General features: G+C 42.6%; 1 protein-coding gene and 1 long non-coding RNA gene across 2 annotated transcripts; both read left to right on the top strand.

Annotated features, from left to right (window-relative positions):
- Window positions 1–36,235: 36,235 nt before the first annotated feature.
- Window positions 36,236–48,914, top strand: LOC120964182 (uncharacterized). Its single transcript, XR_006664732.2, has 3 exons — window positions 36,236–36,810; window positions 48,247–48,451; window positions 48,602–48,914. It is a non-coding gene; the product is annotated as an uncharacterized lncRNA (long non-coding RNA).
- Window positions 48,915–52,701: 3,787 nt separating this feature from the next.
- Window positions 52,702–59,150, top strand: LOC109755503 (squamosa promoter-binding-like protein 6). Its single transcript, XM_020314405.4, has 11 exons — window positions 52,702–53,896; window positions 55,104–55,282; window positions 55,918–56,220; window positions 56,302–56,489; window positions 56,599–56,673; window positions 56,746–56,853; window positions 56,932–57,049; window positions 57,150–57,291; window positions 57,406–57,544; window positions 57,644–58,231; window positions 58,535–59,150. The coding sequence occupies exons 1-11, from the start codon at window positions 53,298–53,300 to the stop codon at window positions 58,979–58,981; spliced, it is 2,886 nt and encodes a 961-aa protein (XP_020169994.1). The 5' UTR covers window positions 52,702–53,297; the 3' UTR covers window positions 58,982–59,150.
- The last annotated feature ends 12,939 nt before the right edge of the window (window positions 59,151–72,089 follow it).

Genomic DNA, 72,089 nt, shown 5'->3' with positions numbered 1-72,089 from the left:
AGTTGACCAGGCCCAAACTCCCAACAGGCATACGTTGCCATCGGTGTGAGGGCCCGCAAATCCTAGCTGCCGCTCACTGCGATAGATTGCGCCGAAACGCAAACACAAGGTCTCACTGGCGAGGAAGTGGGATCGGCCCAATTGTAATGTTAGGCGAGAATAATTCAATTCGGAGCCCATCTCATCTACCCTGGGTGAATAGTAAAATCAAAATAAATAGTAAAACAATTACAAAAGTCTGAAACATTTTGCATGCAAGATGCTTGAGTGCGGGAGGTGCGTGCAAAACATGGGCTGATGAAATTCAAGGAGCTCACACCACAGACAGAATAAATGGATTCCACAGACAGAGCCCATCTTAGACAGTGTGTACTTTCAAACTATCTCACGGGCCCAAAAATGTGTTTTTAGCCACGGGCTCCTCGAATGTCTAAACTCCACCAAATTTGGCACGAGCATCATGGATTCAACGATCTTGCACCACTAATGTTTTTGCAATTTTCAGATTGTTTTAAAATAATTTTACTGTTCACATCTCGCTGTAGATGAACCCGAGTGCAGAAACGCCGAATCCGTTAGGCGAGGGGTTCTGATTCTGAATTTGAGAACCTTTTTAGGCCAGTTTTATCAGTTTTTGGAACCTTCTTGATGCTTCCTAAAACGGTCTTCTTTTTCAAAAAAAATATCTTTCTTCAAAAGTTCATAAATTTGAAAAAAATAACATGTTATTGGAAACATTTTGCAAATTTTAAAATATTCGCTTTTCCAAATAGTGTTGGTAATATTTAAAAAATATTCACTAATTTGGAGACCGCCGGCCCCAAGGGTGAACTACTCCTCATCACGGGAGGGTAGGACAAAAGATGTCATGCAAGTTCTTTCCCATAACCACGTATGACTATATTCGGAATACATGCCTACATTACATTGATGAATCGGAGCTAGTTCTGTGTCACCCTATGTTATGACTGTTACATGATGAATCGCATCCGGCATAATTCTCCATCACCGATCCAATGCCTACGAGCTTTTCACATATTGTTCTCCGCTTATTTACTTTTCCGTTGCTACTGTTACAATCACTACAAAATCCAAAAATATTACTTTTGCTACCGTTACCGTTACTTCCATATTACTTTGCTACTAAATACTTTGCTGCAGATACTAAGTTATCCAGGTGTGGTTCAATTGACAACTCAACTGCTAATACTTGAGAATATTTTTTGGCTCCCCTTGTGTCGAATCAATAAATTTGGGTTGAATACTCTACCCTCGAAAACTGCTGCGATCCCCTATACTTGTGGGTTATCAAGACTATTTTCTGGCGCCGTTGCCGGGGAGCATAGCTCTATTCTTTGAGTCACTTGGGATTTATATCTGTTGGTCACTATGAGGAACTTGAAAGACGAGAAAACTAAAATTTATCCCTTAACTACGAGAGGAGGTAAGGAACTGCCATCTAGCTCTGCACTTGATTCACCTTCTGTTTTGAGTAAGCTTGCGACACCTAAACCTGCTTCTGCTATTAATTCTGATATGTCGCATGTTATTGATGATGCCACTTCTGCTATGCATGATACTTATGAGGAAACTACTTCTATGCTTGATAATACTGTGCCACTAGGTGAATTTCTTGATGAACAACTTGCTAGGGCTAGAGAAAATGAAATTATTGAAACTGATAATATTGATGAAAGTGATGATGAAGATTCTCCCCCTAGATATGAATTGCCTGTTGTGCCTGAGGGTTATGTTATGGATGAAGAAACTGCTAGAGATTTTCTTGCTTGCAATGATAGAAATGATCTTAAGAAATTATTAGTTAAGCTAAAAGAAAAATCTCTGAATGCTAGAATGAAATATGACCCTGCTTATGCTACTTCACCTATCTTTGTTACTGATAAGGATTATGATTTCTCTGTCGATCCTGATATAATTACTTTGGTTGAATCTGATCCTTTCTATGGCTATGAATCTGAAACTGTTGTGGCACATCTTACTAAATTAAATGATATAGCCACCCTATTCACTAATGATGAGAGAAATCGCTACTTTTATATCCTTAAAATATTTCCGTTCTCATTAAAGGGTGATGCTAAGATATGGTTTAACTCTCTTGATCCTGGTTGTGTGCGTAGTCCCCAGGATATGATTTATTACTTCTCTGCTAAATATTTCCATGCTCATAAGAAACAAGCTGCTTTAAGGGAAATATATAATTTTGTGCAAATTGAAGAAGAAAGTCTCCCACAAGCTTGGGGGAGGCTTCTCCAATTACTTAATGCTTTGCATGATCATCCTCTCAAGAAAAATGAAATACTTGATATCTTTTATAATGGACTAACCGATGCTTCCAGAGACCACCTGGATAGTTGTGTTGGTTCTGTTTTCAGGGAAAGAACACCAGATGAAGCTGAAATTCTATTGAATAATATGTTGACTAATGAAAATAATTGGACACTTCCTGAACCAACTCCTAAGCCAACTCCGAAGAAAAGGGGTGTTCTATTTCTCAGTCCTGAAGATATGCAAGAGGCAAAGAAATCTATGAAAGAAAAAGGTATAAAAGCTGAAGATGTTAAGAATTTACCTCCTGTTGAAGAAATACATGGTCTTAATTTACCGCCTGTTGAAAAAATACATGATTTTAATCCATTACCTATTGAAGAAGTACACAGTCTTGATAACCCGACACAGGTAGTAAAGGTAAATTCTCTCTATAGATTTGATGAAGGTGACATTCCTTGTTATAAGTCTGCTAGCCAATGCTTAGATGAATTTGATAATTTTATTGTCAAACAAGAAAACTTCAATGCTTATGTTGGTAGACAATTGAAACACAATTCCGATATGCTTGAACACTTGAGTGATTATATGTCTAGAGTTAAAGGTGAACTTAAACTCATTAGTAAACATGCTTCTATGGTTACCACTCAAGTAGAACAAGTACTTAAAGCTCAGAATGATTTGCTCAATGAATTGAATAGTAAGAATAACGATTTTGCTGTTAGAGTGGCTACTACAACTGGTAAAATGACTCAGGAACCTTTGTATCCTGAAGGTCACCCTAGGAGAATTGAGCAGGATTCTCAAAGAAATAATATTGATGCACCTAGTCCTTCTAAAAAGAAGAAAAATAAAAATGATAGGACTTTGCATGCTTCTAGTGAACCTGTTGCTGACACACCTGAGAATCCCAATGATATTTCTATTTCTGATGCTGAAACACAATCTGGTAATGAACATGAACCTAGTGATGATGTTCATGATGATGCTCAACCTAGTAATGATAATGATGTAGAAATTGAACCTGTTGTTGATCTTGATAACCCACAATCAAAGAATCAACGTTATGATAAGAGAAACATGGTTGCTAGGAAGCACGGTAAGGAAAGAGAGCCATGGGTTCAAAAACCCATGCCTTTTCCTCCCAAACCATCCAAGAAAACGGATGATGAGGATTTTGAGCGCTTTGCTGAAATGATTAGACCTATCTTCTTGCGTATGCGTTTAACTGATATGCTCAAAATGAATCCTTATGCTAAGTACATGAAAGAAATTGTTACTAATAAAAGAAAGATACCGGAAGCTGAAATTTCCACCATGCTTGCTAATTATACTTTTAAGGGTGGAATACCAAAGAAACTTGGAGATCCAGGAGTACCCACTATACCATGCTCCATTAAAAGAAATTATGTTAGAACTGCTTTATGTGGTCTTGGAGCCGGTGTTAGTGTTATGCCTCTCTCTTTATATCGTAGATTTGATTTGAATAAGTTGACACCTACTGAAATATCTTTGCAAATGGCTGATAAATCAACTGCTATACCTGTCGGTATTTGTGAGGACGTGCCTGTTGTGGTTGCAAATGTTACCATTTTAACGGACTTTGTTATTCTTAATATTCCCGAGGACGATAGTATGTATATTATTCTTGGAAGACCTTTTTTGAATACTGTAGGGGCTGTTATTGATTGCAACAAAGGCAATGTCACTTTTCAAGTTAATGGTAATGAGCATACAGTACACTTTCCGAGGAAACAACCTCAAGTTCATAGTATCAACTCTATTGGAAAAATTCCATCGATTATTTTTGGAGGTTTTGAATTTCCTCTTCCTACTGTCAAAAAGAGATATGATATTCTTATTATTGGGGATGTGCATATCCCTGTTGAGGTAACATAGTGTTATTCGAAATTTCTCCGGTTCCATGTTATTCGGAATGAGTTTGTTAACAAGACTTGATCAACCTTGTTAGTGGATTCCTTTTGATGAGCATGAGATGGATGAAGTTAGAAGGCACAACCTTCTGTACCCTCCTTTTATTTTCTTTTATGGTTGAAATAAAGCAAAAATAGTATTTTCTGTCAGTTTTTTGAATTATCCGTGCAATAAAAAATAACCCAAAAATAAAAGTCTCCAAATGCCCCAAAATTGAAATATGATTTTTTTTCTGGAATATTTGAGAATATTTGGCATTGAGAACACAGCAGGGGGAGCAAGCACCTGGCCACGAGCGTCCAGGGCGGCCCACCCCCTGGGCGCGCCCTCCTGCCTCGTGGGCCTATGGTGGCTCCCCTCCACTTATTCCTGCGCCCACACACTTCTTCTTCCTCCCAAAAAAATCACCAACCAGCTCAAGCACGAGTTCTAGCTCATTTTGCTGCGATTTTCAATCTCCTTGCTCAAAGCACCTCTCACAAAACTGCTTTGGGGGATTGTTCCTTGGTATGTGACTCCTCCAATGGTCCAATTAGTTTTTGTTCTAGTGCTTTATTCATTGCAAATTTGTGCTGCCTAGGTGACCATGTTCTTGAGCTTGCATGTCAAATTTATATGGTTCCAAGTAGTTCTAATGCATAATATAGGCTCTAGGCACTTGTGGGAGTAGTTGCTATCAATTTTGTTGAGCTTGGTTCACTTTTATTTGAAGTTGCTAAAAATTTCAGAAATTTTTCAGAGGAAGAAATATGTTTAGGAAAATGTACCAAGGTGGTTCTTCAAGGAAGCAAGGACCCAGGCTTGCAATGCGCGATGCTGATGATGAACCACCAAGGGACGCTCCAGTGCAGGCTTGTGAATGGCCTTCAGAGGACTTCATGGATCAAGCAGGAATCAAGGAAGAATTTAACGCATATTTGCGTAACGCTGATCTTGTGAGCTTCGAGGCAGATAAGTGCCGTCAGTACCACTATCTCACTAGTTCCTTTGTGAGGAGGTTTGAATTTTCATCTTCACGCAATTCTCAAACTGTCCTGTTTGATCTTTATGAAAATTCTTATACTATGGACTTAGAGGATTTTACCACTGCTTGCAAACTTCCACAATGGGGTAGTACTAGTGAGCCTCGCAAATATGAGTTTAGAGATTTTCTTGCTAGTATAACTGTGGGGGAATTTAGAGACATAGCACAAGCTACCACAGGAAGCATTCACTTTCCTGCTATACATTATTTTGCTCTCTTCATAGGTAGGTGCATAAATGGTAAGGATGAAGCATGTCACATGTGTGTCCCTGACCTCAGTGTTCTCAGGAGTGTTGTGTTAGGAGATAAACATTATAATTTGGGAGCCATTGTTGCACGTAGGTTGCATAATAATAGATTTAATGGAGATTTCTTTGGTGGAATTTATGCAACCTGTTTAGCTAATTTTCTTGGTGTAACCATACGTGAGGATGATATTGAGTTGCCTCCTGCTTATTTGGATTATGAGGCTATGGTTCGTCATCATTTTGTTGAGAGGAAAAATCAGTTCCTCCAGTACCGACTAATCTTTGACAGACGACGCACCTATCACGTCGCTCTCCCTGCTTCTACTTTCTTTGACTTTCAGGCAAAAGGGAGATATTTTATAACCAGAGAGGAGGCGGAAGAGTATAAGAGGAGGGCTGAGATAGCTCGCCTCCAAGCTGCAACCCACGATGCAATAACTGCTGCATCCCAGCACGACCCCAGTTACAACTTCGGATATCCGCCAGGCCAGCCATGGCAATAAACCAACTTAGTCCAAAAGCCTAAGCTTGGGGGAGTACGTATTTCTCACCGACATTACATTTATGTCCACACACTCATTGCTAGATGTCGATTCTCATACTTTTTCACTGTAATATCCATGCTAGTTTATTTCCTTTTTATGCTTTCTTCTTGTGTGTTTGAAAAACCTTAAGAAAAATCGAAAAATTAGTAGTAGCTTTTAGCTAGTTTACCTTTCTTGCTGTAGTAGTAATAATTAAAAGAAAACCCAAAAATATTTCCTGTTCTTCTTTTGCTTGTTGGGAGCTTTCCCGTGTAAATAGTTTCTTTTCTTTTCTTTTCTTTGGGGGTCGATAGGAGAAGACCATGATGAAATTGTTGAAGTGGCTCTATTATGCATTATTGTTGATTTAACCAAGAGCCCACATTGCCTTGTCTTCTCCTGTTTATTGAATGCTCGCAGATTCCAGCTTAGTCCAATGCACGTGCACTACTATTATTATTCACATCATTCGGTCGTGCAAGTGAAAGGCAATAATGACGATATATGATGAATTGATCGAGATGAGAGAAGCTGGTATGAACTCGACATCTCTTGTTTTTGTAAATATGATTAGTTCATCGTTCCTGATTCAGCCTATTATGAATAAACATGTTTGCAATGACAATTAGAGATTATAGTTGCTCATGCCATGCTTGATTAGCTATGAGTTATAATGGTTTACCTTGCGTGCCAACATGCTATTAAAATGGTTGTGATGTGGTATGATAGGGTGGTATCCTCCTTTGAATGATTCAAGTGACTTGACTTGGCACATGTTCACACATGTAGTTGAAACAAATCAACATAGCCTTCATGATATTTATGTTCATGGTGGATTATATCCTACTCATGCTTGCACTCAATGTTCATTAATTTTAATGCATGTTCATGACTGTTGCCGCTCTCTAGTTGGTCGCTTCCCAGTCTTTTGCTAGCCTCCACTTGTACTAAGCGGGAATACTGCTTGTGCATCCAATCCCTTAAACCCCAAAGTTATGCCATATGAGTCCACTATACCTTCCTGTATGCGGTATCTACCTGCCGTTCCAAGTAAATTTGTATGTGCCAAACTCTAAACCTTCAAATGAAATTCGGTTTTGTATGCTCGAATAGCTCATATATCAACTAGGGATGTCCGTATCTTCCATGTTAGGCGGGTTATTCTCAAGAGGAGTGGACTCCGCTCCTCACTCACGAGAAAATGGCTGGTCACCGGGATGCCCAGTCCCATGCTTTATGCAAATAAAATCAAAATAATTGCAAACAAAACTCCCCCGGGACTGTTGTTAGTTGTAGGCACTCGTTGTTTCGATCAAGCCATGGATTGATGCTTGTTGGTGGAGGGGGAGTATAAACTTTACCATTCTGTTTGGGAACCGCCTATAATGAGTGTAGCATGGAAGATATCGCCATCTCTTGGTTGTTATGTTGACAATGAAAGTATGCCGCTCAAAATATTATTTATCTCTGCTTTAAAATCGAGCTCTGGCACCTCTACAAATCCCTGCTTCCCTCTGCGAAGGGCCTATCTATTTACTTTTATGTTGAGTCATCACCACCAGCTGGAGAGCACCGCTGTCATTTGCATCCATTACAATTAATTTATGTTGGGTATGACTATGACTGGATCTCTTTTACCATGAATTACAATGTTTAGTCAGTCCTTGATCTTTAAAGGTGCTCTGCATTTATGTTTTGCGGTCTCAGAAAGGGCTAGCGAGATACCATCTTGTTATATCATATCATGATTGTTTTGAGAAAGTGTTGTCATCCGAGATTTATTATTATTTCTCGCTAGTTGATTATGCCATTGATATGAGTAAACATGAGACCTAAGAGTTATTGTGAATATGGTTAGTTCATAATCTTTGCTGAAAACTTGAATGCTGGCTTTACATATTTACAACAACAAGAGCAAACAGAATTTGTAAAAGTTTTTCTTTATCACTTTCAGTTTATCAACTGAATTGCTTGAGGACAAGCAAAGGTTTAAGCTTGGGGGAGTTGTTACGTCTCCGTCGTATCTACTTTTCCAAACACTTTTGCCCTTGTTTTGGACTCTAACTTGCATGATTTGAATGGAACTAACCCGGACTGACGCTATTTTCAGCAGAATTGCCATGGTGTTATTTATGTGCAGAAACAAAAGTTCTCGGAATGACCTGAAACTCCACGGAGATTATTTTTGGAAATAATAAAAAATACTGGCGAAAGAATCAAGGCCAGGGGGCCCACACCCTTGCCACGAGGGTGGGGGCGCGCCTGCCCCCCTTGGGCGCGCCCCCTGCCTCGTGGGCCCCCTGGAGCTCCACCGACCTCAACTCCAACTCCATATATTCGTGTTCGGGGAGAAAAAAATCAGAGAGAAAGATTCATCGCGTTTTACGATACGGAGCCGCCGCCAAGCCCTAAACTCTCTCGGGAGGGCTGATCTGGAGTCCGTTCGGGTCTCCGGAGAGGGGAATCCGTCGCCGTCGTCATCATCAACCATCCTCCATCACCAATTTCATGATGCTCACCGCCGTGCGTGAGTAATTCCGTCGTAGGCTTGCTGGATGGTGATGGGTTGGATGAGATTTATCATGTAATCGAGTTAGTTTTGTTAGGGTTTGATCCCTAGTATCCACTATGTTCTGAGAGTGATGTTGCTATGACTTTGCTATGCTTAATGCTTGTCACTAGGGCCCGAGTGCCATGATTTCAGATCTGAACCTATTATGTTTTCATGAATATATGTGAGTTCTTGACCCTATCTTGCAAGTCTATAGTCACCTACTATGTGTTATGATCCGGCAACCCCGAAGTGACAATAATCGGGACCACTCCCGGTGATGACCGTAGTTTGAGGAGTTCATGTATTCACTATGTGTTAATGCTTGGGTCCGGTACTCTATTAAAAGGAGGCCTTAATATCCCTTAGTTTCCAATAGGACCCTGCTGCCACGGGAGGGTAGGACAAAAGATGTCATGCAAGTTCTTTCCCATAACCACGTATGACTATATTCGGAATACATGCCTACATTACATTGATGAATTGGAGCTAGTTCTGTGTCACCCTATGTTATGACTGTTACATGATGAACCGCATCCGGCATAATTCTCCATCACTGATCCAATGCCTACGAGCTTTTCACATATTGTTCTCCGCTTATTTACTTTTCCGTTGCTACTATTACAATCACTACAAAACCCAAAAATATTACTTTTGCTACCGTTACCGTTACTTCCATATTACTTTGCTACTAAATACTTTGCTGCAGATACTAAGTTATCCAGGTGTGGTTGAATTGACAACTCAACTGCTAATACTTGAGAATATTCTTTGGCTCCCCTTGTGTCGAATCAATAAATTTGGGTTGAATACTCTACCCTCGAAAACTGTTGCGATCCCCTATACTTGTGGGTTATCACTCTCAAACTTTTTCAACTTTCACGCAATACATGAGCATGATCCATGGATATGGCACTATGGGTGGAATAGAATATGGTGGTTGTGGAGAAGACAAAACGAAGGAGATAGTCTCACATCAACTAGGAAAATTATTGGGCTATGGAGATGCCCACATATCAATGCAAGTGAGTAGGGATTGCCATGCAACGGATGCACTAGAGCTATAAGTGTATGAAAGCTCAAAATAAAAACTAAGTGGGTGTGCATCCAACTTGCTTGCTCACAAAGACCTAAGGCAATTTGAGGAAGCCCATCATTGAAATATACAAGCCAAGTTCTATAATGAAAAATTCCCACTAGTATATGAAAGTGATAAAATAGGAGGCTCTCTATCATGAAGAACATGGTGCTACTTTGAAGCACAAGTGTGGAAAAAGGATAGAATATTGTCCCTTCTCTCTTTTTCTCTCATTTTTTGTTTTTTTGCTTGGGCTCTTTGGCCTCTTTTTTTTTTAAGTTCGGAGTCCCATCCCAACTTGTGAGGGAATCATAGATTCCATCATCCTTTCCTCACATGGGACAATGCTCTAATAATGATGATCATCACACTTTTATTTACTTACAACTCAAGAATTACAACTCGATACTAGAACAAAATATGACTCTATATGAATGCCTCCGGCGGTGTACCGGGATGTGCAATGATCAAGAGTGACATGTATAAAAAATATTAACGGTGGCCTTGCCACAAATACTATGTCAACTACATGATCATGCAAAGCAATATGACAATGATGGTACGTGTCATAATAAAACGGAACGCTGGAAGTTGCATGGTAATATATCTCGGAATGGCTATGGAAACTCCATAATAGGTATGATGGCTGTTTTGAGGAAGGGTATATGGTCAGTGTAATGCACCGGTGAAAATTGCGCGGTACTAGAGAGGCTAGCAATGGTGGAAGGGTGAGAGTGCGTATAATCCATGGACTCAACATTAGTCATAAAGAAGTCACATGATTATTGCAAAAATTTATTAGCCATCAAAACAAAGTACTACACGCATGCTCCTTGGGGATAGATTGGTAGGAAAAGACCATCGCTCGTCCCCGACCGCCACTCATAAGGAAGACAATCAAAGAATAAATCATGCTCCGACTTCATCACATGACGGTTCACCATACGTGCATGCTACGGGAATCACAAACCTTAACACAAGTATTTCTACCAATCCACAAATACTCACTAGCATGACTCCAATATCACCATCTTTATATCTCAAAACAATATGCAAGGAATCAAACTTCTCATATATTCAATGCTCTTTATATGAAAGTTTTTATTATATTCCTCTTGGATGCCCATCATATTGGGACCAATTTCATAACACATGCAAGTTGCCATACTATTTTTAAGACTCTCAAAATAATATAAGTGAAGCACGAGAGTTCATGACAAACTACTCCAAAAAGATATGAGTGAAAATCAATGAGTAGGTGAATAATTATGTAGCTATGTGAAGACTCTCTCTCATTTAAAACTTTAGATCTTAATATTTTATCCAAACAGCAAGCAAAACAAAATAAAGTGACATTCCAAGGATAGCACATATCATGTGAAGAAGCAAATTTTTTGGCTCAACCGAGGCTAACCGATAATCGTTGATAAAGAAAGGTGGGATGCCTTCCGGGGCATCCCCAAGCTTATATGCTTGAGACTTCTTGGAATATTATCTTGGGATGCCTTGGGCATCCCCAAGCTTGAGCTTTTGTGTCTCCTTAATTCCTTTTATATCACGGTTTCCCTAAATCTTAAAAACTTCATCCACACAAAACTCAACAAGAACTCGTGAGATAAGTTAGTATAAATCAATCCAAAACCTTATCATTCTCTACTATATAAAATCACTAAAATTATAATTTGATATTGCGTACTAAATGCCTCTGCATATTTAATACTCCTATCCTCAAATAGAATCATTAAACAAGCAAACATATGCAAACAATGCAAACATAACAGCAGTCTGTCTAAACAGAACAGTCTGTAAAGAATGCAAGAATATTCTTACTTCTATAACTCCAAAAATTCCGAAAATTACCACACTGTATAAAATTTGTTGTTACTCATTGTGTAAAAACTTCAAGATTTTATCACATTATGACTTTCTAGAAGAATTCATACAATGATAGAAAACTTTCTGTTTTCAAAACAACAACATATAGACTTGCAAAATAAGCATGGTAAAGGCTATACTTGACCTTTTTATTGAACCAAAATATGGAAAACGTTATTATAAATAATAGCAAGAAAATCCTAATAAAATTAAATGACGCTCCAAGCAAAACTCATATCATGATACGTCCATTTTGCGTCATGCTTTGATATCGATATTTATTGCGTTATGGGCTGTTATTACACATTATATCACAATTCTTATGTCTTTTATCTCTTATTTTACAAGGTTTACATGAAGAGGGAGAATGCCGAAAGCTGGAATTCTAGACTGAAAAAGGAGCAAATATTAGAGACCTATTCTGCACAACTCCAAAAGTCCTGAAACCTCACGGGGAATATTTTTAGAATATATAAAAAAATTGGGCGAAGAAAGTACCAGAGGGGGGTCACCTGCCATCCACAAGGGTGGAGGGCGCGCCCTACCGCCCTGGGCGCGCCCCCCGCCCTTGTGGGCCCCCTGGCAGTCCCCCGACGCCCATCTTCTGCTCTATGGTGTGTTTTGACCTGAAAAAAATCAGAAGGAAGCTTTCGGGACGAAGCGCCATTGTCTCGAGGCGAAACGTGGGCAGAACCAATCTAGGGCTCCGGTGCAGCTTTTCTGCCGAGGAAACATCCCTCCGGGAGGGGGATATCATCGCCATCGTCATCTCCATCGATCCTCTCATCGAGAGGGGGTCAATCTTCATCAACATCTTCACTAGCACCATCTCCTCTCAAACCCTAGTTCATCTCTTGTATCCAATCTTTGTCTCAAAACCTCAGATTGGTACCTGTGGGTTGCTAGTAGTGTTGATTACTCCTTGTAGTTGATGCTAGTTGGTTTATTTGGTGGAAGATCATATGTTCAGATCCTTAATGATAATTAATACTCCTCTGATTATGAACATGAATATGCTTTGTGAGTAGTTAATTTTGTTCCTGGGGACATAGGACAAGTCTTGTTATAAGTAATCATGTGAATTTGTTATTCGTTTGATATTTTGATGAGATGTATGTTGTCTTTCCTCTAGGGTGTTATGTGAACGTCGACTACATGACACTTCACCATTGTTTGGGCCTAGGGGAAGGCATTGGGAAGTAATAAGTAGATGATGGGTTGCTAGAGTGACAGAAGCTTAAACCCGAGTTTATGCGTTGCTTCGTAAGGGGCTGATTTGGATCCATATGTTTCATGCTATGGTTAGATTTATCTTAATTCTTCTTTCATAGTCACGGATGCTTGCGAGAGGGGTTAATCATAAGTGGGAGGCTTGTCCAAGGAAGGGTAGCACCCAAGCACCGGTCCACCCACATATCAAATTATCAAAGTAACGAACGCGAATCATATGAGCATGATGAAAACTAACTTGACAACAATTCCCATGTGTCCTCGGGAGCGCTTTGCTTTATATAAGAGTTCGTCCAGGCTTGTCCTTTGCTACAAAAAGGATTGGCCACCTTGCTGCAGCTTGTTTACTTTTGTACTTGTTACCCGTTACGATTTATCTTATCACAAAACTATCTGTTACCGATAATTTCAGTGCTTGCAGAGAATACCTTGCTGAAAACCGCTTGTCATTTCCTTCTGCTCCTCGTTGGGTTCGACACTCTTACTTATCGAAAGGACTATGATAGATCCCCTATACTTGTGGGTCATCATAGAAGCATATGTTCCTCTCTCATAATAATTTTCAGTAGCATCATGAATGAATTCAACAATATAACTATCACATAAAGCATTCTTTTCATGATCCACAAGCATAGAAATTTTACTACTCACCACATAAGCAAAAATCTTCTCATTCATAATAGTGGGAGAAAATTCAACGAAATAACTACCATGGGATGCATAATCTAATTGAAAATTAAAATCATGATGACAAGTTTCATGGTTATCATTGTTCTTTATAGCATACATGTCATCACAATAATCATCATAGATAGCAACTTTATTGTCATAGTCAATTGAAACCTCATCCAAAATAGTGGATTCATCACTAAATAAATTCATGACCTCTCCAAATCCACTTTTATCATTATAATAAAGTTCAACACCCTCCAAAATAGTGGGATAATTATTATCTAAAGTTGACACTCTTCCAAACCCATTTTCATCAATATAATCATCATAAATAGGAGGCATGCTATCATCATAATAACTTTTCTCATCAAAACTTGGGGGACAAAAAATATCATCTTCATCAAACATTGCATCCCAAAGCTTATGGCTTTGCATATCATTAGCATCATGGATATTCAAAGGATTCAGACCAACAAGATTGCAATCATGTTTATCATTCAAAGATTTAGTGCCACATATTTGATTAACTTCTTCTTCTAACACTTGAGCACAATTTTTCTTTCCATCATTTTCATGAAAGACATTAAAAAGATGAAACATATGAGGCAACCTCAATTCCATTTTTTTGTAGTTTTCTTTTATAGACTAAACTAGTGATAAAACAAGAAACTAAAAGATTCAATTGCAAGATATAAAGATATACCTTCAATCACTCGCCTCCCCAGCAACGGCGCCGGAAAAGAGCTTCATGTCTACTACGCAACTTTATTCTTGTAGACTCGTGTTGGGCCTCCAAGCACAGAGTTCTGTAGGACAGTAGCAATTTTCCCTCAAGTGGATGACCTAAGGTTTATCAATCTGTGGGAGGCGTAGGATGAAGATGGTCTCTATCAAACAACCCTGCAACCAAATAACAAAGAGACTTGCCGGTAACGAGATTGAACTAGGTATGGAGATACCGACGAACGAATCTCGGGCAAGTAACATAGACAAAGGGAACTACATAAGGGATTAGCTGAATCCTTGACATCGAGGTTCGACCGATAAGATCTTCGTAGAATATGTAGGAACCAATATGGGCATCCATGTCCCGCTATTGGTTATTGACCATAGAGGTGTCTCGGTCATGTCTGCATAGTTCTCAAACCCGCAGGGTCTACACACTTAACATTTGGTGATGATATAAGTATATTGAGTCATTATGGTGGTTACCGAAGGTTGTTTGGAGTCCCGGATGAGATCCCGGACGTGACGAGGAACTCCAGAATAGTCCGGAGGTGAAGATCGATATATTGGACGAAGGGTATTAGAGTCCGGAATTGTTCCGGGGGTACCGGGTGATGACCAGCGTCATCGAAAGGGGTTTCGGGGGGCCCGACAAGTGTTGGGGGGCCCCATGGGCCAAGGGGAGGGGGAAAACCAGCCCACTAAGGGGATGAGCGCCCTCCTCACCCCATCTCAGGTAACCAGGACGGTTGGGGCGCCCCCTAGGGCTTCCCATCTCCCGGCTTGGGGGGCAAGTCATCCTAGGGGAGATCCCATCTGTCTTGGCCGCCACTCCTAGATTGGATCTAGGGCGCCTCTTCCTCCTCCTCCCTTCCTCCTCCTCGCTTACCTAACCTCTCCGGCAACGGTGCCAGAAAAGAGCTTGATGTCTACTACGCAACTTATTTCTTGTAGACTCGTGTTGGGCCTCCAAGCGCAGAGTTTTGTAGGACAATAGCAATTTTCCCTCAAGTGGATGACCTAAGGTTTATCAATCTATGGGAGGCGTAGGATGAAGATGGTCTCTCTCAAACAATCCTGCAACCAAATAACAAAATGTCTCTTGTGTCCCCAACACACCAAATACAATGGCAAATTGTATAGGTGCACTAGTTCGGCGAAGAGATGGTGATAAAACTGTAATATGGATAGTAGATATTGGTTTTTGTAATAGGAACAATAAAAAGACAACAAGGTAACAAGTAACAAAAGTGAGCACAAACGGTATTGCAATGCTTGAAAACAAGGCCTAGGGTCCGTACTTTCGCTAGTGCAATCTCTCAATGATGCTAATCTAATTGGATCACATAATTGTTGGGGAACGTAGCATTTCAAAAAAATTCGTATGAACACGCAAGACATATCTAGGAGAAGCATAGCAACGAGTGGGGAGAGTGTGTCTACGTACCCTCGTTGACCGAAAGCGGAAGCGTTTAGTAACGCGGTTGATGTAGTCGAATGTCTTCGCGATCCAACCGATCCAAGCACCGAACGTACGGCACCTCCATGTTCAACACACGTTCAGCTCGATGACGTCCCTCGAGCTCTTGATCTAGTTGAGGTCGAGGGAGAGTTTCGTCAGCATGACAGCATGGCGACGGTGATGATGAAGTTACTGGCACAGGGCTTCGCCTAAGCACTACGACGATATGACCGAGGTGTGTAAGTATGGAGGGGGCACCGCACACGGCTAAGAGAAACTTTGGTGTGCCTTTGGGGTGCTCCCCTCCCACGTATATAAAGGGGGGAGGAGAGGTGGCCGACCCAAGGGTGGCGCGCCACGGGGGGAGTCCTACTTGGACTCCCGGTCCAAGTAGGATTCGCCCCCCCCCTTCCTATTCCCACTAGGAGAAGGAAGGAAGGAGGAGGAGGAGAGAAGGAAAGGGCCCCCCCAACCCTAGTCCAATTTGGTTTGGGCTTGGGGGGCGCGCCACCTAGCCGCCGCTTCCTCTCTCCACTAGGGCCCATGAAGGCCCATTAACTCCCCGGGGGGGGGGGGGGGGGGTTCCGGTAACCCCCGGTACTCCGAAAAATGCCTGAACCTTTCCGAAACCATTCCGGTGTCCAAACATAACCTTCCAATATATCAATATTTATGTCTCGACCATTTCGAGACTCCTCGTCATGTCCGTGATCTCATCCGGGACTCTGAACAAACTTCGGTTCATCAAATCACATAACTCATAATACAAATCGTCATCAAACATTAAGCGTGCGGACCCTACGGGTTCGAGAACTATGTAGACATGACCAAGACACATCTCTGGTTAATAACCAATAGCGGAACCTGGATGCTCATATTGGCTCCTACAATTCTACGAAGATCTTTATCGGTCAAACCGCATAACAACATACGTTGTTCCCTTTGTCATCGGTATGTTACTTCCCGAGATTCGATCGTCGGTATCATCATACCTAGTTCAATCTCGTTACCGGCAAGTCTCTTTACTCATTCCGTAATGCATCATCCCGCAACTAACTCGTTGGTCACATTGCTTGCAAGGCTTATAGTGATGTGCATTACCGAGAGGGCCCATAGATACCTCTCCGATACACGGAGTGACAAATCCTAATCTTGATCTATGCCAACCCAACAAACACCTTCGTAGACACCTGTAGAGCATCTTTATAATCACCCAGTTACGTTGTGACATTTGATAGCACACAAGGTGTTCCTCCGGTATTCGGGAGTTGCATAATCTCATAGTCAGAGGAACATGTATAAGTCATGAAGAAAGCAATAGCAATAAAACTCAACGTTCATAATGCTAAGCTAACGGATGGGTCTTGTCCATCACATCATTCTCTAATGATGTGATCCCGTTCATCAAATGACAACACATGTCTATGGTCAGGAAACTTAACCATCTTTGATTAACGAGCTAGTCTAGTAGAGGCATACTAGGGACACTTAACCATCTATGTATTCACACATGTATCAAGTTTCCGATTAATACAATTCTAGCATGAATAATAAACATTTATCATGATATAAGGAAATATAAATAACAACTTGATTATTGCTCTAGGGCATATTTCCTTCAGTCTCCCACTTGCACTAGAGTCAATAATCTAGTTCACATCGTCATGTGATTTAATACCAATAGTTCACATCCTTATGTGATTAGTTCACATCGCCATGTGATTAACACCCAAAGGGTTTATTAGAGTCAATAATCTAGTTCACATCGCTATGTGATTAACACCCAAAGAGTGATCATGTTTTGCTTGTGAGAGATGTTTAGTCAACAGGTCTGCCACATTCAGAGCCGTATGTATTTTCCAAAATTTCTATGTCTACAATGCTCTGCACGGAGCTACTCTAGCTAATCGCTCCTACTTTCAATATGTATCCAGATTGAGAATTAGAGTCATCCGGATCAGTGTCAAAGGTTGCATCGACGTAACCCTTTACGATGAACTTTTTGTCACCTCCATAACCGAGAAACATGTAATTATTCCATTAAGGATAATTTTGACCGCTGTCCAGTGATCCACTCCTGGATCACTATTGTACCCTCTTGCCAAACTCATGGTAAGGTACACAATAGGTCTGGTACACAGCATAGCATACTTTACAGAACATATGACTAAGGCATAGGGAATGACTTTTCATTCTCTTTCTATTTTCTGTCGTGGTCGGGTTTTGAGTCTTTACTCAACTTCATACCTTACAACTCAGGCAAGAACTCCTTCTTTGACTGATCCATTTTGAACTCCTTCAAAATCTTATCAAGGTATGTACTCGTCGAAAGTCTTATCAAGTGTCTTGATCTATCTCTATAGATCTTGATGCCCAATATATAAGTAGCTTCACTGAGGTCTTTTATTGAAAAATTCTTATTCAAGTATCCTTTTATGCTATCCAGAAATTCTGTATTATTTCCAATCAACAATATGTCATCCACATATAATATCAAAAATGCTATGGAGCTCCCACTCACTTTCTTGTAAATACAAGCTTCTCCAAAAGTCTGTATAAAACCATATGCTTTGATCACACTATCAAAGCAAACATTCCAACTCCGAGATGCTTGCACCAGTCCATAAATGGATCACTGGAGCTTACACTTTGTTAGCACCTTTCGGATTGACAAAACCTTCTGGTTACATCATATACAACTCTTCTTTAAGAAATCCATTAAGGAATGCAGTTTTGACATCCATTTGCCAAATTTCATAAAATGCGGCAATTTGCTAACATGATTCGGACAGACTTTAAGCATAGATACGAGTGAGAAACTCTCATCGTAGTCAACACCTTGAGCTTGTCGAAAACCTTTTGCGACAATTCGAGCTTTGTAGATAGTAACACTACTATCAGAGTCTGTCTTCCTCTTGAAGATCCATTTAATCTCAATGGCTCGCTGATCATCGGGCAAGTCAATCAAAGTCCATATACTTTGTTCTCATACATGAATCCCATCTCAGATTTCATGTCCTCAAGCCATTTCGCGGAATCTGGGCTCATCATCGCTTCCTCATAGTTCGTAGGTTCATCATGGTCTAGTAACATGACTTCCAGAATAGGATTACCGTACCACTCTGGTGTGGAACGTGCTCCGATTGACCTACAAGGTTCGGTAGTAAATTGGTCTGAAGTTTCATGATCATTATCATTAGCTTCCTCTCTAGTTGGCGTAGGCATCACTGGAACTGATTTCTGTGATGAACCCTTTTCCAATTTGAGAGAAGGTACAATTACCTCATCAAGTTCTACTTTCCTCCCACTCACTTCTTTCGAGAGAAACTCCTTCTCTAGAAAGGATCCATTCTTAGCAATGAATATCTTGCCTTTGGATCTGTGATAGAAGGTGTACCCAACAATTTCTTTTGGGTATCCTATGAAGACGCACTTCTCCGATTTGGGTTCGAGCTTATCAGTTTGAAACTTCTTCACAAAAGCATCGCGACCCCAAACTTTAAGAAACAACAGATTTGGTTTCTTGCCAAACCATAGTTTATATGGTGTTGTCTCAACAGATTTAGATGGTGCCCTATTTAACGTGAATGCAGATGTCTCTAATGCATAACCCCAAAATGATAGTGGTAAATTGGTAAGAGACATCATAGGTCGTACTATATCTAATAAAGTACGATTATGACGTTCGGACACACCATTACGTTGTGGTGTTCCAGGTGGCATGAGTTGTGAAACTTATTCCACATTGTTTTAGATGAAGGCCAAACTCGTAACTCAAATATTCACCTCCACGATCAAATCGTAGAAACTTTATTTTCTTGTTACGATGATTTTCCACTTCACTCTGAAATTCTTTGAACTTCTGAAATGTTTCATCCCGCAACTAACTCATTAGTCACATTGCTTTCAAGGCTTATAGTGATGTGCATTACCGAGAGGGCCCAGAGATACCTCTCCGATACACAGAGTGACAAATCCTAATCTTCATCTATGCCAACCCAAAACAAACACCTTCGGAGACACATGTAGAGCATCTTTATAATCACCCAGTTACGTTGTGACGTTTGATAGCACACAAGGTGTTCCTCCGGTATTCGGGAGTTGCATAATCTCATAGTCAGATGAACATGTATATGTCATGAAGAAAGCAATAGCAATAAAACTCAAAGATCATAATGCTAAGCTAACGGATGGGTCTTGTCCATCACATCATTCTCTAATGATGTGATCCCGTTCATCAAATGACAGCACATGTCTATGGTCAGGAAACTTAACCATCTTTGACTAACAAGCTAGTCTAGTAGAGGCATACTAGGGACACTTTGTTTTGTCTATGTATTCACACATGTATCAATTTTCCGGTTAATACAATTCTAGCATGAATAATAAACATTTATCATGATATAAGAAAATATAAATAACAACTTTATTATTGCCTCTACGGCATATTTCCTTCAATAATTATCCCTCAACGTGCAACGAAGAATCACTCCAAAGTTCTTATCTAGCGGAGAACATAAGAAGAAATTTTTTGTAGCTATTCTTTCCGATCGATCTATCCAAGAGTTCGTACTAAAATAACACCAAGTTATTCTTTCCGATCGATCTATCAAGAGTTCGTACTAAAATAACATCAAGTTATTCTTTCTGTTCGATCTATCAAGAGTTCGTACTAGAATAACACCAAAACAAATTCAGAATCATAATACTCAATCCAACACAAAGAACCTCAAATAGTGCCCCAAGATTTCTACTGGAGAAACAAAAGACGAGAACGTGCATCAATCCCTATGCATAGATTACCCCAATGTCACCTCGGGAATCCACGAGTTGAGTGCCAAAACACATATCAAGTGAATCAATATAATACCACATTGTCACCACGGGTATTCATATGCAAGACATATATCAACTGCTCTCAAATCCATAAAAGTATTCAATCCGATAACAACAAAATCTCAAAGGGAAAACGCAATTCATCACAACAAGATAGAGAGGGAGAAACACCATATGATCCAACTATATTAACAAATCCCGCGATACATCAAGATCGTGACATCTCAAGAACACGAGAGAGAGAGAGATTAAACACATAGCTACTGGTACAAACCCTCAGCCCCGAGGGTGGACTACTCCCTCCTCATCATGGTGGCCGCCGGGATGATGAAGATGGCCTCCGGTGATGATTTCCCCCTTCGGCGGAGTGCCAGAACAGGGTCTAGATTGGTTTTCCGTGGCTACAGAGGCTTGCGGCGGCGGCACTTCTCATCTAGGGTTACTTCTGATGGTTTCTCTATTTATAGGATTTTTTGGCGTTGGTTTCACGCTAAGATGGGCCACGAGGTGAGCACAACCCACTGGGGCACGGGCAAGGGCCCAGGCGTGCCCCGGTGTCTTGTGCCCTACTCCATCACCTTCTGGTCCTTCCACAAAGCTTCGGGGGTCTCTTTTGTTCCAAAAAAATCGTCAAAAAGTTTCAGCTCATTTGGAGAACTTTCATTTCTGCACAAAAAACAACACCACGGTAGTTCTGCTGAAAACAACGTCAGTCCGAGTTAGTTCCATGCAAATCATACCAAAACCATATAAAATTGTTGTAAACATGGCATGAATACTTCATAAATTATAGATACGTTGGAGACGTATCACATACTGATGTGTGCGGTCCGATGAGTATTGACGCGCGCGGTGGATATCATTACTTTCTCACCTTCACCGATGGTTTGAGTAGATATGGGTATATTTACTTAATGAAGCATAAGTCTGAAACGTTTGAAAAGTTCAAGCAATTTCAGAGTGAGGTTGAGAATCATCATTACAAGAAGATCAAATTCCTACGATCTGATCGAGAGGAGAGTATCTAAGTTATGAGTTTGGCTATCACTTAAGACAATGTGGAATTGTTCCACAGTTGACGCCACCTGGAACACCACAGCGTAATGGTGTGTCCGAACGTTGTAATCGTACCTTATTGGATATGGTCCGTTCTATGATGTCTCTTGCCGATCTATCACTATCGTTTTGGGGTTATGCATTAGATACGACTGCATTCACTTTAAATAGGGCACCGTCTGAATCCGTTAAGACGACACCGTATGAATTATGGTTTGGCAAGAAACCTAACTTGTCGTTTCTTAAGGTTTGGGGTTGCGACGCTTGTGTGAAAAGGCTTCAACCTGATAAGCTCGAACCCAAAACGGACAAATGCATCTTCATAGGATACCCAAAGGAGACACTTGGGTATACCTTCTATCTCAGATCCGAGGGCAAAGTGTTTGTCGCTAAAGAACGGGTCCTTTCTCTAGAAAGAGTTTCTCTCGAAAGAATTTAGGGGGAGGAAAATAGAACTTGATGAGGTTGTTGAACCTTTACTTCAACGGGAGAGTAGCACAGCACAGAAAGATGTTTCTGTGGCACCTACGTCATTTGAAGAGGAAGCTAATGATAGTGATCATGAGGTTTCAGATCAAGTTACTATAAAACCTCGTAGGTCGACAAGGATATGTACTGTTCCTGAATGGTATGGTAGCCCTGTCTTAGAGGTCATGTTGTTGGACAACGATGAACCTACGAGCTATGGAGAAGCGATGGTGGGCCCGGATTCCAAAAAATGGCTAGGAGCCATGAAATCTGAGGATAGGATCCATGTATGAGAACAAAGTATGGACTTTGGTGGACTTGCCCGATGATCGACAAGCCATTGAGAATAAATGGATCTTTAAGAATACAAATGCTGATGGTAATGTCACCATTTATGAACCTCGACTTGTCGCAAAGAAGTTTCCGACAAGTTCAAGGAGTTGACTATGATGAGACTTTCTCACTCATAGCGATGCTAAAGTCTGTTGGAATTATGTTAGAGGTTGCTGCATTTTCAATTACGAAATCTGGCAGATGGATGTCAAAACAAAGTTTCCTTGACGGTTTCCTTGAGGAATGGTTGTATGTGATACAACCAGATGGTTTTCTCGATCCTAAGGATGCTAAAAGGTATGCAAGCTCTAGCGATCCTTCTATGGACTAGAGCAAGCATCTCGAAGTTGGAACATACGCTTTGATGAGGTGATCAAAGCTTTTGGGTTTATACAAAGTTTGCAAGAAAGGTGTATTTACAAGAAAGTGAGTGGGAGCACTACAACATTTTTGATAAGTATATGTGGATGACATATTGTTGATCGGAAATGATGTAGAATTTCTGGAAAGCATAAAGGGTTGTTTGAAAGGAGTTTTTCAAAGGAAGACCTGGATAAATCTGCTTACATATTGGGCAACTAGATCTATAAAGATAGATCAAGACGCTTGATAAGACTTTCACAGAGCACATACCTTGACATGATTTTGAAGGAGTTCAAAATGGATCAGTAAAAGAAGGAGTTCTTTCCTGAGTTGTAAGGTGTGAAGTTGAGTAAGACTCAAAGCTCGACCACGGCAGAAGAAAGAGAAAGGACGAAGGTCGTCCCCTATGCCTTAGCCATAGGCTCTATACGATATGCCATGCTGTGTACCGCACCTGATATGTGCCTTGCCATGTTCCTGACAAGGGGGTACAAGAGTGATCCAGGAGTGGATCACTGGACAACGGTCAAAATTATCCTTGGTGGAATAAGGAAATGTTTCTCGGTTATGGAGGTGATAAAGAGTTCGGCGTAGAGGGTTACGTCAATGCAAGCTTTAATACCTATCCGAATGACTCTGAGTAGCAAACCGACTACGTATAGTGGAGCAACCATTTGGAATAGCTCCAAGTGGAGCGTGGTAGCAGCATCTACAATATGACATAGAGATTTGCGAAGTACATATGGATCTGAATGTTGCAGACCTGTTGACTAAAACCTCTCTCACAAGCATAACATGATCAAACCCCAGAACTCATTGAGTGTTAATCACATGGTGGTGTGAACTAGATTATTGACTCTAGTAAACTCTTTGGGTGTTAGTCACATGGCGATGTGAACTATGAGTGTTAATCACATGGCGATGTGAACTAGATTATTGACTAGTGCAGGTGGGAGACTGTTGGAAATATGCCCTAGAGGCAATAATAAATTGGTTATTATCATATTTCCTTGTTCATGATAATCGTTTATTATCCATGCTAGAATTGTATTGATCGGAAACTCAGATACATGTGTGGATACATAGACAACAACATGTCCCTAGTAAGCCTCTACCGGACTAGCTCGTTGATCAAAGATGGCTATGGTTTCCTAGCCATGGACATGAGTTGTCATTTGATAACGGGATCACATCATTAGGAGAATGATGTGATGGACAAGACCCAAACTATAAATGTAGCATATGCTCGTGTATAGTTTATTGCTATCGTTTTTTGCATGTCAAGTATATGTTCCTATGACCATGAGATCATGCAACTCACTGACACCAGAGGAGTACCTTGTGTGTACCAAACGTTGCAATGTAACTGGGTGACTATAAAGGTGCTCTACAGGTATCTCTAAGGGTGTCTGTTAAGTTGGCATGGATCAAGACTGGGATTTGTCACTCCATATGACGGAGAGGTACCTCATGGCCCACTCGGTAATACAACATCAAAGGAAGCTTGCAAGCAATGTGACTAATGAGTTAGCCAAGGGATCTTGTATTACGGAACGAGTAAAGAGACTTGCCGGTAACGAGATTGAACTATGTATGGAGATACCGACAATCGAATCTCGGGCAAGTAACATACCGATAGACAAATGGAACTACATACAGGATTAGCTGAATCCTTGGCATCGAGGTTCGACCGATAAGATCTTTGTAGAATATGTAGGAACCAATATGGGCATCCAGGTCCCGCTATTGGTTATTGATCGTAGAGTTGTATCGGTCATGTCTGCATAGTTCTCGAACCCGCAGGGTCTACACACTTAATGTTTGGTGACGATATAAGTATATTGAGTCATTATGGTGGTTATCGAAGGTTGTTCGGAGTCCCGGATGAGACCCTGGACGTGACGAGGTCCGGAATAGTCCGGAGGTGAAGATCGGTATATTGGACGAAGGGTATTGGAGTCCGAAATTGTTTCGGGGGTACCGGGTGATGACCAGCGTCACTGAAAGGGGTTTCAGGGGGCCCCGGCAAGTGTTGGGGGCCCCATGGGCCAAGGGGAGGGGGCAAACCAGCCCACTAAGGGGATGAGCACCCCCTCACCCCATCTCACGTAACCAGGAGGGTTGGGGTTCCTCAAAAAAACCAGGAGGGTTGGGGGTGCCCCCTAGGGCTTCCCACCTCCCGGCTTGGGGGGCAAGTCACCCTAGGGGAGATCCCATCTGCCTTGGCCGCCACTCCTAGATTGGATCTAGGGCGCCTCCTCCTCCTCCCTTCCCCTATATATAGAGAGGTAGAGAGAGGGCAGCCGCACCCCTGAGCATATCTCCACGCCACTGCGCTGCCTCTCCTCTCCCTCGCATCCCTCTTCCTCTCCGTAGTGCTTAGTGAAGCTCTGCTGAGATTCCGCCACCACCGCCGCCACCACTCCATCGTGCTGCCGGAGGACTCAAGCTACTACTTCACCATCGCTCGCTGGATCGAGGAGGTGAAGGCGTCATCAAGCCGTACGTGTGTTGAACGCGAGGTGTCGTCCGTTCGGCACTTGGATCGGGAGTTCGCGGGACGGGTCGTGATTGGATCGCGAAGAAGTTTGTGGGACGGGTCGTGATTGGATCGCGAAGACGTTCGACTACATCAATCGCGTTTATTAATGCTTCCGCTTAGCGATCTACAATGGTATGTAGATCCAATCTCTCCCCTCGTAGATGGTCATCTCCTAGATTGGATCTTGGTGAGCGTAGGAAATTTTTTGTTTCCCATGCAACATTCCCGAACAATATTATCATTATTGGATGTTTTACAATCATTTTATAGCAACTTTATATCATTTTTTGGGACTAACCTATTGACATAGTGCCTAGTGCCAGTTGCTGTTTTTTGCTTGTTTTTTAATTCGCAGAAAATCAATACCAAACGGAGTCCAAACGAAGTGAAACTTTTTGGTGATTTTTTCTGGACCAGAAGACTCCTGTTGGAACAAGAAAGTACCTGAGAGGAGCTCCGAGGGGAGCACAACCCACCAGGGCACGCTTGGGGGCCCAGGCGCGCCCGGGTGGGTTGTGCCCACCTCGGTGGCCTCCCGCAACTCCTCTTTGCTCTATAAATACCCCAATATTCCAGAAACCCTAGGGGAGTCGACGAAAATCAATTCCAGCTGCCGCAAGTTCCAGAACCACCAGATCCAATCTAGAGACCATCTCGGAGGGGTTCATCATCCTCATTGGTGCCTCTCCGGTGATGCGTGAGTAGTTCATTGTAGACCTACGGGTCCATAGTTAGTAGCTAGATGGCTTCCTCTCTCTCTTTTGATTCTCAATACAATGGTCTCTTGGAGATCTATTTGATGTAACTCTTTTTGCGGTGTGTTTGCTGGGATCCGATGAACTTTGAGTTTATGATCAGATCTATGTTTTTATCCATGAAAGTTATTTGAGTCTTTTGATCTCTTATATGCATGATTACTTATAGCCTCGTATTTATTCTTCGAATCCTTGGTTTAGTTAGGCAAACTAGATCGATTTTTCTTACCATGGGAAGAGGTGCTTTGTGATGGGTTCGATCTTACGGTGCTTGATACCGGTGACAATAGGGGAACCGACACATATGTATCTTTGCTATTAAGGATAACAAGATGGGGTCTATTTCTACATAAATAGATCTTGTCTACATCATGTCATCGTTCTTATTGCATTACTCCGTTTTTCCATGAACTTAATACACTAGATGCATGCTGGATAGCGGTCGATGTGTAGTAGTAGATGCAGGCAGGAGTCGGTCTACTAATCTTGGACGTGATGATATATAATGATCATTGCCTGGATATCGTCATGATTATTTGAAGTTCTATCAATTGCCCAACAGTAATTTGTTTACCCACCGTATGCTATTTTTCACGAGAGAAGCCACTAGTGAAATCTACGGCCCCCGGGTCTATTTTCTCATCATATACTTTCAGATCTATTTTGCTATTTGCCTTTTTATTTATTTGCAACTTTTATTTTCTGATCTATTAATCCAAAAACACAAAAATACTTTGCTGCACTTTATTTTATTCACGATCTATTTATTCAATCTATTACAACTTTCTCCCGTCCACGTGCCAATTTCTGGCGCCGTTACCCGAAAGGGACTGACAACCCCTTTAACACGTCAGGTTGCAAGTATTTGTTCTTTGTGTGCATGAGATGTTTACGTGGTGTTGCGTGGTTCTCCTACTGGTTCGATAACCTTGGTCTCATCACTGAGGGAAATACCTACCGTTGCTGTGCTGCATCATCCCTTCCTCTTTGGGGAAATACCGATGTAGTTCAAGCCAACATCACCCCAACACACCCAATACAATGGTAAATTGTATAGGTGCACTAGTTCGGCGAGGAGATGGTGATACAAGTGCAATATGGATGGTAGATATAGGTTTCTGTAATCTGAAAATATAAAAACAGCATGGTAACTAGTAACAAAAGTGAGCAAAAACGGTATTGCAATGCTTAGAAACAAGGCATAGGGTACATACTTTCAATAGTGCAAAGTCTCTCAATAATGATAACATAATTAAATTGTATGAAAATCCCTCAATGTGCGACAAAGAGTCACTTCAAAGTTTCTATCAGAGAACGTAGGACGAAAACGTGCATCAACCCCTATGCATAGATTACCCCAATGTCACCTCGGGAATCCGCGAGCTGAGTTCCAAAACATACATCAAGTGAATCAATAGAAATTCCCATTGTCACCACAGATATCCCATCGCAAGACATACATCAAGTGTTCTCAAATCCAATACTCAATCCAACATAACGAAACCTCAAAGAGTAAGACTCAATTCATCACAAGAAGGTAGAGGGGGAAGAACACCATATGATCCAACTATAGTAAGTTAGTAACAAAGCTCGCGGTACATCAAGATCGTGCCAAATCAAGAACACGAGAGAGAGAGAGAGAGAGAGAGAGAGAGAGATCAAACACATAGCTACTGGTACATACCCTCATCCTTGAGGGTGAACTACTCGTCATGGAGACCGCCGGGATGATGAAGATGGCCTCCGGTGATGATTTCCCCCTCCGGCAGGGTGCCGGAACGGGCTTCCGGTTGGTTTTCTGTGGCTATAGAGGCTTGCGGTGGCGGAACTTCCAATCTAGGATTCTTTTCGGAGGTTTCTATATTTATAGGTTTTTGGCGCCGGTCTCACGTCAAGGGAGTGCCCGAGGGGCCCACGAGCCGTGGGGGCGCGCCCCTAGGCTTGTGGCCTCCTCGGTCACTTCCTGGCCTAGCTCCGGTTCCTCGGGGGTCTTTTTTGGTCCATAAAAAATCACCATAAATTTTCAGCCCATTCCTATAACTTTTATTTCTGCACACAAAATGACACCACGGTAGTTTTGCTGAAAACAGCGTTAGTCCGGATTAGTTCTAATAAAATCATACCAAAACCATATAAAATTATTGTAAACATAGCATGAATACTTCATAAATTATAGATGCGTTGAAGACGTATCACTACTGTGTGATCTCTGTCGCTAATGTGTGCATGTATTTGGAACAGGCCAGCCCACCACGAAACGTCCCTATGCGCGCGGCAGCCCTCCTATTTGATGCTCTTAAGAGATCACGTGACGGACAGGTACAATTTACAAATGGTATGTTCACCTATGGCAACTCCTGGCAGGCCAGCCCATTAGTGACAGTAGGAAGCGCTAGCTTAGAGGTTTGGGGAAGTGTTTTCACCTGTTTCGGAAGCCCATTAGTGGAACACGTAGTTAGTGGAACAAGTGTTTCTGCCTTTATGACGCAACAATGATTCTTGCGATCTCAGTGTGTACTCAGGCTGTAGATGGTTTCTGGTCCTGGAACTTCAAAACGGGTGCGATCTTTTCTAGTATCTGTTTGGCATACAGAATGTAGCTATCAAGAATAGGCATGAGGACTAGCTGGAACAATGCGCTGCATCTTCTTATACATCAACAAACGAGAAATCTTGGGCTACTTTATGGAAGATCTTGGTACTTGCAAAAATCAAAGTTTTCTTATGGTGGCTATTGAAGAACTCCCTGCCTACAGAGGATGTAAGGAAGAAAACGAAGATGTCCCACCATGACCAATGTTTTGCTTGTGGAGCACCGGACTCATGGAAGCATGGGTTGATTGAGTGTACAAGGGCGCGATGCATCTGGGCCTTAGTTGATCATGACTTGCTGGAACATATGATAGCTGCAACACATGCCAATGCAAGAAGCTGGCTCTTCGCCATGATCGATTCTTTAAGCCATGATGAGCTCACTCGGATGTCTGTTACCCTATGGGCGATTTGGTATGCAGAAGGAAACTAATATATGAAGGAATCGACCAGAGCCCATCTTAGATTTGTCACACAGTTCATCTTGGAACCAGACCAACTTGCCGCACAGCCGGAAGTCGCTACAGTGGCCAGCGCCGCAAGAATAATTACACACAATAAATGGATTCCACAGACAAAGGGCTACATCAAATAAATGTTGACGCTCGAGTCTCCTCTGGCCATAATGTGGGCACAACAACAGCAATCTGCAGGGACCGAGATGGTTCCTACCTTGGATCTTCGGTACTTGTAGTTCATGGCTTGTTGACACCCCCCCCCCCCCCCTCCCCCCAATTTAGAAGCTCTATCACTAGCTCAAGACTTACACATGCAGAATCTCCAAATCGCATCGGACTGCCAACAGGTTGTCAAGCACATTCAAAGGAGTACAACGAAACTATGGTAGTGTTATTAGAGAAAACTCAAAAACTGACAAAGTGTTTAATTCTTGTATTTTCACTTTTGAACCTCGATCTTCAAATTTTGAAGCTCATAGGCTAGATAGACTGTGTGCTTCTCTCCTCCAAGGGCCGCATTTGTTGGTTGGGCTCTCCCTATCATCCAATTCCATTTCCTATAAACATTGTTATCAAATAATAAAGCCTAGCTATCTTTGCTAAAAAAAATTGGTTTTACGAAGCTTCCAGCTGGTTTTTTTCTTTCTACTTGGTGTTTTCATGTTGGTTTTCTAGGTATCTAGCCGTTTTTTATTAGAGAATTATCTTTTTTTCATTTTCTCTATTTCCTTTTCATTTTCAATGGTTTTCTTGCATTTTTATTTTCTATGATTTTAGAGTTTTCTAGGTATTTTGACCGGATTTTTATTTATAAAATTGTCTTCTTTACCCCCTTTTTATTTTTTATTTTCATTGTTTTTCTGATTTTCTTATGTTTTTTATTTCAATGGTTTTCCACTGGTTTTGTGGTTTTTCTTATGCCTTTTGTTTTCTTCATGTTCACCATTTTCTTTTTATGGTTTCCTTCTTTTTGTTCCTTTGTGTTACTTACTTATGTTTATGTTTTCTTCTGTGTTTTAATTGCCTTTTTAGGTTTCTTCTATTTTGTCTTTTCTTTGTGTTTTTATTGGCTTACTGGGTTTTTTCATTGTTTTTTATTCTTTGGGATTTCACAAACATTTTAATTAAATTGATGAACAATTTTTGAATCCATGAACATTTTATCAAATTCGCTAGTAATAGTCTTTGAATTCATGAACAATTTTCAAATATGTGAGAATTTTTTGGATTTAGTAACATTTTTTTAATTCATGAACTATTTCTGATTTTGCATGAACTTGAACCTTTTACAAATTGTGAACATTTAAAAAAAATAACAAACCACACGCTTGTATGAACTACTTTTTAAATACACATTGAACATTTTTCTATGTTCGCTGAACTTTTACTTTTCTATATGCAGTGAATTATTTTCTAGTTTACGGTGAACCTTTTGAACATACACTAAACATTTTTCTATATATTATATGCCAAATATTTTTCTCTATATATATTAAATCTTTTTTAGTGTACGGTATATACTTTGAATATCTTTTTATATATGCTGAACAATTTTTTAGTGTACGGTGAACTTTTTTTAACATCAGTTGAACATTTTGTATATTGAACATTTGTTTAATGTGCATGAACAGACCGGTTTTTATTTTAATACAAAATTATGAAATTTTAGAAGTTCGTGGTCTTTGAAGAAGTAAAAAATGAAAAAGAACGCTTCGAATAAAATGGAGAAACAATCAAAATTTGATTATTATTTTTTATTCACGGACTTTTATAGAGGTTACGTCGACTATAGAAAAAGCTATCTTTTTAGGGGTAGAAAGAAAAACTATAGTAACCGTTTAAAACTATAGTAACCGTTTAAAAGAGGGGAGCGAACGAGAGCTACATAAAGCGAGCCATTCCTTGGGAAAACAAAATATGTGGGCGACGCGAGCGATACTCATAGCCCGGTACGGTTGCGTTTCGTTAGCCACTTATGCTGGCTGGGTCGTACATGTTGCCCGGCCCAATTTGTGCGAGAAAAAAGAAGAAGGTGGCCGTGGGCAGCCCATTCGGTATGACCACACACGTGCGCCGCGCTCTTGTGTCTGCAGGGATTAGGCCTGTGACTGGGTTGCCTGCCGCGGAGACGTTTGCCCTCACGGAACCAAGGCACCGTTGGTTTGACTCTCTTGTGAACCGCTGCACTCGTGCGTGCCACACCGCTACGGGCACACACATATGCTCCCTCCCGCCCTTTTTACTCCATATATAAAATTTGCCTGAAGTCAGACTTTGTATAAAAATATCAGTATTCACAATACAAAATTAATATTGTTAGATGTGTCATGAGATTAATTTTCACTTTAAGTTTTAGCCACGCAACTAGTCCAATCCCGCCTCCTCCTCTTCCACAAAAAAGCTAGGGTTTCTGCTTCCCGCCGCCGCCGTCGCAGGTCCACCTCCTCTCCGTGGCCCTAGGGCCATGGAGGCGCGGTGGATCTCGGCAAGGGCCGGCGGGAGGGCTCCTTTTTTGTCGTTTCTTAGGGTTTGTGTCCTGCTCAGGAAGACGAGACGGCGGCGGCTCCCTGAAGATGGAATAAAGGTCTCCCCGCCTAGCCCCCATTCCGGCGGTGCGTCTAGCATCGTTGGTGGGCGTGTTGAGGTGTGTCTCCGGCGGATCTATCTTTGGTGGATTTGCTCGGATCTCGTCGTTGTTCGTCTACGTTCGTGTGTCTTTGGATTGGATCTTTCTGATCTACGCTATTCTTCATCTGCGGCGGTTGCTGTTCTGGTGCGCTGGTCCTACGGGGCCTTAGCACGACGACTTCCCGACTGTCTACTACAACAAGTTGTGCCCGACTCCGGCGATGGAGGGGCGATGACGGCGGCGCGCCTTCGGCTCGCTTCAGTGCTGGTAGTCGTCGTTAGGTGGTCTATGGATCTGGATGTAATTTCTATTATTTCTAGTATTCGTTGTACTGCCATGATTGAAGATGAATAGATCGGAAATTTTCTCGCAAAAAAAAGATTAATTTTCACTTTGTATAACTCTTAGTGTTATAGATGTTTTTTTGAGGGGTAGTGTTATAGATGTTGATTTTTTTTATATAATAAAGTTTGACTTCAAACAAATCTTGAGTAAAAAGGACCAGAGGGGGTACATGGTTGGTTAGATGTCTTGCATTATGCTCGGTAATTTTTTGTCACCGACCTTGAGCCATATATTCAATTTGGTTATCATACTTTAATGTGCCGCATTGGATACCGTCGCTAAGGGGGTTTAAGTTACGCTAGTAACATTTATGCTTGGTTTTCTGTGAAGAAAGAAAAATTATACGAATAATTTCGGTATCCAGGTCTTTATTCCATTGCGATGACGACGTGCATGACACTCATTCATGAACAAGTACAACACAGTAAACGACCGTATGACGCCACTCGGATGATGGTTATGGCGATATGTCACTGCCTCTGGTTGTTAGCAACATATGCATGTGTCGTTAGTGTCATGTGTCACTAGCAATGTATGGCAATGTCACATGTCATTGACAATATATCCATGCTGCATGTGTCAATGATCTTGTTTGGGTTGTTCACCACTCGATATGGCTTTTAGTGCCATGTAATTCAACGTATGTACTTGTCATGTGCTTTATATTTCTGTTTTTATCATAATATAATCATGTAATTGACAATGTGTACATAGCGACGAACAAAAAATTCACTCACTTGCATCCATCGCCCTTGGATAACACACATTTCAAGATGATCTCTACAGCATAAAACATTGTGTACATGTTAGATATCTTTTGAACCATCATATATGGTTTCATGAGCACTTATTACGTTGTGTGTGTAGTTGAATGTATCTACCATCTCACGTAACCCGATTTGAATGCGCTTCGCTTCAGAAAGCAAAATGACATAAGTTTGACCACTCCAAAGATCCATGTTTCATGCGTTGCATACCTTAGCATGGTTATGTCCATGTATCACATACGCTTGCATGGTTCTTTAAAGCATTAACTAACTTACCATTTAACTCAAGATTCACGTCATTTGGTGGACCGGACTGGCTTTTGTCACCAAGAGGGTAACCAGACGTCCCAAATAACCTTTAGGGTCCATCATGGGCATATCCTTTTAACCCTAGGGTCGAATACCTTTTTCCTTCTTCGTGCTTTGGGAGCCGCCTGAAAGAACATGCGGTGCCCCCATGTTTGGTTTTGGTAATTGATGACAACCTCTATGGACTAATGGTTGCCTTGAGTTATATTTGAAGGATTTGTCCATAGGCATTTCTTGAAGTCCATGTGTTGGTTTCAAGGAGTTTATGTGGTGACCAAGGTGTTATTAAGGAATTATCCAAAGATTGGTCATGTGAGAGTTGAGCTTATTGCAAACATGTCTTGAAGAAGAAGATTGTGTGATCATTCATGTTTACCTTCAAGACATCATCCAAATGAAGAGAGTTGGAAAGAGTTAAGGTTGATCAAGACTAAGTCAAGAGTGAATCAAGCTGATCAACACACAAAGCGCACAAGATGTACCGAGGGATCAAGCGATCCCATGGTATGGTAAGCATTGTCAATTACGCCTTGTGTACTAACCCATAGTCTTCGTGAGTGTTCTATGTGGGGTTAGGTACGTGTTCATGGGCTTGCGTCAAGAGGAAGATATCACTCAACCCATGGAGAGGATGACATCAAGTGGTGATCGTCATCAACATTGCCGTGTGCAAGTTCAAGTGGATCATCACGAAGAGATCAAGTGCTTGAAGCTTGTCGTCCATTGTGGTGACAATGGACTTGTGAAGATGTGCGGAAGGGTGGCTCACCCATAGTGGAGTATGGGGGAGCAATCAACTAGTCTTCATCGAGCCAACGCAATCAAGAAAGGTGGTCCATCTTGAGGGAGTCAAGATCGTCATCATCTAGCTCAAGTGGACCATGTGCAAGGCAAAGGTTTGCTCTTGATAGGTTTTCTATTTTACCGGTCTCATGATGGTAGTTGGGAGACCGGGTTATAGGATCGATTGCCGTACTATCAAGGGGGGCTCTCGATGAGTAGCTTGATCGTATCGTTCATAGAGAGCTCAAACCATTGCATCCTTGCATCATCTTTATTGGTTCTTGTTTGGTTCTTCTCTTTGTGAGTTTTGGAGCTTATGGTCATCTTGATGACAAGCTCGAGTTCGTCGAAAACGGAGTTCACTCACATCTTCTATGATGTTTTCGATGTTGGAGGTTATGCCGGTTCTTCTCGGTTGGAGGTTTCACTCCTCTATTTGTTAGGCATACCTCCCCTACCTCTTCTTACTATAACCAAGTCGCTGTTTTGATGCTACTCGTCGTCTTGTATCCTACAAGCTTGAGTTTTCTCAATTCGGAGCTCATATGAAGAAGTTTTGGCAGTTCTGGTTTTCCTTGGAGTATACTTGTTTTTGTGGCAGTGGCTTTAGGATGGCGCCAGCGGTAGTACCGCGGTACCCAGCGGTAGTACCGCTTAGGAGTCACAGGCGGCAGTACCACTCCGCAGCGGTAGTACCGCCGGTGGGTCCTCAGCAGTAGTACCGCTGCGGTACCAGGCCCCTGCCGCGTCGTCTCGAGGGGTCTTTTTTCGTGTCGGATTGTGCGGTACTTCGCAGCGGCAGTAGAGCAGCAGTGCCGCTCATGAGCGGTAGTACCGCCCTACCACCGTGGCAGTACCGCTCGAGTCCGTATCTCTCCTGCCCTCCTAACTCCACGGTAGTACCGCCCGGGGGAGCGGTAGTACCGCTGTTCTCAGCGGTAGTACCGCTGCCTTATGCGGTAGTACCGCCCTCTGCGGGGCTGTTTTGGGGGTAACGGTTGGATTGTTCCCCCCACTATAAAAGGGGGTCTTCTTCCCCATTCAACCTTATCTTTTGAGCTCATGTTCTTCCCCCATTGTTGACCTTCTTCGAGCTTGCTAACTCTCAATCCCTCCATGGATTCTTGCTAGTTTTTGAGGGAAAAGAGAGAGGAGATCTAGATCCACATTTGCACCAATCATTTTCTCCTCTATGTGAGGGGAACCCCTTGGATCTAGATCTTGGAGTTCTTGGTGTTCTCCTTCTTGTTCTTCCTCTCATTTTCCTCCCTAGCATTAGTTGCTTCGGTGGGATTTGAGAGAGAAGGACTTGGGCACTCCGTGTGCCCTTGCCATTGCATTTGGTGCATCAGTTTGAGTTCTCCATGGTGATACGTGGAAGTTACAAGTTGAGAAGCTTGTTACTCTTGGGTGCTTGGTACCCTTGAGCTTGTTCCTCTTGGGTGCTTGGGCGCCTAGACGGTTGGTGGTGTTCGGAGCTCAATCATTGTGGTGTAAAGCTCCGGGCAAGCGTCGGGGTCTCCAATTAGGTTGTGGAGATCGCCTCGAGCAATTTGACGGGTTCCGGTGACCGCCCCCAAGGGTTGCCAAAGTGTACGGGTTCGGTGACTGCCCCCAAGGGTTGCCATTTGTACGGGTTCGGTGACCGCCCTCAAGGGTCCCTTAGTGGAATCACGGCATCTTGCATTGTGCGAGGGTGTGAGGAGATTACGGTGGCCCTAGTGGCTTCTTGGAGAGCATTGTGCCTCCACACCGCTCCAAACGGAGATTAGCATCCGCAAGGGTGTGAACTTCGGGATACATCATCGTCTCCGCGTGCCTCGGGTATCTCTTACCCGAGCCCTTTACTTATGCACTTTACTTTGTGATAGCCATATTATTTTTTGTCATATATCTTGCTATCACCTAAGTAGTTTTTCTTGCTTAGCATAAGTTGTTGGTGCACATAGGTGAGCCTAGTTGTTATAGGTTTTGTGCTTGACAAATTAACCGCTAGGTTTATTCCGCATTTGTTCAAGCCTCAACCGTAATTATTTTAAAGCGCCTATTCACCCCTCCTTTAGGCGACATTCACGATCTTTCACCGCCGTCGGCCATGCTCCAACACTGGTGCCTGTTTCTCCCGACGCACGTGCACGCCTTGCAGGTCGTGCTACCAGGCCGGTTGTATGTTTGTCTCGGTGTCATCTGTCACACCACAACCACCACCACGCCCGCCACTCGTGACTGCCTCACAGAGCCGAAAATGGAGGTTGTGCTGCTACCGGACTAGGGGGGCGCTCACCTTGTTGCCTCGATGCTGTCGGGAACATGACATCCTCGCATGTGTGCGCCCATTTACTGATTAGGGTAAAACCTAGGTTTAGCCATAGCCTTGTTAGACGAGGTGCAGGCGGAACCGTGGACCTGCGATTTTGCCATGGGTTTAGAGGTCCAGTAAGGCCTTCCACTATGTGCCCGGTGCCCGGTGCACTAAAATATAGCAGACTGCGCATCGATGCCCTTACAAAAGAATTTGGCACCGGCCTCACAATGTGCGTTTGTAGCCCGTAGAAAAGCAGGACCCACACGTCCATAAAAAAATCGAGCAAGCCAACCTCTCCTCGATCCTTCGCGCGAGTTCCTTCTCGTCCGCCTCTGTCCAGAGAAAATCCCCTTTCTCCTCCGACCGATCCATCTCCATCCTCACCTCCTCGTCTCGATCCGGCGTGGATCTAGGCCAAATCGACACGCATCTCCTACCCCAGGCAAGGTGTTCGTCGGCCCGCCGAGGCTCCGCGGCTAGTGGAGGTGATGTGCGGCGGGGGACGAGCTCCATGGACGAGGAGGAGGAAGCAGGAGGCGGAGGCGGGCCAGCAGTATATTGTAGCTAGCGCTGCCCGGACTACTGGACGGCCGGCTACTGCGCTGCCTCTACTACTTTCTACTACTATGCTGCCTCTACTGGTCTCGAAGCAGCACAGGTGAGGATGCGTGATGTTCAGCCTATGAAGCAAACAAAAATGTTTTACTGGATTCAGTTAAGACATTGTAATGTTCGGCCTATGAAGCTCTATCTATTAGGACGTGCTATACTTGCATGTAGTGTAGTACTAGTCAATAATGTCAGTGATGCTACTTTCCTGTTCTTAAAAATTAGCAACAAAAAATAATAATAAAATGTTCTCATTCCACAATTTGTAAACTAAATTACACAATTACAAAGGAGATGCTCGACTGGAAAACTAAAGTAGAAAGGGGTAGAAATTAATAAGATGAATTCATGTAGAACTTATAATTGTTGGAAATATGCCCTAGAGGCAATAATAAATGGTTATTATTATATTTCTTTGTTCATGGTAATTGTCTATTATTCATGCTATAATTGTATTGTCCGGAAATCGTAATACATGTGTGAATACATAGACCACAACCTGTCCCTAGTAAGCCTCTAGTTGACCAGCTCGTTGATCAACAGATAGTCATGTTTTCCTGACTATGGACATTGGATGTCATTGATAACGGGATCACATCATTAGGAGAATGATGTGATGGACAAGACCCAACTTAAGCATAGCATAAAAGATCGTGTAGTTTCGTTTGCTAGAGCTTTTCCAATGTCAAGTACCTTTTCCTTAGACCATGAGATCGTGCAACTCCCGGATACCGTAGGAGTGCTTTGGGTGTGCCAAACGTCACAACGTAACTGGGTGACTATAAAGGTGCATTACGGGTATCTTCAAAAGTGTCTGTTGGGTTGGCACGGATCGAGACTGGGATTTGTCACTCCGTGTAACGGAGAGGTATCTCTGGGCCCACTCGGTAATGCATCATCATAATGAGCTCAATGTGACTAAGGCGTTAGTCACGGGATCATGCATTGCGGTACGAGTAAAGAGACTTGCCGGTAACGAGATTGAACAAGGTATTGGGATACCGACGATCGAATCTCGGGCAAGTAACATACCGATTGACAAAGGGAATTGCATACGGATTGATTGAATCCTCGACACCGTGGTTCATACGATGATATCATCGTGGAACATGTGGGAGCCAACATGGGTATCCAGATCCCGCTGTTGGTTATTGACCGGAGAGGCGTCTCGGTCATGTCTGCATGTCTCCCGAACCCGTAGGGTCTACACACTTAAGGTCCGGTGACGCTAGGGTTGTAGAGATATATGTATGCGGAAACCCGAAAGTTGTTCGGAGTCCCGGATGAGATCCCGGACGTCACGAGAGGTTCCGGAATGGTCCGGAGGTAAAGATTTATATATGGGAAGTCTTATTTTGGTCGCCGGAAAAGTTTCGCGCTTTATCGGTATTGTACCGGGAGTGCCGAAAGGGGTCCGGGGGTCCACCAAGGGGGTCCACCAGCCCCGGGGGGGCACATGGGCTGTAAGGGGTGCGCCTTGGCCTATATGGGCCAAGGGCACCAGCCCCAAGAGGCCCATGCGCAAGAGATAAGAAAAAAGGGAGAATCCTAAAGGGGGAAGGCACCTCCGAGGTGCCTTGGGGGGGAAGGACTCCCCCCTGGCCGCACCCTTCCTTGGAGGAAGGGGAAAGGCTGCGCCCCCCCCTCTCCCTTGGCCCTATATATAGTGGGGGGAAGGGAGGGCAGCAATATCTAAGCCTTGGGCGCCTCCCTCCTCCCCTGCAACACCTCTCTCTCTCTTGCAGAAGCTCGGCGAAGCCCTGCCGGAGACCCGCTACATCCATCACCACGCCGTCGTGCTGTTGGATCTCCATCAACCTCTCCTCCCCCTTTGCTGGATCAAGAAGGAGGAGACGTCGCTGCACCGTACGTGTGTTGAACGCGGAGGTGCCGTCCGTTCGGCACTCGGTCATCGGTGATTTGGATCACGGCGAGTACGACTCCGTCATCCACGTTCATTGGAACGCTTCCGCTCGCGATCTACAAGGGTATGTAGATCCACTCCTTTCCCCTCGTTGCTAGTAGACTCCATAGATGCATCTTGGTGAGCGTAGGAAAATTTTAAATTATGCTACGATTCCCAACAGTGGCATCATGAGCCAGGTCTATGTGTAGTTACTATGCACGAGTAGAACACAAAGTAGTTGTGGGCGTTGAGTTTGCCAATTCTTCTTGCCGCTACTAGTCTTTTCTTGTTTCGGCGGCATTGTAGGATGAAGCGGCCCGGACCGACCTTACACGTACTCTTACGTGAGACAGGTTCCACCGACTGACATGCACTAGATGCATAAGGTGGCTAGCGGGTGTCTGTCTCTCCTACTTTAGTCGGAACGGATTCGATGAAAAGGGTCCTTATGAAGGGTAAATAGAAATTGGCAAATCACGTTGTGGTCATACGTAGGTAAGAAACGTTCTTGCTAGAAACCTACAAACCACGTAAAAACTTGCAACAACAATTAGAGAACGTCTAACTTGTTTTTGCAGCAAGTGCTATGTGATGTGATATGGCCAGGAGATGTGATGAATGATATATGTGATGTATGAGATTGATCATATTCTTGTAATAGGAATCACGACTTGCATGTCGATGAGTATGACAACCGGCAGGAGCCATAGGAGTTGTCTTTATTATTTTGCATGACCTGCGAGTCATTGAATAACGCCATGTAAATTACTTTACTTTGTTGCTAAACGAGTTGGCCATATAAGTAGAAGTAATCGTTGGCGTGACAACTTCATGAAGACACAATGATGGAGATCATGATGATGGAGATCATGGTGTCATGCCGGTGACAAAGATGATCATGGTGCCCCGAAGATGGAGATCAAAGGAGCATGATGATATTGGCCATATCATGTCACTATTTGATTGCATGTGATGTTTATCATGTTTTTTGCATCTTATTTGCTTAGAACGACGGTAGCAAGTAGGATGATCCCTTATAATAATTTCAAGAAAGTGTTCACCCTAACTGTGCACCGTTGCGAAGGTTCGTCGTTTCGAAGCACCACGTGATGATCGGGTGTGATAGATTGTTACGTTCGAATACAACGGGTGTTGACGAGCCTAGCATGTACAGACATGGCCTCGGAACACACGCAATACACTTAGGTTGACTTGACGAGCCTAGCATGTACAGACATGGCCTCGGAACACGGAGGACCGAAAGGTCGAGCATGAGTCGTATAGAAGATACGATCAACATGGAGATGTTCACCGATCTTGACTAGTCCGTCTCACGTGATGATCGGACACGGCCTAGTTAAACTCGGATCATGTTTCACTTAGATGACTAGAGGGATGTCTATCTGAGTGGGAGTTCATAATCAGATGAACTTCATTATCATGAACATAGTCAAATAGGTATTTGCGAATTATGTCATAGCTTGCGCTTTAGTTCTACTGGTTAAGATATGTTCCTAGAGAAAATTTAGTTGAAAGTTGGTAGTAGCAATTATGCGGACTGGGTCCGTAAACTGAGGATTGTCCTCATTGCTGCACAGAAGGCTTATGTCCTTAATGCACCGCTCGGTGTGCTGAACCTCAGCGTCGTCTGTAGATGTTACAAAACATCTGACATACACGTTTTGATAACTACGTGATAGTTCGGTGCGGTTTAAAATTGTGGCACCAAAGACGTTTCTGAAACGTCGCAGAACATGTGAGATGTTCCAAAGACTGAAATTGGGATTTCAGACTAGTGCCCACGTCAAGAGGTATGAGACCTCTGACAAGTTTCTTAAGCCTGCAAACTAAGAGAGAAAAGCTCAATCGTTGAGCGTGTGCTCAGATTGTCTGAGTGCCACAATCGCTTAAATCGAGTGGGAGTTAATCTCCCAGATGAGATAGTGATAGTTCTCCATAGTCACTGCCACCAAGCTAGTAGAGCTTCGTGATGAACTATAACATATCAAGGATAGTTATGATGATCCTTGAGCTATTCGCGATGTTTGACACCGCGAGAGTAGAAATCAAGAAGGAGCATCAATTGTTGATGGTTAGTAAAACCACTAGTTTAAGAAGGGCAAGGGCAAAAGGGATACTTCATGAAACAGCAAGTCGTTTGCTGCTCTAGTGAAGAATCCCAAGGTTGAACCCAAACCCGAGACTAAGTGCTTCTGTAATGAGAGGAACGGTCACTGAAGCAGTACTACCCTAGATACTTGGTAGATGAGAAGGCAGGCAAGGTCGACAAAGTATATTGGATATACGTTATATGAATGTGTACTTTACTAGTACTCCTAGCAGCACCAGGGTATTAGATACTGGTTCGGTTGCTAAGTGTTAGTAACTCGAAATAAAAGCTGCGGAATAAATGGAGACTAGCTAAAGGTGAGATGACGATATGTGTTGGAAGTGTTTCCAAGGTTGATGTGATCAAGCATCGCATGCTCCCTCTACCATCGAGATTTGGTGGTTGCGCTGAACATGATTGGATTATGTTTACCGCAAAACGGTTATTCATTTAAGGAGAATAATGGTTACTCTGTTTATTTGAATAATACCTTCAATGGTCTTGCACCTAAAATGAATCTTGATCGTAGTGATACACATGTTCATGCCAAAAGATATAAGATAGTAATGATAGTACCACATACTTGTGGCACTGCCACTTGAGTCATATTGGTGTAGAACGCATGAAGAAGCTCCATGTAGGTGGATCTTTGGACTCGCTCATTTTTGGAAAGATTGAGACATGCGAACCATGTCTATTGGTATATATGCATGAAGAAACTCCATACAGATGGATCGTTTGGACTCACTTGATTATGAATCACTTGAGACATGCAAATCATACCACATGGGCAAGATGACTGAAAGGCCTCGTTTTCAGTGAGATGGAACAAGAGAGCAATTTATTGGAAGTAATACATTTTGATGTATGCAGTCCAATGAATGCTGAGGCATGCAGTGGATATCGTTATGTTCTTACTTCACAGATGATTTGAGTAGATGCTGAGTGTATTTACTTGATGAAACACTAGTCTGAATTATTGAAAGGTTCAAGCAATTTCAGAGTGAAGTTGAAGATCGTCGTGACAAGAGGATAAAATGTCTGTGATATGATCATAGAGATGAGTATCTGAGATACGAGTTTGGCACACAATTGAGACATTGTGGAAAGTGTTTCACAATTAATACCGCCTGGAACACCATAGTGTGATGGTGTGTCCGAACATCATAACTGCACCCTATTGGATATGGTGCATGCCATGATGTTTCTTATCAAATTACCACTATCATTTATGGGTTAGGCATTAGAGACAACCGCATTCACTTTAAAAGGGGCACCACGCAATTCCGTTGAGACGACACCGTTTATAGAAACCTAAGTTGTCGTTTCTTAAAAGTTTGGGGCTGCGATGCTTATGTGAAAAAGTTTCAGGCTGATAAGCTCGAACCCAAAGCGGATAAATGCATCTTCATAGAATACCCAAAAACAGTTGGGTATACCTCCTATCTAGAAGCAAAAGTAATTGCTTCTAGAAACGAGTCCTTTCTCGAGGAAAAGTTTCTCTCGAAAGAATTGAGTGGGAGGATGGTGGAGACTTGATAAGGTTATTGAACCGTCGCTTCAACTAGTGTGTAGCAGGGCACAGGAAGTTGTTCCTGTGGCACCTACACCAATTGAAGTGGAAGCTTATGATAGTGATCATGAAACTTCGGATCAAGTCACTACCAAACCTCGTAGGATGACGAGGATGCGCACTACTTCAGAGTAATGCGTGACTGTCTTGGAAGTCATGTTGCTAGACAACAATGAACCTACGAGCTATGGAGAAGCGATGGTAGGCCCATATTCCGACGAATGGCTCGAGGCCATGAAATCCGAGATAGAATCCATGTATCAGAACAAAGCATGGACTTTGGTGAACTTGCCCGATGATCGGCAAGCCATTGAGATAAATGGATCTTTAAGAAGAAGACGGACATGGACGGTAATGTTACCGTCTATGAAGCTCGACTTGTGGCAAAGAGTATTTTCACAAGTTCAAGGAATTGACTACGATGAGTTTTTCTCATCCGTAGCGATGCTTAGGTCCGTCGGAATCATGTTAGCATTAGCTACATTTATGAAATCTGGCAGATGGATGTCAAAACAAGTTCCCTTACCAGTTTTCGTAAGGAAAGGTTGTATGTGATACAATCAGAAAGGTTTTGTCGATCCTAAGGATGCTAAAAGGTATGCTAGCTCCAGCGATCCTTCCATGGATCAGAGCAAGCATCTCGGAGTCAGAATATACGCTTTGATGGGGTGATCAAAGTTTTTGGGTTTATACAAAGTTTGTTAGAAACTTGTATTTACAATAAAGTGAGTGGGAGCGCTACAACATTTCTGATAAGTATATGTGAATGACATATTGATGATCCGAAATGATGTAAAATTTCTAGAAAGCATAAAGGTTTGTTTGAAAGGAGTTTTTCAAAGGAAGACCTGGATAAAGCTACTTACATATTGGGCATCAAGATCCATAGAGATAGATCAAGACGCCTGATGATACTTTCAAAAGACAGCACACCTTGACATGATTTTGAAAGAGTTCAAAATAGATCAGCAAAGAAGGAGTTCTTGGCTGTGTTACAAGGTGTGAGTATTGAGTGAGACTCAAGACCTGACCACAGCAGAAGATAGAGAAAGGACGAAGCTCGTCCCCTATGCTTTAGACATAGGCTCTATAGTATGCTATGCTGTGTACCGCACATGTAGTGTGCCTTGCCATGAGTTGGTCAAGAGGGTACAATGGTGATCCGGGAAAGGATCTCATGACAGCAGTCGAACTTATCCTTAGCACCTAGTGGATTAAGGAATTTTCTCGATTATGGAGGTGGAAAGGAGTTCGTCGTAAAGGGTTACGTCGATGCGAACTTTGACACTAATCCGGATGACTCTGAGTAGTAAACCGGATTCGTATAGTAGAGCAATTATTTGAAATGGCTCCAAATAGCGCGTGGTAGCATCCACAAGATGACATAGATATTCGTAAAGCGCACGGTTCTGAAAGGTTCAGACCCGTTGACTAATAACCTCTCTCACAAGCATAACATGACCAAACCAGAACACATTGAGTGATAATCACATAGTGATGTGAACTAGATCGTTGACTCTAGTAAACTCTTTAGATGTTGGTCACATGGTGATGTGACCAGTGAGTGTTAATCACATGGTGATGTGAACTAGATTATTGACTCTAGTGCAAGTGGGAGACTGTTGGAAATATGCCCTAGAGGCAATAATAAATGGTTATTATTATATTTCTTTGTTCATGGTAATTGTCTATTATTCATGCTATAATTGTATTGTCCGGAAATCGTAATACATGTGTGAATACATAGACCACAACCTGTCCCTAGTAAGCCTCTAGTTGACCAGCTCGTTGATCAACAGATAGTCATGGTTTCCTGACTATGGACATTGGATGTCATTGATAACGGGATCACATCATTAGGAGAATGATGTGATGGACAAGACCCAACTTAAGCATAGCATAAAAGATCGTGTAGTTTCGTTTGCTAGAGCTTTTCCAATGTCAAGTACCTTTTCCTTAGACCATGAGATCGTGCAACTCCCGGATACCGTAGGAGTGCTTTGGGTGTGCCAAACGTCACAACGTAACTGGGTGACTATAAAGGTGCATTACGGGTATCTTCAAAAGTGTCTGTTGGGTTGGCACGGATCGAGACTGGGATTTGTCACTCCGTGTAACGGAGAGGTATCTCTGGGCCCACTCGGTAATGCATCATCATAATGAGCTCAATGTGACTAAGGCGTTAGTCACGGGATCATGCATTGCGGTACGAGTAAAGAGACTTGCCGGTAACGAGATTGAACAAGGTATTGGGATACCGACGATCGAATCTCGGGCAAGTAACATACAGATTGACAAAGGGAATTGCATACGGATTGATTGAATCCTCGACACCGTGGTTCATCCGATGATATCATCGTGGAACATGTGGGAGCCAACATGGGTATCCAGATCCCGCTGTTGGTTATTGACCGGAGAGGCGTCTCGGTCATGTCTGCATGTCTCCCGAACCCGTAGGGTCTACACACTTAAGGTCCGGTGACGCTAGGGTTGTAGAGATATATGTATGCGGAAACCCGAAAGTTGTTCGGAGTCCCGGATGAGATCCCGGACGTCACGAGAGGTTCCGGAATGGTCCGGAGGTAAAGATTTATATATGGGAAGTCTTATTTTGGTCGCCGGAAAAGTTTCGCGCTTTATCGGTATTGTACCGGGAGTGCCGAAAGGGGTCCGGGGGTCCACCAAGGGGGTCCACCAGCCCCGGGGGGCCACATGGGCTGTAAGGGGTGCGCCTTGGCCTATATGGGCCAAGGGCACCAGCCCCAAGAGGCCCATGCGCAAGAGATAAGAAAAAAGGGAGAGTCCTAAAGGGGGAAGGCACCTCCGAGGTGCCTTGGGGGGGAAGGACTCCCCCCTGGCCGCACCCTTCCTTGGAGGAAGGGGAAAGGCTGCGCCCCCCCTCTCCCTTGGCCCTATATATAGTGGGGGGAAGGGAGGGCAGCAATATCTAAGCCTTGGGCGCCTCCCTCCTCCCCTGCAACACCTCTCTCTCTCTTGCAGAAGCTCGGCGAAGCCCTGCCGGAGACCCGCTACATCCATCACCACGCCGTCGTGCTGTTGGATCTCCATCAACCTCTCCTCCCCCTTTGCTGGATCAAGAAGGAGGAGACGTCGCTGCACCGTACGTGTGTTGAACGCGGAGGTGCCGTCCGTTCGGCACTCGGTCATCGGTGATTTGGATCACGGCGAGTACGACTCCGTCATCCACGTTCATTGGAACGCTTCCGCTCGCGATCTACAAGGGTATGTAGATCCACTCCTTTCCCCTCGTTGCTAGTAGACTCCATAGATGCATCTTGGTGAGCGTAGGAAAATTTTAAATTATGCTACGATTCCCAACAATAATTGCTAATGTCCATTTCCTCCAAACTTTTGCCAAATATTCTCAACCAAATCAGCCTTGAGACGACGATGTGTGGATCGATCCCGAATGGCAGCATCTGTCTCAAGAACCAGATCAAACCCATCAAATGGTCCTTGTTCAGTTTCAAGATATGGTATTTGGGCGCCTTGTAGCAATTCATAGTCACAGTCATATTTGTCATAGCACTTGTAGGTGTGCCTCTCATCTGCAACGATCATGTTATGCAATATAATGCAAGCATACATGATCTCAGCAAGAGCACACCTTTGCAACATACGCCCTGGATGACGAACTATAGCAAAACGAGCTTGCAAAACACCAAAAGCCCGCTCTACATCTTTCCTTGCTCCTTCTTGATGTGCTTTATATAACTTGTGCTTCTCACTTTGAGCCATAGGGATTGATTTCACAAATGTCACCCATTCCGTATAAATGCCATCTACTAAGTAGTATCCCAAGTTATACTCATTGTGATTGACTTCAAAGTGAACCTTTGGAGTTGTACCTTGCAACACTTGAGTAAACAAAGTTGATTGGTCTAGGACATTGATATCATTACTTGATCCAGCAACCCCAAAAAATGCATGCCATATCCATAGGTCATGTGAGGCTACAGCTTCGAGCATGACTGTGGAAACTCCATGATCGCCACGAGTGAACATTCCCTTCCAAGCCACTGGACAATTTCTCCATGTCCAGTGCATGCAATCAAGACTTCCCAACATGCCAAGAAAGCCACGGGCCTCCCCTACATGAAGTAAGCGTTGTATGTCTTCGTTAGTGGGCCTTCTAAGATATTCTGGACCAAACTTCTCCATCACACCCTTGCAAAATGTGGTCATGCACTTGATGATTGTGGTTTCACCCATTCTCAAGTTATCATCAAACAAATCAGCAGGTGTCCCAAATGCTAGCACTCGCATAGCAGCAGTGCATTTCTGCAAGGGAGAAAAGCCAGGCTTGCCAAATGCATCACTCCTCTGAGTAAAGAATGGAGACCACTCGCCAAGAGTTTGGACAATGTGTAAAAATAAATGCTTCCTCATACGAAACCTACGCCTAAATTGCTTGTCAGTGTACAATGGATTTTCTGAGAAGTAATCAGCCATCAGCCTATCCTCACCACCTTGCCTATCTCTATCAAGGTGTCTTCTAGGTAGTCTTCTGTGTTCATTGGACGTACCTATCTGTTGTGCTGCAATCTAAGCTCGAATTTCTGCTTCAACCTGGGCTTCAACTGGGTCATTCATGAAGTCCCAGAAAAAGTCACTCATGGCTTCGAAACTAATTGCTGCATCAACATTGTCTTGTTGCTCTGCTTGTGGGTTCTCATTGGTGGACATCTCTTGAGTGGAAGGTGTGTTGTGTTTGGGCTTGGTGGGATGGAGCTGCTGCCTCTATTAATAGGGAATAGTTTCCAACGGCTAGTTTTCAACAGCAATATTTCCAGCAAGTTAAATGCAGTGCATAGTAATTCATCAAATGATTACATAGTAATTCAGAAAATGCTTACAACCAGTGATTACATACTAATTCATAAAGTTCTAATAAACAACGATCACATGAAACTGCTTACATAGCGCATCATTCACCTACAAGATACATCTAATCTTAACCGAACAGATCATTAGCTAAGAAATTTAGAACTTGTTCATGTCTTTTCTTTTGGGCATCATCATAAGCTGAAGTATTTTTGTGAAGAAGATCAAGGTATTTGCTCAGTTTGTCCACCTTTATCTTCTCCTTCTCAGTTTCAACTCTTTCATTCTCAGCTTCTGCTTGAACTTTTGTGGCTTCTGCTTGAATAAGGGTGGCGTCGGCCATTTTCTCTGCAGCAATTGATTTTCGTAGTTGAATCTCATTAAATTTGTCCACACTCTCACTTGTCAAGCTTCCAGAGCATTTAGACTTGCTTGATGACTTATGTTTATCTTTTGCGTCTTTTGAAGTGTTGCGTCCCGGGGGTCGTTGAAGTTCACCTTCCTCATCTATTGCCTGGGTTGGAGAACTATAAGCTCCTAATGCATTCAACTTGTTTCTTTTGTTCATCTCTTCAACTGAATAAGACCTTCTCCATTTAGCCTCTTTCCTCACGTACTCCCACCAGTGCTCATATGGAAAGGGTCTTTTTGTCTTGGCAACACTCATGTATTTGGCACGTACCCTCTCCATAAGTTGCTTGTCATCACTCCCACTAGGCCATGTACTTTTTTCAACATTGTAGATACCATTGAACTTTGTAACCTTCTTTGTGGTCTTGGTCCAGTGGTTCTTGCATTGCCCAACTGTTTTCTTCTGCTCTTTTGTTGCATATTTGTTGTACTCTGCTGCGACTTCCTTCCAATAGGTCTCTGCCCTTTTGGAGTTTCCATCAATCGGATCACATGAATTGTGCACCCAAGCTGCTATGAGAAGTTCATCCTCACGCTTACTCCAGTTCTTGCCTTTTCCTTTTTTTCTGAATCTCATCAGGACTACTATCACTGCCATCTTGATTACTGACAGCCGGATCTTCATCCACATGATATGCAGGTGACATGGGAGAACTAAATCCAACTGGACTGTTCTCATCTCCTCTTGAACTAGTGCCTCTAGCAGATCCAAGAAAAGGTATGCATCCAGCAGGAGAAGCTGGACTGCTACTTGAGCCTGCTCCAAATGCTCCCGAAGGGTACTGCCCCATGTTACCTTGGTAAGCAACACCATGGTACCCTGGAGGTATGGATGGAACTTGCTGGTAACCTCCTTGAGCATATAAATTTGCATGGTGTGGGTGTTGATGCTGGAAACTGGGAATATATTGTGTGGGTGGATAATTCATATGTGGATGATGGGGATGGAAACTAGAATTGTACTGCAAACTAATTGGGCTCTGTGGATTTTGTAGGTTGTTTGGGCTCTGTGCATCTGAAGGTGAGAAGGAGGAGTTCATCATGCTTGTGAAGCTTTGAGAAGATGAGTGCTCCATGTTTTGGGGGAGAGTTTTTCCAAGATCTTCCTGTGCTTCTATGAGCTTGTTCTGTACATTTTATAGACATATTCTCCAAACGGGCAGATTTTCCTACTACAGTGCAACGGTCATCTGGAAATTTGAGTGCTCTGGTTTGCTGTGAATTGAGTGCTGTTTGGTATGGATTGAATGATGTTGCTCGGTGGTGGTTGGGTAGGAATGCTCCTGTAGAGATGGCAGTTATACTTTAGTATATTTTATTGTAGAGCTTGAAATGGGCACCGGAGCAGCTACTTGCTCCGGCTCCCTGAAATATTTTTATGGCACCGGCTGGGCTATGGAAGGCATCGGTGCCAGATGAGGGAAAACTGGTTTTGGCACCTCTTTTAGCCCACATAGTGGAAGGCCTAACAGGTCCAAACTGGCTCGGACCACAAGAATCTTACCATTAGGGTCGTGGCCTTTTTTATATACACATAGTTTTACATGTCTTTTCCGAAATCACTAATCAAGGAGCACTCTTTACAAAGTCACTCCCACCTCCCCAGGTTGCGACAAGTAGCGCAGTGCACGTGCGTCACTTGTCGCAACCTGCGAGTTTCCTTTTGTCGTAGATTCGTTTATTAAAAAAATATATCTTAAATCGTGCATCCAAATCTTGAACAGTTTTCACCGTTGGATTTCTCCTGTCGAGATCTTCAAAACTAGATATGTTGATAGATTTTGATGAACTTTTTTCATAAAAAAATCAGATGAAAAAACCACATTGGGGGCACTTGTTGTTCCTTTCCAAAAGCCGTTTTCGAGAGGCACGACGACCATGCCTCTTGCGGAAGGAAAAAGCACGTTTCTTTCGCTTCCGAGAGGCACGGCCGTGCATCTCGTGGAAGCAAAAAAACACATTTTTTCCGTCCGAGAGGCACGACTGTGCCTCTCGTGGGAGCAAATTCGTGTCACTCGCGAAAGCAAAACTGTGCCTCTCACAGAAGAAAAGAAGAGAAAACACGTTTTTTTTCATTTCCGAAAGGCACGCCCAAAAACGCGTTTTTTCGTTTCCAAGAGGCACGTCTGTGCGCCTCGCGGAAGCAAAAAACGCATTTTTCGCGCAAAAAGAATTCAAATTTTTTTGGTCTAAAAGCTAAGATAGACAGTGAAAAAACAGAATGCCATAAAAATCGAAAAAATATCATATAAAAAGCCGAAAACGTGTGTGAAAAAAATCCGAAGAGAGCGCCAGAGCACGACGCATGGAGGCGACTGAGAGCGCATCAGCCCACCCCAAATGAACTTTGAGGAGGCTCCCGAAGGAGCGCTCGTCAATTAGTTGCTCTTGTTCTTTCCCTAGTTTTGAACACAGTATGTCATGTAATTCATGTTGTGTGCGAACCCAAGACTCAAATGTCCAACTCGCTTACTCCATCCCTTAAATGGGGTACATACATATCCACAGTGATTGGCGTCACCTGCTAGATATCAACCAAACCATCCTATACGATATAAGAAAGCTCATCATACCATGTTTGCCGCCAAAAGTTTTTGCCACTCATAGGTTACCCTTTTTTCGACGAGAGCCACGTCAATCGTGTTGCTGGAGTGACGAAGCGAGTTTGACCATTCCGGTGATGCGTCTGCATACCTTGGCATGGTTATGTCCATGTATCATGTACAATTGGATGCTTCTTTAATGCGTGTTGGAATAAGGTTCTTCCCGCCTGGTCCTCATTCTGGTGATGCGTCTAGAGTCGTCGGAGGGCGTGTGGAGGTGTCTTCGACGGATCTCGCGAGATTCAGTCGGTGCTGGTCTTTGGTGGATCCAGTCTTTATTCGTCTTCGTTCGTGTGTCTACGGGTTGAATCTTTTCGATCCATTCTTCTCTTCATCGGCCACATTTGTTGTTCTGGTGCGCTCGTCCCGTGGGGCCTTGTCACGGCGACTTCCCGACTATCTACTACAACAAGTTTGGCCCGGCTCTGGTGAGGGAGGGGTGATGACGGCGGCGCGCCTTCGGCCCATTCCAGTCCTTGTAGTCGTTGCTAGGTGATCTATGGACACGAATGTAGTTTTTATTATTCTTGTGTTCTTTGTACTGCCATGGCATGATGAATAGATCGAAAAGTTTCTTGCAAAAAGAAAACTAGAAGCTTCTTTAATGTGTGATCTCACTTACCATCTAACATCGCGGCCCTCCTCTATATACACATATTTCAATTTTTTTCCTATGTCTGACTACAACAGATCACGTACTTCACGTCGCGTGCAACACAAAACTCAATAGTCTAACTCGCTTACGCCAGGCAGCCCTTGGATGAGGTGATATCTATAATGTTTGGTGTCACTTGCGAGATATCAACCAAACCATCACATATAACATAATGATCGCTCATTGCACCACACCTGCCGCCGAAAGTTGTCGCCACTCTTACGTTACCCCCTTTTGACGAGTGCTGCGTCCAGGGGCGTACCCAAGTTGAGCTACCCGGATGCAGAGGATGCCCAGTGCAAGATGTTCTTTTGTAAGTTTCATGCAAAATATAGTGTGTGACACCCCATCTTTAAATGAAAAATATGAGTGATCATATGCTAGGACACCTGGTCATTTTCTCTCTAGGTCCGCCCCTGGCTGCGTTGGTCCAACTGCCGGAGTGACGAAGCGAGTTTGACCATTCACAAAATCCATCTTTGATGCACTGCATACCTTGGCATAGTTATATTATATCCATGTATCACATACACATGCATGGTTCTTAATGTGTGGCCTTAGGCACCGCGGCCCTTCTTTATATACATATATTCTATATGTTCTTTTTCTAGTTTTGATCACAGTATGTCACGCAATTCAGGTACCGTGGAAACCCAATCTCAAAAGTCTAACCTCCTCAACCACCCTTTGAATGGGGCACTTACGTTTCAAGATGATATCTGCAATGATTGGCGTCACTTGATAGATATCAGTCAAACGATCATATATGACATAATGATTGCTCGCTGCACTATGTCAGCCGAAGTTTCCGCCTCTCTTACGTTAGCCCTTTTTCGAAGAGCATCGTCGCATCGGTCCAACGGCCGGAGGGACGTAAGTTTGACCATCCACAAGATCCATCTTTTGTGGGCTGCATAACCATGTATCATGCACACCTGGATGGTTCTTTAATGCATAGCCTCACCTACCATTTAACACACATAATTTATAAGTTATTTTCCTAGTTTTGACCATAATATGTCACGTAATTCACGTCGCGTGCAAACCCAAGACTCAAAAGTCTGACTTGCTTACTCCAGCCGATGATATCCCCGCAACGATTGGCGTCACCTACCAGATAGCAACCAAACTATCATATATGACATGATCGCCGCTCATCGCATCGCGCTGCTGCTGAAAGTTTTCGCCTCTCTTACGTCGTTCCAACTGTCGGAGTGGCAAAGCGAGTTTGACCATTCACAAGATCCATCTTTCGTGCACTGCGTACCTTGGCATGTATCACGTACACCTGCGTGGTTCTTTAGCGCATGGCCTCACTTACCGTTTAACGCAGTGGCCCTTCTCTATATACACATATTGTATATGTTCTCTTCCTAGTTTTGACCACAATATGTCACGCAATTCAGGCAGCATGCAAAACCAATCTCAAAAGTCCGACCTCCTCAACCGCCCCTTGAATGGGCACATACGTTTCAAGATGATATCCGCAACGATTGGCGTCATCTGCTAGATATCAACCAAAGGATCATATACGACATAATGACCGCTCGCCGCACTGCGTTAGCCGCACCGAAAGTTTCCACCTCTCTTACGTTACCACCTTTTCGAAAAGCGTCACCGCGTCGGTCCAACGGCCGGAGGGATGCGAGTTTGACCATCCATAAGACCCATCTTTCATGGGCTGCGCACTTTATCATCATGGACATTATCTAGTACTCCACTAACCATGTTCCTAAATATAACACTAACAATAATGAATTTAAAAAAACACCAACAATAACTTGATGTGACATTAAAAAAGAGGTTGATAAATAAACAATGAATATCTCCCCCTGCCAGGGCAGATTGGCGTGTGTGTAGCCGCGCCCGCGTGCCCGTACAAATTTGGCAGGCCAGTTCCTTCTACTCACACTCAGACTCAGCCGTCCCGGCTACGCGTCCCCATCGGCCTCCACCATCTCACCTCACGCCCCCCTCGCTCTCCTCTTTCCCCTCCCTCCTCCCTCCAGTCCTCCTCTCGTCTCCCCGACTCCGCTGCTCCCCAGTCCACCGTTCCCACCGAAATCCCGCTCCCGAATTCGCCGCCGTCCCCGCGGAATCCCCCGCCGCGACCCTCCCGGAGCTCGATTCGCCTCCCCGCCCCGCCGCCCGCGCCGTCGATTCGCCCGCCCCGTCGCCCCGCTGATCCGCGGCGACTCGCGCGGTATGGGCGAGTGATTCGCGGCGGCTCGAGTGAGTGGTTCCCCGCCGCGGGCATGTGGGTGTCGCTGGTCTGGATCCGCGGCTCCGTGGGCGTCACGTTCGTCGACTGCTTGGGCGGGAGGGGCGCCGACTAGATCTCTCCCGGCTCCGGCGCTTGCCGCGCGCTCCGGCGGTTTCAGGAGGGTTGGTCGTTTGGTGAGTGCTTCGCTCTAGGGTTTCGTGGGGATTGACATGGAGGCGGCCAGGGTAGGGTCGCAGAGCCGCCACCTGTACGGAGGCGGGCTGGGTGGCGAGCTTGAGCAGGCCAGGCGCGAGAAGAGGGTGTTCGGCTGGGACCTCAATGATTGGAGCTGGGACAGCGAGCGCTTTGTTGCCACGCCGGTGCCCGCGGCTGTGGGAAATGGTTTGTCGCTCAACAGTTCGCCGTCTTCCTCAGAGGAAGCCGAGGCTGAGGTGGCTAGGAATGGTAACGGGAGAGTTGACTCTGACAAGAGGAAGCGAGTGGTTGTCATTCATGATGACGACAATGAGAAGGATGAGGACCCGGTGGGGAACAGTAACAATGTGCTCAGCTTGAGAATTGGTGGCAACACCGTTGCTGGTGGAGTGGCGGAGGATGGTGGTGTGAACGAGGAGGACAGAAATGGTAAGAAGATCAGGGTGCAGGGCGGAAGCTCAAGCGGTCCGGCCTGTCAGGTGGAGGGCTGCTGCGCGGACCTTAGCGCGGCAAAGGATTACCATCGGCGGCACAAGGTCTGCGAGATGCATGCTAAGGCCAACACCGCGGTGGTCGGAAATACCGTCCAGCGGTTCTGCCAGCAATGCAGCAGGTCAGTTTTACGATTGACCTGCCATTACCTTTTATTTACATGTGATACATTTGTTCATATGGGAATGTATGGGTGGAATATATTATGCACGTTTTTGTGTGTGTCTATTTTGGGTCTGTTTGGAATGCAGCCCGAGGCTGTCTTGCCAAACTTTTGGCGTTGACCGTAGGTATCGGCGTCCGTTTGGACCATAGCCAGAGTTTCCTGTCCACGCCAATTTTTTTGTCGTTCGTTTAACTTTAACGCCGGCACGCTGGCGAGACGGATGAGGCGAAATCCTTAGCCAATAATTTGGCAAGCCCAATTTTGGCGTGAAGCAAACAGCCCCTTTGAGACCAGAGCAAACCCCATATCAAACTTCTTGCCATGATGATCTTTTAAGCAATACCATCTGATATGCGAGAATCACCCAAATATATGTCAACTATAGGAAAGCAAAACAAGCTCTCATTTGCAGACTGAAGTGGCCTGTGGAGATTTTTTTAACAAATATCTAGCAGAAAGAAAACAGGAACATCCAACTTCCATAGAAGGAAGAGTTATGGTGTTGTCGCTGGGAGCAAATGATCACATAGTACCACTGGGAATATGTTCTGATGACACCTATTAGTTATTCATCTATGTCAGGATTCATGAATTTGGTTTATCAAACTTACATGAGTTATAAGTTATAACCAATCCCCATACAGAAATGCACTGTTGCACTCTTAGTTTCCCCTTTTCAGTTGATATAATCAATATAGTATCGTTACTTCCATATGTGTGAGGATTGGTTGATGCTCATAAACTTGGAAACCTCCATGCCACTCAGATATTTTAATTTTCTTCTTCTGAAATTTGTATGATGTTCTCAGCAACTTAGCCCAATTGCCTGCATTAGAGCACATAATATGTTTCACACAGTCCAAATTTCTTTTCATGCAATGTAATTGTCACATCGGCACCTAAATGTATGCATATTTTGGAAAGCACATGGCCAAAAATAAGGGCCTTCTGTGGTTCACTCTTTCCTGTTCTTGTACAACTTATATCTCTAAAGACAGTGCCCACTTTTAGGAAATATTAAAGCCTGGGTATGGCCTAAGGACTACTTCTGAAAGCATTTGATTTAAATAATGCATTTTTTCTGGTATGATCATAGTGCATGCATTGTGTGTACCTTCTAAAATATTGGCAAATTCTCTTGACTACCTTACATTATGTGCAGATTTCACCTTCTTCAAGAATTTGATGAAGGAAAGCGCAGCTGTCGCCGGCGTTTAGCAGGCCATAATAAACGTAGGAGGAAAACCCGCCCTGAAAATGCTGTTGGTGGGACTCCTATTGAGGAAAAAGTTAGCAGTTATTTATTGTTGAGTCTTCTTGGAATATGCGCCAATTTTAACTGTAAGTACTGCTTTGAAGGTTGCAAACTTCCTAGAGTACCATATATAGTTAATATTTTACGTATAAGTGTACTGGTATTTCTATAGTTAGTTTTCCACTTAACCATCTGAAATTATGTTGACTCCGAGCTTTGACTGAATTCTACTTGGCGTTGACCTAAAAGAAGACTTACGATGATACTGTTTCTGGTAGATGTAGTTACACCATGAAAGTCGATGTTCTTGCTGATTTTTTGGACATTTTGATTGAAACACTAGAGTTTCTAGGACCATAAAGGCTATATACAGGGTACTGGGTGTACTTGAAGTTTACTATTGCTTGATGCCCGATTTCTGGATTGCTTACAGGAGGCTAAGCCACCGGCTGTGTAGCATGGCTATGATGTCCAATTCTCAATTATATCTTTCTTAAATTCACAGTTGCATAATCCTGTGATTTTAGCGGTGTGAGCTTAGCATCTTTGTGCTTTATGGGCTACTGTTTGTTGTCTATGATGGCTTGTCTCTCAAATATAGTAGGATAAGAACACTGTTCTATGCCTAAATTGAACTATTATCAGCGTTCTTAATGGCTTTCAGAACTACTCTTATGGTAATACTCAGGAAGAGACATGACTCTTAACATTGTACTTGCAGCTGACAATGCTGAACATTTACAAGGTCAGGAGTTGCTATCCAATCTTTGGAGAAACTTGGGGAATGTTGCTAAATCATTGGATCCAAAAGAACTTTGTAAACTCCTGGAGGCGTGTCAGAGCATGCAAAATCGATCAAATGCTGGGACCTCTGAAGCAGCTAATGCTTTGGTGAATACAGCTGCAGCAGAGGCTGCAGGACCATCTAACTCTAAGGCGCCTTTTGCGAATGGTGGTGAATGCGGGCAGACGTCATCTGCTGTTGTACCAGTACAATCAAATGCTACCATGGTGGCAACTACCGGTAAGACATATAACCATTTTTAACTCCCAGTAAATGTTTGCTCATGCAAAATTAGCTTATATAGGTATTGTGTGTTTACAGAGACTCCAGCATGCAAGTTTAGGAATTTTGATTTGAATGACACTTGCAATGATATGGAAGGCTTTGAGGATGGTTCGAATTGCCCATCATGGATACGGCAAGATTCTACTCAAAGCCCACCACAGACTAGTGGTAATTCGGATTCAACATCAGCTCAGTCATTGTCAAGCTCAAATGGAGATGCTCAGGTTTATCATTTTGATCCTTTCAGCTTGCTCATAAAAAATAAATCTAAATAGCTAATTTCAACATCTTTCTACCTCTCTCTGACATATATTGGTACTGTTTTGCTTCTAGTGTCGGACTGATAAAATTGTATTCAAGCTTTTTGAGAAAGTTCCTAGTGAATTACCTCCAATTTTGCGATCACAGGTAAATATGCTTACTCTCAGCAAACCACAAGATAGCACATCTTGAATCTAACACTTAAACCCTGAATTTCAGATCCTTGGTTGGTTGTCCAGTAGCCCTACTGATATAGAAAGCCATATTAGACCTGGCTGTATTATCCTGACAGTTTATCTTCGGTTAGTTGAGTCTTCATGGAGGGAGGTACATTTATTTCATAACCATTTCATGCCATGATAGTGTTTTTTTTTCTGGCTGGTGCTTCACATTTCTTTTCTATAGCTCTCTGAGAATATGAGTGTATATCTGGATAAGCTCTCAAGTAGTTCCGCTGATAACTTTTGGACATCTGGTTTGGTATTTGTGATGGTACGGCATCAAATTGCTTTCATGCACAATGGTGAGTCCAAGCTCTTATATATTCTTGCATGGCTGGTCAGGTTTCATTAAGCTGTACGTCAATGTTTCGTTAATATCACCTTATGGTCATATTACTGCAGGTCAAGTTATGTTGGACAGACCACTGGCACCTAATTCTCACCATTACTGCAAGGTCTTATGTATTAGTCCGGTTGCTGCTCCTTATTCAGCAACAGTTAATTTCAGGGTAGAAGGCTTCAACTTAGTCAGTTCTTCCTCAAGGTACTTTATTATATATACAATTTGCATACGCTCATTCTTGCCAAAGATGAGTACAGTTTGATGTTTACTTCAGCCAATATCTGTTATCTAAAAATATACCTGTCATGTTCACAGGCTCATTTGCTCAATTGAAGGGCGTTGTATATTCGAGGAAGACACAGCTATTATGGCTGATGATGCTGAGGATGAAGATATTGAATATCTCAACTTTTGTTGTTCTCTCCCTGATACAAGAGGAAGAGGATTCATAGAGGTACAAGTATAACTTGTTAGCTTTTATTCTCATGTAGTTTTTGTTTTAATAATAACTTCTAAATCGTTCTAATCCATGGTATATCATTGGTGGTTTCAGGTTGAAGATAGTGGATTTAGTAATGGTTTCTTCCCCTTCATAGTTGCTGAGCAGAATGTATGCTCTGAGGTTTGTGAGCTGGAGAGCACATTTAAGTCATCCAGTCTTGAGCAGCCAGACAAGGACAATGCCATGAATCAAGCTTTAGAGTTTCTACATGAGCTGGGGTGGCTTCTTCATAGAGTTAACATAATTTCTAAGCATGATAAAGTGGAGTCGCCTGTACCTACCTTTAACCTGCTGAGATTCAGGAATCTTGGTATATTTGCGATGGAGCGGGAGTGGTGTGCTGTGACCAAAATGCTGTTAGATTTGTTATTTGATGGATTTGTTGATGCTGGGTTGCAGTCTCCCAAAGAGGTGTTATTGTCAGAAAATTTGGTACACTCTGCCGTGCGAGGAAAATCTGCCCGAATGGTTAGATTTCTGCTGACATACAAGCCAAATAAAAACCTGAAGGAAACTGCAGAGACATACCTATTCAGACCTGATGCTCGGGGCCCTTCTGCATTTACACCCCTCCATATAGCAGCCGCTACTAATGATGCAGAGGATGTATTGGATGCATTGACTGATGACCCTGGACTGGTATGCCCTCATCTACTTATAGAATATGATTCATGTACTTGCTTGTGTTCTATGTTGCCTAGCTTTCTTCACCTTTAAGTTTCATTGCTTTGATGTTTAAGCTTCAATAAGTACATGAAAGGCAACTTACTATTTAAGGCTTTTCTTTTCATCTTTTAAACTCTTGCACAGGTGCTACATCAGTTTAATGATGAACAGCACATTAATGATGCTATACTACTTATCCTCTTAGCTTAGTTTGTTTCTACTATTAATTAATTTTGAAGACCCTTTCTAATGTACCTCCACTGTTGCTTCTTGCAGGTGGGACTCAACGCATGGAGAAATGCGCGAGACGAGATAGGCTTTACCCCCGAAGACTACGCTCGCCAAAGAGGCAACGATGCTTACATCAATCTGGTCCAGAAGAAGATTGACAGGCATCTTGGCAAAGGTCATGTTGTCCTTGGTGTTCCTAGCAGCATGTGCCCTGGAATAACCGATGGGGTGAAGGCAGGTGATATCAGCCTGGAGATCTGCAAAGCCATGCCAATGACAACAACATCCGCCTCAAGGTGCAACATCTGCAGTCGTCAGGCTAAGATGTACCCCAATTCCTTCGCGAGGACCTTCCTGTACAGGCCAGCAATGTTCACTGTGATGGGCGTAGCCGTGATCTGCGTTTGCGTCGGGATACTCCTCCATACCCTCCCCAAGGTTTATGCTGCACCAAATTTCAGATGGGAGCTGTTAGAGCGCGGAGCCATGTGAGGGGTCCGGGTCGAAATAAGGTTAGGTGTGTTGCTGTTAAGAGTTTTAGTGTGGTGGTTAGATCAAACAAACATGTAAGTGTGTGAAGAAGTTCCGTTGTATTTAAAAATTGCAGAATCTTTGCGCTGATATAAATTTTATATACCGTCAATAATAAATTGATTGTACATGCGGCTGTTTATTTCTATTTGGTTGCAATTTAGGCTGTGGAAATCGTTTTTTGAGAGCTGTGTGCTTAGAAGAGAATCAGAATAAAATAGGTTTTAGAAGAGAACCAGAATATAACAGGTTATTTTATTGTTGCTTATAATTTGTATATATAGATTTGCTATTTCACATCTACTCCCTCCGTTCCTAAATATTTGTCTTTCTAGAGATTTCAAATGGTCACCACATACGGATGTATATAGACATATTTTAGAGTATAGATTCACTCATTTTGCTCCGTATGTAGTCACCATTTGAAACCTCTAGAAAGACAACTATTTAGGAACGGAGGGAGTACATGTAATATATTATCTCATATCTAAGTCTAGTATCGTCTTCCCGTGTCGTAGCTGTTTTGTTGTTTTTTGGCCCGTCGTATCTTTTTCCGTTCTCTACTAATGAGAGGCAGAGTGTTTTGTCCTTTTTTATTCTTGACTCACTCTGCTTCATCTCTATCTTCTCACTCCTATTTTTACTTCTCATTGATTTGGTGTTGGCCTGCTCTACCTATAAAAGAAGGGTCTGGGGTTGGTCGCTTGCCTTCTTCACTCTATTTTTATCTTTTTTTTTATCTTTTTCATTTTTTCTTTTAAAGTCATGGAATTTTTTCTTCAGACTCGCGTCTCAATTTCTCACCACATGATCTAGAGTTGTAATTTTCGTGCAAAATTTATGACCGTCCGCTGCGCGTGACTTCCTTTTGATGTTTGTGTGCGGCTGATCTTTTTGTTTGTGCCTGGGCCTGGACTGGGCTGGTCCTTTTATGTCTGTGTCTGTGTGGTTAGTACCAATTGAAGAGTCAAAGGCAAGCATTTTTCCCAAGTATTTTCTGTTCGCCACTCTATACTCACTCTCTTTTGATTTTTCCCTTGTTTTTTTTCCATTTTTTCTTTTGGTTTTCAAAATTTTGTTTTTTTCTTTTCATTTTTATCATAAAATTTATGATTTTTAAATTTCGTAAGTATATTTTGAAATGACTCGTTCTACGGGCTGCAACTCTATATTGTGGGTGCGGTTCAGTTTTTGTATAGACTAACATGACTCGTTGCTTTCTCCCTTTGTTCCGTTGAAACGGTTTAACTTTTTATTTTGCTTTTATTTATATTTTGTTTGTTTTGTTTTTCTAATTTTTTAGTTTTATGTAGTTGTTTCAGTTACAAGTCCATCCTTTACTCGCATTTAAGTCGATAATTTGTTTCATTCCAGTTGCAAGCCTATCCTTGACTCGCAACTTGGCATGTAGTTTATTTTTCATCCAAATCACAAGTTCACTCTCAACTCGCAATTGTGCTCGTAGTTTGTAGTTGTCCTAATTGCAAGTACACCCTTGACTCGTAATCCATATCGTAGTTTTGTGTACTTGTCCCAATTGCAAGCACACCTTGTTATTTTGTGAAGTTATTCTTATCGGCGACGCTCGGATTGGATGACCGGCTTCCCTAAAGCTGTTCGGGGACACGTCCGAACATACCTACACATATTTGGTGTGTCAAATTTGGAGTATAGCGCGTCGAGTTGCCCCAAGTTAATAACCACTCGGCGTAAACCGAGGACTTTTTCACTGTTCTGACCCATGTCTCAAAGTTTAGCACGATTTGACCCGTGTTTGAAACTATTTTTGGATCTGACCCAAACAGAGACGCCAACATCCGCGGCGTTCTGCTTGCACTGAAGACGCCGCGACGCGTGGCGTTTAGGCCTGGCCCACCTCCCTGGTCAGCAGTTTGACCGTCCGACGTGGCAAAGGGGTAAATGCCATGGCCCTTGGCGTTTACCCCTGGAGATCAGTAAACCGGCCCGAGCCGCCTCGGGTGCAGCCCAACCCACCAAAGACGCAGGAGGCGTCTTTATCCTCGCGGCGGTGCGTACAGAAGCTCTGCTTCTCTCCTCCCCTCACCCAATCTCCCCCAAATCGGCTATATTCTTCATCAAAAGTGCGGATCTGAGCCCCCCCATCTTCCTTGAGGTATTCTCCACCGGTTCCTCCAATTATTTTTGGTTGGAAACTTTTATTTTTGTGGCATTAATTCATACTAGTTGGAACCCTATGATTCGTTTTGTCTGCACTTTTTTGAGAAAGGGGAGCCCATGGCTTGGTCATGTGGGTATGATGTATACTTTAGAAGAGAAGGCATGTGTTTATATGGTTGGATTGAGAAGACAAGGCATTTGTGGTAGGGTTGGGCATTTTTGTTGCCATGTATATGGTTTTAGATAGATGATTGCTTGAAAGAGAATCTAATTAATTTGTGTATTTTGTATGCTTGATTCTCATTGAGATACGGTCATATAATTAGGATGTTATATTGAGATTTTGTTATGTTGTGTTGCCATTGAGATTTTATCATATATAGATAATTGGTCTTGTTATCTTGACATTGAGATATGTTGCCCCGTGCATTGAGATTTTGTCATATATAGATAATTGGTTTTGTTATGTTGCCATTGAGATATGCATTTATGTTGATGTTGTTATTCCAAATATATATATGTAGGATGTTATATAGTGTTATGTATGTTTAATTTGTTCATGCTTGATTTGTAGGATGGCGGGTGTGAAGGAAATATGCCCTAGAGGCAATAATAAGTTGTTATTTATATTTCCTTATATCATGATAAATGTTTATTATTCATGCTAGAATTGTACTAACCGGAAACTTAGTACATGTGTGAATATATAGACAAACATAGTGTCCCTAGTATGCCTCTACTAGACTAGCTCGTTAATCAAAGATGGTTAAGTTTCCTAGCCATAGACATGTGTTGTCATTTGATAAATGGAGTCACATCATTAGAGAATGATGTGATGGACAAGACCCATCCGTTAGCTTAGCACTATGATCGTTTAGTTTATTGCTATTGCTTTCTTCATGACTTATACATGTTCCTATGACTATGAGATTATGCAACTCCCGAATACCGGAGGAGCACTTAGTGTGCTATCAAACGTCACAACGTAACTGGGTGATTATAAAGATGCTCTATAGGTGTCTCCGATGGTGTTTGTTGAGTTAGCATAGATCGAGATTAGGATTTGTCACTCCAATTGTTGGAGAGGTATCTCTGGGGCCTCTCGGTGATGCACATCACTATAAGCCTTGCAAGAAATGTGACTAAAGAGTTAGTTGCGGGGTGATGCATTATGGAACGAGTAAAGAGACTTGCCGGTAACGAGATTGAACTAGGTATGGTGATATCGACAATCGAATCTCGGGCAAGTAACATACCGATGACAAAGGGAACAACGTAAGTTGTTATGCGGTTTGACCTATAAAGATCTTCGTAGAATATGTAGGAGCCAATATGAGCATCCAGGTTCCGCTATTGGTTATTGACCGGAGATGTGTCTCGGTCATGTCTACATAGTTCTCGAACCCGTAGGGTCCGCACGCTTAATGTTCGATGACGATTTGTATTATGAGTTTATGTGATTTGATGACCGAAGGTTATTCGGAGTCCTGGATGAGATCACGGACATGACGAGGAGTCTCGAAATGGTAGAGACATAAAGATTGATATATTGGACCATGTTATTCGGACACCGGAAGTGTTCTGGATAGTTTCGGGTAAAACCGGAGTGCCGGAGGGGTTACTGGAACCCCCCAGGGAAGTAATGGGCCTTAGGGGAGAGAGAGGGCAGCGGCCAGGAGGTGGCGTGCCCCCCCAAGGGGAGTCCGAATAGGACTAGGGGAGGGGGGCGCGACCCCTCTTTCCCTCTCCCTCTCCCTCTCCTTCCTTCTTCCCCCTTCCACCAAGTGAAATCCTACTAGGACTTGGAGTCCTAGTAGGACTCCACTCCTTGGGCGCGCCCCCTAGGGCCGGCCGGCCTCCTCCCTCCCTCCTTTATATACGGGTGCAAGGGGGCACCCTAGAACACACAAGTTGATCTTTTAGCCGTGTGCGGTGCCCCCCCAACACAGAAACACACCTCGCTCATATCGTCGTAGTGCTTAGGCGAAGCCCTGCGCCGGTAACTTCATCATCACTATCATCACGCCGTCGTGCTGACAAAACTCTCCCTCGGCCTCAACTGGATCAAGAGTTCGAGGGACGTCACTGATGTCTACTACACAACCTTCTTCTTGTAGACATTGTTGGGCCTCCAAGTGCAGAGGTTTGTACGACAGTAGCAAATTTCCCTCAAGTGGATGACCTAAGGTTTATCAATCCGTGGGAGGCGTAGGTTGAAGATGGTCTCTCTCAAACAACCCTGCAACCAAATAACAAAGAGTCTCTTGTGTCCCCAACACACCCAATACAATGGTAAATTGTATAGGTGCACTAGTTCGGCGAAGAGATGGTGATACAACAGCAATATGGATGGTAGATATAGGTTTTTGTAATCTGAAAATATAAAAACAGCAAGGTAACTAATGATAAAAGTGAGCGTAAACGGTATTGCAATGCTAGGAAACATGGCCTAGGGTTCATACTTTCACTAGTGCAAGTTCTCTCAACAATAATAACATAATTGGATCATATAACTATCCCTCAACATGCAACAAAGAGTCACTCCAAAGTCGCTAATAGCGGAGAACAAACGAAGAGATTATGGTAGGGTACGTAACCACCTCAAAGTTATCCTTTCTGATCTATCTATTCAAGAGTCCTTAGTAAAATAACACGAAGCTATTCTTTCCGTTCGATCTATCATAGAGTTCGTACTAGAATAACACCTTAAGACACAAATCAACCAAAACCCTAATGTCACCTAGATACTCCAATGTCACCTCAAGTATCCGTGGGTATGATTATACGATATGCATCGCACAATCTTAGATTCATCTGTTCAAACCAACACAAAATACTTCAAAGAGTGCCCCAAAGTTTCTACCGGAGAGTCAAGACGAAAACGTGTGCCAACCCCTATGCATAAGTTCACAATGTTACGGAACCCGCAAGTTGATCACCAAAACATACATCAAGTAGATCACGTGAATATCCCATTGTCACCACAGATAAGCACATGCAAGACATACATCAAGTGTTCTCAAATCCTTAAAGACTCAATCCGATAAGATAACTTCAAAGGGAAAACTCAATCCATTACAAGAGAGTAGAGGGGGAGAAACATCATAAGATCCAACTATAATAGCAAAGCTCGCGATACATCAAGATCGTGCCACATCAAGAACACGAGAGAGAGAGAGATCAAACACATAGCTACTGGTACATACCCTCAGCCCCGAGGGTGAACTACTCCCTCCTCATCATGGAGATCGCCGGGATGATGAAGATGGCCACCGGTGAGGGATCCCCCCTCTGGCAGGGTGCCGGAACAGGGTCCCGATTGGTTTTTGGTGGCTACAGAGGCTTGCGGCGGCGGAACTCCTGATCTATTATGTTCCCCGATGTTTTTAGGGTATATGGATATATATAGGCGAAAGAAGTCGGTCGGGGGAGCCACGAGGGGCCCACGAGGGTGGGTGGGGGGGCAGGCGCGCCTCCCTGCCTCGTGGCCACCTCAAAGCTTCCTTGACTTCAACTCCAAGTCTCCTGGATCACGTTGGTTCCAAAAATCACGCTCCCGAAGGTTTCATTCCGTTTGGACTTCGTTTGATATTCCTTTTCTGCGAAACACTAAAACAAGGGAAAAACAGAAACTGGCACTGGACTCTGGGTTAATAGGTTAGTCCCAAAAATAATATAAAAGTGTTTAATAAAGCCCATAAACATCCAAAACAGATAATATAATAGTATGAATACGTCATAAATTATAGATACGTTTGAGACATATCAGCATCTCCAAGCTTAATTCATGCTCGTCCTCGAGTAGGTAAATGATAAAAGAAATAATTTATGAAGTGTGAATGCTAGCAGGTGCACAAGTTTGATCAATGATAATTTCAATCACCTTTTCTAGCATCATTATATATCATAACAGTAGCTCATCTCATAAAGCTTCTCATAATCAAGTAACAAGCTATTCACATGTTAAAGTATATATCATAAACTTTCTTGAAAACTAACAAACCGTGTTATCAGTCATCAAACAATTACAATTCATCTTATTTTCAGGAAGAGTCTATGTCAGAGCTTTGATTTAGCAAACCCCACATACTCAGCTATCTTTTAGTCTTTCACAATTGCTAACACTCACGCGATATTTATGGGTTCAAAGTTTTAATCAGACACAGAGAAAGATAGGGGCTTATAGATTCGCCTCCCAACCTTTTACCTCAAGGGTAATGTCAACAATAATAGTTCATGATGCCTTACATCCAATTGGATATATATATCAGAATCTTTCCAACACAATGTGCTTGCCAAAGGATAAAATGTAAAAAGGAAAGGTGAAGATCACCATGACTCTTGCATAAGTTAAAAGACAAGAATAAAAGATAGGCCCTTCGCAGAGGGAAGCAGAGGTTGCCATGCGCTTTTATAGTTGGATGCACAAAATCTTAATGCGAGGGAACGTCACTTTATATTGCCACTTGTGATAGGGACCTTTATTATGCAGTCTGTCGCTTTTATTGCTTCCATATCACAAGATCGTATAAAGCTTATTTTCTCCACACTAAAAGATCATACATATTTAGAGAGCAATTTTTATTGCATGCACCGATGACAACTTACTTGAAGGATCTTACTCAATCCATAGGTAGGTATGGTGGACTCTCATGGCAATACTGGTTTAAGGGATGTTTGGAAGCACAAGTAGTATCTCTACTTGGTGCAAAGAATTTGGCTAGCATGAGGGGGAAAGGCAAGCTCACGTGTTGGGCGATCCATGATAATATACTTTATTTCGGATATAAGAAAACATAACCCATTACGTTGTCTTCCTTGTCCAACATCAACCTTTTAGCATGTCATATTTTAATGAGTGCTCACAATTACAAAAGATGTCCAAGATAGTATATTTATATGTGAAATCTCTCTTCCTTCAATATTCTTTCATGAATTGTTCAAGTGACCAATACAATGTTTGCTAACCTTCAATAAATTTACCACCTCTACTTCTTATATGTAAAGTCATTACTCCCCATGGGATAAGCATATGAAACATATATAATTTCAGATTTATGATATTCAATTCATCCAACCATTTACTCATAGGATATAAGTGAAGCACACGAGTAAATGACAAACTACTCCAAAAAGATATAAGTGAAGATTAATGAGTAGTTAAATAATTATGTAGCTATGTGAAGACTCTCTCCCATTTTAAGAATTTCAGATCTTGATACTTTATTCAAACAGCAAGCAAAACAAAATAAAATGACATGACGCTCCAAGCAAAACACATATCATGTGGTGAATAAAAATATAGCTCCAAGTAAAGTTACCGATAAACGAAGACGAAAGAGGGGATGCCATCCGGGGCATCCCCAAGCTTAGGCTCTTGATTGTCCTTGAATATTGCCTTGGGGTGCCTTGGACATCCCAAAGCTTAGGCTCTTGCCACTCCTTATTCCATAGTCCATCGAATCTTTACCCAAAACTTGAAAACTTCACAACACAAAACTCAACAGAAAACTCGTAAGCTCCGTTAGTATAAGAAAATAAATCACCACTTTTGGTACTGTTGTGAACTCATTCTAAATTCATATTGGTCTAACATCTACTGTATTCCAACTTCTCTATGGTTCATACCCTCCGATACTACTCATAGATTCATCAAAATAAGCAAACAACACATAGAAAACAGAATCTGTCAAAAACAGAACAGTCTGTAGTAATATGTATCATTCGAATACTTATGTAACTCCAAAAATTCTTAAATAAATTGGTGGACCTGAGTAATTTGTCTAGTAATAATCTTCAAAAAGAATCAACTAAATAGCACTCTCCAGTAAAAAGTTTTAGCTAATCTCGTGAGCGCTAAAGTTTCTGCTTTTTACAGCAAGATCATAAAGACTTCACCCAAGTCTTCCCAAAGGTTCTACTTGGCACAAACACTAATTAAAACATAAAACCACATCTAACCAGAGGCTATATGAATTATTTATTACTAAATAGGAGCAAAAAGCAAAGAACAAAAATAAAACTGGGTTGCCTCCCAACAAGCGCTAACGTTTAACGCCCCTAGCTAGGCATGATGATTTCAATTATGCTCACATAAAAGATAAGAATTGAAACATAAAGAGAGCATCATGAAGAATATGAATAGAACATTTAAGTATAACCCACTTCCTATGCATAGGGATTTTGTGAGCAAACAACTTATGGAACAATAATCAACTAGCATAGGAAGGAAAAACAAGCATAGCTTTAAAACTTTAAGCACATAGAGAGGAAACTTGATATTATTGCAATTACTACAAGCATATGTTCCTCCCTCATAATAATTTTCAGTAGCATCATGAATGAATTCAACAATATAACCATCACATAAAGCATTCTTTTCATGATCTACAAGCATAGAAAATTTACTACTCTCTACATAAGCAAAATTCTTCTCAATCAGAATCGTGGGAGTATCATAAGAGACTCGAATACTATAAATTGTTTCCACGTTAAAAGAGTAGTGTTCAGAAAAAGGGTAATCATAATCATGACAAGTTTTATAAATATAATCATCACTACTCTTTATAGCATAAGTGTCATCGCAATAATCATCATAAATAGGAGGCATGCTATCATCATAATAAATTTGCTCATCAAAACTTGGGAGGCTAAAAATATCATCTTCATTAAACATAGCATCCCCAAGCTTGGGACAAACATTAATTGCAGCAAATATATTCTCAAACATGTCATTCTCATCAAACAAAGCATCCCCAAGCTTGGGCCTTTTCATATCATAAGCATAATCACTCTCATCATTAATAGTATGGATAGCACCAATAGTATAGCAATTATTATCATCACAATGAGTAATAGGAGCAACATCATTTGGGAGGGATACCTTTCTACCCTTACTTCTCCGTCTTTTCTTTTTCTTCTTCACATCATGTGTGGGTTTAACCCTCTCTTTTGAGCTCCTTATTAATGAGATTGGTTGAATAGAAAGCTCCTCCTCGTTCCCTGATTCATCATAAGAAATAATAGGAGGATATTGGGAAGTCTCTTCCCTTTCATTAGTATTCTCTTCATCTTCTATTTGTTTTCTTTTCTTTATATACTTGGCAATATAAGGATTTTCAATGCAATTCACCACACAATACATATAAATTTCCTCTAGATCAAAATCAAGAACTCTATCAAGGGAAAATTCTGGAGTAATCTTAGTTATACGTTTCATTTCTTCATAACCCAAGAGCAAACTAAGTTCATTATGATGTGCAAGGGAAATCAAGTCATCAAAATTTTTGGACACGATACGATCATGAAACAATTTGCATTGGGTATTGAAATGATCACGTTCATTGCAAAGTTCACAAGTACGGCTAAGAAAGTTTAAATTTTCAGCACAAACATCAGCCTTTCTTGCAACCATTTAGTTTCCAAATACTTATGCCTCTTGCAAAATCTATTTTCCCTAATTGGTGTGTACTTGCAGACTCTATGCACTCCACAAAAATTGACATGCTTATAGGAGACATTTTCATCATGACTAGTGCAATCATCATTAGTACTATGGATATTCAAAGAGTTCATACTAACAACATTGCAATCATGCTCATCATTCAAAGATTTAGTGCCAAACATTTTAATGCATTCTTCTTCTAACACTTTGGCACAATTTTCCTTTCCATCATACTCACGAAAGATATTAAAAATATGAAGCGTATGAGGCAAACTCAATTCCATTTTTTTGTAGTTTTCTTTTATAAACTAAACTAGTGATAAAACAAGAAACTAAAAGATTCGATTGCAAGATCTAAAGATATACCTTCAAGCACTCACCTCCCCGGCAACGACGCCAGAAAAGAGCTTGATGTCTACTACACAACCTTCTTCTTGTAGACGTTGTTGGGCCTCCAAGTGCAGAGGTTTGTAGGACAGTAGCAAATTTCCCTCAAGTGGATGACCTAAGGTTTATCAATCCGTGGGAGGCGTAGGTTGAAGATGGTCTCTCTCAAACAACCCTGCAACCAAATAACAAAGAGTCTCTTGTGTCCCCAACACACTCAATACAATGGTAAATTGTATAGGTGCACTAGTTTGGCGAAGAGATGGTGATATAAGTGCAATATGGATGGTAGATATAGGTTTTTGTAATCTGAAAATATAAAAACAGCAAGTTAACTAATGATAAAAGTGAGCGTAAACAGTATTGCAATGCTAGGAAACAAGGCCTAGGGGTCATACTTTCACTAGTGCAAGTTCTCTCAACAATAATAACATAATTGGATCATATAACTATCCCTCAACATGCAACAAAGAGTCACTCCAAAGTCGCTAATAGTGGAGAACAAACGCAGAGATTATGGTAGGGTACGAAACCACCTCAAAGTTATCCTTTCTGATCTATCTATTCAAGAGTCCGTAGTAAAATAACACGAAGCTATTCTTTCCATTCGATCTATCATAGAGTTCATACTAGAATAACACCTTAAGACACAAATCAACCAAAACCCTAATGCCACCTAGATACTCCAATGTCACCTCAAGTATCCGTGGGTATGATTATACGATATGCATCACACAATCTCAGATTCATCTATTCAAACCAACACAAAATACTTCAAAGAGTGCCCCAAAGTTTCTACCGGAGAGTCAAGACGAAAACGTGTGCCAACCCCTATGCATAAGTTCACAATGTTACGGAACCCGCAAGTTGATCACCAAAACATACATCAAGTAGATCACGTGAATATCCCATTGTCACCACAGATAAGCACATGCAAGACATACATCAAGTGTTCTCAAATCCTTAAAGACTCAATCCGATAAGATAACTTCAAAGGGAAAACTCAATCCATTACAAGAGAGTAGAGGGGGAGAAACATCATAAGATCCAACTATAATAGCAAAGCTCGCGATACATCAAGATCGTGCCACATCAAGAACACGAGAGAGAGAGAGAGAGATCAAACACATAGCTACTGGTACATACCCTCAGCCCCTAGGGTGAACTACTCCCTCCTCGTCATGGAGATCGCCGGGATGATGAAGATGGCCACCGGTGAGGGATCCCCCCTCCGGCAGGGTGCCGGAATAGGGCCCCGATTGGTTTTTGGTGGCTACAGAGGCTTGCAGCGGCTTAACACTCCCGATCTATTGTGTTCCCCGATGTTTTTAGGGTATATGGATATATATATATATATGCGAAAGAAGTCGGTCAGGGGAGCCACGAGGGTCCTACGAGGGTGGGGGGCGCGCCCAGAGGGGCAGGCGTGCCTCCCTGCCTCGTGGCCACCTCGAAGCTTCCTTGACTTCAACTCCAAGTCTCCTGGATCACGTTCGTTCGAAAAATCACGCTCCCGAAGGTTTCATTCCGTTTGGACTCCGTTTGATATTCCTTTTCTGCGAAACACTGAAACAAGGGAAAAAAACAGAAACTGGCACTGGGCTCTGGGTTAATAGGTTATTCCCAAAAATAATATAAAAGTGTTTAATAAAGCCTATAAACATCCAAAACAGATAATATAATAGCATAAATACTTCATAAATTATAGATACGTTGGAGACGTATCAGTCACCGAGCTGAACGTGTGCAGATCGCGGAGGTGCCGTGCGTCCGGTACTTGGATCGGTTGGATCGCGAAGACGTTCGACTACATCAACCGCGTTACTAAACGCTTCCGCTTTCGGTCTACGAGGGTACGTGGACACACTCTTCCCGCTCGTTGCTATGCTTCTCCTAGATAGATCTTGCGTGATCATAGGAATTTTTTTGAAATACTACGTTCCCCAACAGTGGCATCCGAGCCAGGTCTATGCGTAGATGTTATATGCACGAGTAGAACACAAAGAGTTGTGGGCGATAATAGTCATACTGCTTACCGGCATGTCATACTTTGATTCGGTGGTATTGTTGGATGGAACGGCCCAGACCGAAATTACATGACTCCGTTCATGAGACTGGTTCTACCGCCGTGCTTCGCACACAGGTGGCTAGTGGGTGTCTGTTTCTCTAGCTTTAGTTGAATCGATTTTGACTACGCCCAGTCCTTGTTGAAGGTTAAAACAACACACTTGACAAAAAATCGTCGTGGTTTTGATGCGTAGGTAAGAACTTTGATGCGTAGAGAAAGCAAAGTTGAAAGATGATGGTAGCAACTACACGGACTGGGTCCGTAACATGAGGATTATCCTCATTGCTGCACAGAAGAATTACATCCTGGAAGCACCGCTAGGTGCAAGACCCGCTGCAGGAGCAACGCCAGAAGTTATGAATGCCTGGCAGAGCAAAGCTGATGACTACTTGATAGTTCAGTGTGCCATGCTTTACGGCTTAGAACCGGGACTTCAACGACGTTTTGAATGTCATGGAGCATATGAGATGTTCCAGGAGTTGAAGTTAATATTTCAAGCAAATACCCGTATTGAGAGATATGAAGTCTCCAATAAGTTCTACAGCTGCAAAATGGAGGAGAATAGTTCTGTCAGTGAACATATACTCAAAATGTCTAGGTACCACAATCACTTGACTCAATCACTGCCACCAAGCTATAAAGCTTCGTGATGAACTATAATATGCAAGGGATGGATAAGACAATTCCTGAGCTCTTCGCGATGCTAAAGGCTGCGGAGGTAGAAATCAAGAAGAAGCATCAAGTGTTGATGGTTAACAAGACCACTAGTTTCAAGAAGAAGGGCAAAGGGAAGAAGGGGAACTTCAAGAAGAATGGCAAACAAGTTGCTGCTCAAGTGAAGAAGCCCAAGTCTGGACCTAAGCCTGAGACTGAGTGCTTCTACTGCAAAGGGACTGGTCACTGGAAGCGGAACTGCCTCAAGTATTTGGCGGATAAGAAGGATGGCAAAGTGAAAGGTATATTTGATATACATGTTATTGATGTGTACCTTACTAATGTTCGTAGTAGCGCCTGGGTATTTGATACTGGTT

This window comes from Aegilops tauschii, chromosome 5 (assembly GCF_002575655.3).
Source record: "Aegilops tauschii subsp. strangulata cultivar AL8/78 chromosome 5, Aet v6.0, whole genome shotgun sequence".
Taxonomy (NCBI): domain Eukaryota; kingdom Viridiplantae; phylum Streptophyta; class Magnoliopsida; order Poales; family Poaceae; genus Aegilops; species Aegilops tauschii.
The sequence above is the reverse complement of the archived record's forward strand: the minus strand, read 5'-3'. Positions and strand labels throughout refer to the sequence as shown.

Coding starts and splice junctions, on each gene's coding strand:
- LOC109755503 (XM_020314405.4), top strand. CDS start 53,298: ATGGAGGCGGCCAGGGTAGGGTCGCAGAGCCGCCACCTGTACGGAGGC. Junction 56,854..56,931: donor TTGAGTCTTCATGGAGGGAG/GTACATTTATTT, acceptor TCTTTTCTATAG/CTCTCTGAGAATATGAGTGT. Junction 57,292..57,405: donor TTAGTCAGTTCTTCCTCAAG/GTACTTTATTAT, acceptor TCATGTTCACAG/GCTCATTTGCTCAATTGAAG.